The 72,089-nt window shown below is 36.8% G+C and overlaps 1 long non-coding RNA gene across 1 annotated transcript; it reads left to right on the top strand.

Annotated features, from left to right (window-relative positions):
- The first annotated feature begins 29,762 nt into the window (after positions 1 to 29,762).
- Positions 29,763 to 30,591, top strand: LOC131646009 (uncharacterized). The gene is made up of 4 exons (XR_009297256.1): positions 29,763 to 29,868; positions 29,975 to 30,096; positions 30,354 to 30,464; positions 30,547 to 30,591. It is a non-coding gene; the product is annotated as an uncharacterized LOC131646009 (long non-coding RNA).
- The last annotated feature ends 41,498 nt before the right edge of the window (positions 30,592 to 72,089 follow it).

Below are 72,089 nucleotides of genomic sequence, written 5' to 3'. Positions count from 1 at the left end.
CTTTGTGTAATGCCCCATATTTTTTTATTTTAATTTAATCGGAAATTAAATTATTATTTAGAATTATTTAGTATTTTCGTTGAACTAATTGGAGGAATTATGGAATATTGGTCTTTGGGCCAAGTGTGGTATTTAGTAGTGAGGTGGTGTTAAGTTGTTGAGCTCATTACGAAATTATGTAAGAGGGAGAGAAGAAGAACTCATGGACAAAACTCATTTTCGTATTCATGGTGCAGCCCTCACAAAATGAGTCATAACTTTCTGCTCGTAGCTCCAAATCAGGTAATTCTTAAAGATTCTGATTCTAAACGAAATTTCCTTCGATTTGATATATTAATTAGTGTCAGGGAAGTTCTTGATGAGGGAGATAAGAGAGTTTAAAGAAAGGAGATTCTGCTGAATTTGAACAAAAAGGGCTTACAGGTTTGATGGAGAAGAAGGGGAAAGTCTAGATTCTTGGCTAAGGTAAGGGGAGACTCTTCTGATTACTATCTTTTATCGATTCATGAGTAATAGAATTGAAATGTATATTTTGTGATTCAATTGGGATTTAGGTTAGGTTTGTAGTATTGAAGCTTTAGGTTCAATTCATGATTAATGATGCAATTGGTTACTGCAAATGATGGATGTTGTTAGATATGAATTGTAGTGTGTGTAATACGGTGAACTGACTTTAAAGAAATGTCGCGGTTAAGCAAGAGTCGCCACCGACTTTTATTTTATCCTAATTATAGAAAGGCTAAAAGAACAGAAAAAACCTTTAAAAGAAATTTTGAGTTCGGGGGGTAATTTATACAAAGGGAAGGTGTAAGGCACCCTTTGCATCCATGGTTTTCCATGGGCTCTTAATTGCTTAGCTCACTTTGAAATGTTTGAAAATGCTTAGAAATGAAATAAGACTTTAGCTTGTAAGTAAGCGTAGCCTTTTTGAAGGTTTTTTGAGAAAAGAGTAGAAAAGGATTTAAACCAAAGCTAGCAATTAGGAGCTAATTACCTTAACATTGTAAAAGAGTTCTTTTAGCCTTTCAGGGCTATCCATACCATAAAAGGGTAGGAAGTCTTTTCATTTGGAGGTTGAAGGGTCGTCGAAATTATCGTTCGCCACAAGACTATCCCTGCCATAGAGAGGGCAGGTAGTCTAAGGGAAGGATAAGAATAGTCATTATTAGGCAACCAAAGAGGACACCTCAGCAATCGAAAGGGACTATCACATCATATTTGTAGGCAACCTCGAGGGACGAGATCATATAATCAAAGGCAACATCGTAGGGACGTATGATCTTTAGTGATGAGAATGAACTGAGGGCAACATTTGCTGAGGCGTCCTCGTATCCGAGGGACTTGACTATTATGTACTGAAAAGGCAACAAGGCAACATGCAATATGCAACAAGAGGGGCTACCCTAAAAGATGTGTGGGTGCACAATCACGTGATTCAATTCAGATAATTATCTTGTAAATTAGTTATTCTAAATTCAATTCAAGGTTTTCACGCCCTAAATTACTAACCACGCAGTTATAATAACAGTTTAAGTGCCTTCAAGGCCAAACAATACAAACCAGGAGCAGTTACAAAATATATAGCCACGGGGAGGGGGAAAGAGCAATAACATAACCCAATAAAACAATAGGTCAAACACAAGTAATAATATCAGAGGAATTAAATAAGAACGAGTTTAGGGTTACCGAAGGTTTGAGCTTTAATCGGTTAGTTAACCCTGAAAATCAATGAAGGAAAAATAAAAGGGGTGAGTGTAGGACTAATTCATTGACGGTTGAGGCAAACCCTAATTTAAGTCATAAGGCAAAAATAACACTAAAATGATATTTAAATAAGAAAAGAATTAGAACTTAGCTTTTCGATTGGTATGGCGCGTGTCTGAAAGATCCTGGGGTAACCCTGAAAATTTGCACAAAAAAGGAATTTTTAGTGTAGGAGTGATCTAAGGACAAACCTCGTAAACCCTGATTTAGGGCACAAGTTAACCATGGTTACTAAAATAATAAAAACCAAATTAATTAATTATTGGTTTTCAACCTAATTAATTAAATCGGCAAAAATATGTTTTCGATTAAATTATCTTAATCTGATAAGTAATTTAATTAATTAATAAAAATATTAACCTAATTAAACAATTAAACAACTAAATTACATTAATCATTTAATTATTTAAATCAAATAAGAATTATTATTAACAATTAAATCAATTATTTAAAAAAACAAATTATTATGATTTTATAAAAAAAGGAAAAAAATTATTATGATTTATATAAGAAAAAGAAAAAATAAAAGAAGTTTTATTAAATAAATAAAACAAAACAAAAAAACAAGTAAATAGATAATAGTTATCAAATAAATAAAAATAAAAAAAATTGGAAATCTTAGCTTGCGATCAGGTGCTTCGCGTCTCTGGGGTTGTATGATGGACCGCCAGTCTGGTGAGCGTTAGATTAAGAGGGCGAGGGATCTGAAGGCTGTGGCAACGAGGATACACGCTATCACGTACGTCTTAAAGCACCAGATCCGTGGGTTTAAAAACAAAGTGCGCGCGCGCTTTCAGCCAATGGGGAGAGGCCACGGCTTCGTCTTCTTCACCAAAACACTTTTTATAGCGCCATTTTGCAGAGGGCTATAAAAGCCTTGAACCTTTAACACCTATTCTCAACGAATACATGCAAAACACACTAGAAATTTAGCTTGACGCCATGAATCAAATCGTCTCATTCATACGAGTACAGTGATACCTATTTCGTGGCTTAATTCATCCTGAATCAAAAAGCCCTAATTGAATCTAATAAACCCTAATAATGGTGAATATGCGTCCCTGCACTTAAACTTTAATTTAATCACCCAGAAAGTTTCGCAACAATGATATAAACATAAATATGCAATCAATTTCAATGGTAAATGCTTGTATGTATGTAAACGAAGCTCATCAAAGTTTGACCAAATCGTGAGTTATAGGTGATGATTCTGAACGTGTTGGCGATGAATGATGGCCTGGAAAGCTTTAGGGAATACTAGAGAACGTATCGCAATGCTTGAAGTGCCTTGAATCCTTGCTAATCTCAAAAACCGAATTAGTGTTTTTTGAGAAACTTTTGCTCCTCCACTAGGGTTTTTGACTCAGAATTTTCGATCCCTAGGAGTCTGGAATGATTATGTATATATAGTAGAAGGTTTTAGGTCAACAAATTCAAAGTAAATCTTGATGAATCTTTGATTGGCAATTTGAAGGAATATGGTTCATGGATGTTTCTATTTTTAATCAATTTCAATCTTTCTCAATCCAATCTCTTTAGCACGAATTTGATAATGAATATTGACTATTTGTATGATTGATTATGATTGGCATTGGAAGCAAATCAAATCTTCTCAATTTTTTTCAAAATATTTGACTTAAATCCATGATTTTAATGAATAAAAAAACTTAAATAAAATCAAATATTAATTATTTTTTCGTGGCTTTCAGCTTAGAGCTTCTAGATGACTTGTCTAGCAAGATTGGGTCATAAAAAGTTGGGCCTCTTTGCAAAGAAATCCATTTTGAGGCCTTTTCTTTCACATTTTTCCCTTTAAAATTGTCCAACTTTGACAAGGCATATCTCCCTCAATTTTTAAGATATGGAGGAGTTCTAGGACTTTCTGGAAACCTCAAGATGTCCTCTACAAGCCACTTTGGAAGAGTTTTTCCATTTGGATAATTTATCTTGATTATATGAGCTTTGACAAAAAACTGCTTTTGGTTGACTTTCAAAAAGGACCTATAATGTTTTGGTCCATATCTATCAAATGAGGAATTTTTAGACTTGTCATGTGAGAGACAAAGTTGTAGAGAATTCAATTTCCTTTAAATTGAGCTTTGGATGGAAAATTTCTGATGTTCCATGTGAAAGTTATGGCTGGTCAAAGTTCATTTGACTTCTAGAAAACCCTAATTTAGAAACTTTAGGTTTTGTTGATTTTTGAACTTTTCTTGATGAATCATGATCAATCCTTGATCAAATGATGAAGGATACTTCAAAATAAGGATGTTGACCAAAAATCAGGAATTTTGACTGTACTTTGACCACAGTTGACTTTTAGGTCAAACTAGTCGACTGTTGACTTTCTGAGCAATTGACTGGTCAATCCTTGGAATTGAAGCCTGAATTTTGTCATAGAGATAGTTTAAAACATCATAAGCCATATGAAATTCATTGGGGATCTTGATTTATTAAGTTTCTTCAGAAGAATCAAAACCCTAGTTTATTGAGCCATTGTTTAGGAGAATGTGTCTTCGAGTCTTAAGTCTTGGTATGAGCTTGGGAAGTAAAACGAGATGGGAAAATTTTGGGGTATGACAGATGCCCCTGTTCAATCTTCTTAAACCTGAAGATGTAGATCGGCCTGTGTGCCTGTTGGAATCTGAAGGTGGAAGAGGATTGAACACTAGAATACCAAGAAATTTGCCCTTGCTGATATAGAGACTTTTTCTGGAGGTGGGCTTAAAGATTCCATCTGGAACTTGACGAAAGTTTCCAGGGATGGGCTTAGAGATGCCACCAGGACATTGAGATTTGATTGAGATGGGCTTAAAGATGCCATCCAACTTGATAGACTTGAGAATCAGAATACGTCGTACGTTAGACTGTATCTGAAGGATATACTTAGGATGAGTCGTACGTTAGACTGAATCCACCGTATTAATAAGTGTCAAAGTAAGTCGAACATTTAGGCTATGCTTTTTAGGACGAGTCGTACGTTAGACTGGGTCCAATTTGCATTGTTGGATGTCTGGAAAGCCGTGTGTTATGCTGAAGGATGGGTCGTACATTAGACCGGATCCTTTGTGTTGATAGTTGTTAGAATACACCGTATGTCAGGTTGCATCCTAGGATGAGTCGTACGTTAGACTGAATCCTTTGTATTGAGAAGTACCAGAATGAGCCGTACGTTAGGCTACATCTGGGCTCGATGTATTGAGAAGTGTTTGTTGGAGGTCGATCATACCAGCACTGTTCGTAGTGACATAATTAGATTTAAGTCTCTTGATTATCTCTGAACTATCTCTGGAGAATACCCGGAACTAAGTATCAGAACTAAATCATTGTCTTGATTATCTCTGAACTATCTTTGGAGAATACCCGTAACTAAGTATCAGAATTAAATCTTGGTCTTAATTATCTCTGGAGAATACCCGGAACTAAGTATCAGAATTAAATCTTGGTCTTGATTATCTCTGAACTATCTCTGGAGAATACCCGGAACTAAGTATCAGAATTAAATCTTGGTCTTGATCATTTCTGAACTATCTCTGGAGAATACCCAGAACTAAGTATCAAAATTAAATCTTGGTCTTAATTATCTCTGAACTATCTCTGGAGAATACCCGGAGCTAAGTATCAGAATTAAATCTTGGTCTTGATTATCTCTGAACTATCTCTGGAGAATACCCGGAACTAAGTATCAGAATTAAATCTTGGTCTTGATCATTTCTGAATATCTCTGGAGAATACCCGGAACTAAGTATCAGAATTAAATCTCTGTCTTGATTATCTCTGAACTATCTCTGAGAATACTAAGTATCATAATTAAATCTCTGTCTTGATTATCTCTGAACTATCTCTGGAGAATACCCGGAACTAAGTATCAGAATTAAATCTTGGTCTTGATCATTTCTGAACTATCTTTGGAAGATATCCAAAATTAAGTGTCAGAACTAAATCTCTGTCTTGAATGAGCGTCAGAGTTAAATTGTTGACTTGATTATCTCTGCACTATATCTAGAAGATACTATTCATTTGGTTTGTAGGAATAGACTGAAAAAGCAGTATTAATTTTATGCTATGTCGTGATGCATGCATTGTAATGTTTATTTTTGAAATGAATGAGATTGTATGCATATGCCATGAGGCGTATATATGTTATGTGTGTGCCATGAGGCGTATGATGTATGAATGCAAAATGTTTGTTACTAATGATAGAAGATTGTAGCAGCGTCTGGCGGGGAAAATAAATCCTTGACTGTTTGGAGAATACAGAACCCGGGGATTCTTAGCTGGGGATTTTTGGCTTCTGCTTAGGGATGAGAGCCATTTGAATGATTGATCTTGATGTACCCTGACTAGGGATAAGAGAGATGAATAACCTTGTTTGGAGAAGAAAAAAGAGTCGGGGAATCGGCAGTGTCGAAGATGTAAAACTCCATTGAGGAACTAAATCTTTGTTGGGACGAGAACATTTGAAGGTATCTTCCTAATGATTACTCTGTGGGGATATGATCCTGTGAAACCGGCATTGTGGGAAGATATGGATGTCTTGAACGTTACCCCCAGTGATTATAGCACTTGCCATTCCTGGACTCGTTTTGATTGGAAAACACCAGTGAGTATTGATCGAAGTGTTGAACATTCCTTGCATAGCTTTGCCCCAACTATTAGGGAATTTGAAGAGATTCGCCTCGCGAGGACCTTATGAGATGTGTACTATGGGTGACATGCCCCTAGTACTTAGTATGATGCCCCTGACTGATTGGGAAGTAGCTTCAGACCCACTTGGGTGCATGCCCCTGATTGTTTGACGTTTCTGAGTGATTCTCTGAATCTTGACCTGATTTCCTCAGATTGACTGGTCAAAGCATGTCACGCCCCTTGTATTCATTGACTTCTAATCAACTGAGTCAGTTATAAGAGATGTTGCTACCGAGATAGTTTCGTCTGTCGGGATGACTTTTAGTCATTAGTTATACCCTGTGTAGATTCTTTCTGATGCTAACACTTGAAATTATGTAGCAGAATATGTTTAATAATGAATTCATGAGATGCAATGCATATGTCTGTCTTGAGTTTTTGAAAAACATTAAAATAGGAGATGTACAAGCGTGATGTTTATAAAAACGTGATGTTTGTAAAAAATAGGATATCAACTCAGCATTTATGGCAAATCTTAAGGAGTCAGGATACCCTTTTGGTGACAGTATGCTTTCGAACTAACCATTCTTCAGTTAGGACTTTCAAGGGTTGTAACGTGGCTTGGTTCACAGTTTAAGAAACAAATGATAACGGCTCAAAGTGTATTTGTACCCATCCCAATCTTTGTGATGTTCTTCGATCCTATGCTCAGTTAACTTTGCGTTTAAGTCTTAGCGTAGCTTGAAGTCGTAATATTGACATTTGTTGATGGTTGAAGCACCAGAAGTTGATTCGGACAGGCAGTCGTCCTTCTTTTTGTAATTCTTTTTTCTTTTGTCGAGGATTTGTAACAACCTCTTTTGGTTTTTTAACTTTATTATCCATAACTTTTGCCTGAGCTGTTTATTTTGAGATTACAGTCAGCGGGATGTTTTGATTTTTGATAAGTCTCCTTCATAGGTTTTGACTTAACATCTTTTTATTTTTGGTGGATATTGACTGCCTGAATTAATGGTTGCGGGGACCCATCATTATTTGTGTAAACAACGGCTAGTATAATTGAGTTAACTAAGTAACTACCCTGCCCCAGGTTATGATTAAAGGGTTTCAATTTGCACGTGAAAGAAAACTCCTACACCTTAGGCTCAAATGGGTTGACGAGGGATTAACATCCTTATATCTCCAATGTTTAGGAATTGAAACAATGCCTGTACATCGTCAGCATAGTCCGTTCAAAAGCATACTGTATGAGGTTGCGGTATCGTTTTCGTCATCCTCCCTCAAAAGACTTACAGCTTAGTAGGAGTTGAATATCACAAAACATAAGTATAAAGTAAAGACATGATTTAAATGAGAGAAAGCGAAGTAATTTCTTCAAGACAAACATATGCAATGCACTAATGATGATTATTGAAACAGGTAATGACTATCATAAGTCGAATGTTTAAACAAATAGAAAAGAAAATTTGCAAATAAAAGTAAATCTAATGATTCAAAAGACATCCTTCTAGCCATCCACAGCATCATCAGTCTTGTTGTGATTAGGCATGGGAGCAGTGATCACGTTAGGGGTTGCAGGAGGGTCGAACTCAATTTCGCCTGCGTCGATCATATCTTGGATATTATTCTTCAACGGCCAACAATTCTCTGTGTCATGTCCAGGACTATTAGAATGATATGCACACCTCACATTGGGTTTGTAGCTAGGAGCAGAGGTGTTAGGATTCTTAGGAGGATCCCTCAGGGTAACCAAATTTGCCTTTAGCAGATGTTGTAAGGCTTGGGCTAGCGACATATTGATCTTTGTGAATTGACGCCTGGGTGTGTCTTGTTTGTTTTGACGACCTTGTTGAGGAGCTGGTGTGGAGATCATAACTGCCCCAATAGATTGGTCATGGTTTCTCCTTTTCTGCCCATACACAGCATTGGAATCTGACTTCCCATTGAAATGCTTCTTTGTAGCACCTGAGGATGTAGCCACTTGAATCTTACCACTTCGGATGCCACTCTCGACGCGTTCCCCAGTCAGTATAAGCTCAGTGAATCCAGATGATGAACTCCCCAGCAAATGACTATAGAACGGGCTGGTCAGCGTGCTCATAAACATATCAACCAACTCTCTGTCAGCAAAAGGAGGTTGGACTCTTCCAGCTAGGTCTCTCCACTTCTGAGCATATTCTTTGAAGCTTTCATTAGGTCCCATGGACATGCTTTGTAGTTGCATGCGGGTTGGCGCGAGATCAGCATTGTATTGGTATTGCATATAGAAAGCAGTTGCCAAATCTTCCCATGTATGGATGTTGATACCCTCTAGTTGATAGTACCATTCGAGTTGAGTCCCAGATAAGCTCTCTTGGAAGAAATGGATCCATAACTTCTTACCAGCAGTATGAGGTTGAATCTTCCTCACATAGGATTTCAAATGCAACTTGGGACAGGAAACTCCATCATACTTGGCAAAGATAGGGGTCTTGAACTTGGGAGGGATAACAACTCCAAAGATGAGTCATAGCTCTTCAAAGTCCAGCCCAGGTACCTTCTGAATTTCCATGGCTTTCATACGTTCTTCCAGCAACTTGTATTTTTCATTAGGATGTTCATCCTCATGGTAGTAGTCCTTTTCTTCCTCAGAGGGCTTAGCATAATCGTGGTTACTTTTCGCATCAGTTTTGACACTAGAATCATCATCTTGTTCATCATCGTCACTGTCTTTAGAGACTTCGGCTTCCCTGAGTTGCAAGATCGGTCTAAGCTTTTTCCCCAAAGTCTTCTTGCCCCTCTTCTTCTTCTTGGTAAGGATGGTCTTCAGCTCTTCTTGCCCCTTGGACAAATTCAGAATCAAGGCTTGGAACTCAGCATTTTGAGCTTGGAGATCCTTAACTGATTGTTCGAGATTCATGATGCTGAAATAAACAGTGAGGAGGTGAGAAACCTGTGGCAGAAACCTGTGGCAGAAACCTGTGATGCGATGTTATGAATGCAGATGCAATGTTTTCAAGGATCTTTAGGAATCTAGTTAGCAACATTAGAAAATGATTTGGTCGCATCTTCATTCAAAGAAACCTGATTCTGGGATGTTCTTCTTTGGGAATCAAGCTGACCATATCGAGTGGGTCAATGCCTCTGATTCGGGATACCTCCAAATTTGAAAGTATATGGCTAGAGGAAAATAAATCCTCTTGCCCCTTGATAGGTACCGTGTCTCTGAATTGAAAGCCAAATGGCCAGAGGAAAATAAATCCCCTTGCCCCTTGATAGGAATTCAGTCCTTGATAAGAGCACCTGAAATTGCGCGCCCTAAATCCCTAATATCCTTGAAAGGGTTAGTCAATCATGTTATGTCATGATGTCATGATGTCATGATGTTATGTGAATGCAATGCATCAGGTATGTCGTAGGATAATAAGGACAAACAAATCCTATAATGAAGCCTGCAAGGAAAACAAAGGTTAGTAGCAAACACAAACAAGTCACACAAGTGTCCTTAGGTTTAAAGGCTTGCATGAAGTCCGTAGGTAAGTACCCTCCCCACTAAAGTTTAGTTGGTTCAACCTGTCCTATATAAAGATCGGGTTCTAGGGAGCTCATATCATTGACCTTTCTCGAAGGCACTTATTTCAGTTCAGCAATCAAATCACCGACCGAAAATGTCCTGAAAGTCCAATCCATATGAGTGTAGCTTCGAGTATCAGCCAACTTCAGTCGAAACCAAAGCCAGCCACCTCGCTACTTTCTAATAGGCCAAAGTCAAGTTCAACTAAGGTTCTAGGGGAACATTAGTGCTTAATGACACCACGCGGCAGCCAAGCATTTCCTCAAGTCGGATCCCAAGGAACACCAGGACAAACCAATGTGTCTCACTAACGATGGCCATCATATCAACCACATCAGTATACGCTGTGCAGTCTCCTTGATCTCATGCCATTTACCTAAGGTACTCAGATCCGGGTAAGGATCTTTCACACAGCAGAATACCCAAAACAGCCTTTACAGATAAAACAAACAAATCAAACAATTAAAAACATTTAAGTGAATCCTAAACTTTTAAGGTAACCCCTCTTTTATTCGTAGTATCCCAAGCAGAGTCGCCAGTTCTATAATACGGTGAACTGACTTTAAAGAAATGTCGCGGTTAAGCAAGAGTCGCCACCGACTTTTATTTTATCCAAATTATAGAAAGGCTAAAAGAATAGAAAAAACCTTTAAAAGAAATTTTGAGTTCGAGGGGTAATTTATACAAAGGGAAGGTGTAAGGCACCCTTTGCATCCATGGTTTTCCATGGGCTCTTAATTGCTTAGCTCACTTTGAAATTTTTGAAAATGTTTGAAGTGTCGTGTGTGAATAGTAAAAACTTTGAAGAAGAACTTTAGCTTGTAAATAAGCGTAGTCTTTTGAAAAGATTCTTTGAAAAGAAGTGGGAAAAGATTTTGAATTTTGAATTTGAATTGAGCAAGCAATTAAAAAGCAATTACCCTTAAGTTTAGAATTTTTGTTCTTTTAGACTTTAATGGGAAAGGGCTATCCATACCATAAAGAGGGCAGGTAGTCCTTTCATTGGATGTGAAAAGGGTCATCGAAATTATCGTTCGCCATAAGACTGTCCCTGCCACAAAGAGGGCATGTAGTCTAAGGGAAGGATATAATAGTCATTAATCTTTTTAGGCATCATGCGAGGATACCTTAGCAATGGGGAGAAATCATAATTTACCGAGGCAACGTCAAGGGACAAACTTGATGATGAATGAACTGAGGGCAACATTTGCTTTAGGTATCCTCGGAATCGAGGGACTTGACTATTTTCACAATTGAAGGCAACAGGCAACAGTAATAAGGCAACAATAATAAGGCAACAAGAGAGGTTACCCTAAAGTGTGTGTGTGGCACAATCATGTGGTTCAATTCAGTGGTATTTATCTTATAATTAGTTATCCTTATTCAATTCAAGGTTGCACTCCCTAGGGTTACTAACCACAGCAGAAAAGTAAAAGAGTTTAATAGTCCTACGCTATTACAATAAACACCTGCGGGGAAGGGGAAATAAAGACATAAAATAAGAGGGAAAAATAATTAATTCAAACTTATTTAAATATCCTGAGCCTTCAATCGAACCTTCGATCAACCCCTGAAAAATTTAAGAAGGAATAAGAGAAAGGTTAGTGCATTTAAAGGTCAACAACCATAATTGATCGGGATAAATCAGGGTTAATATAATGAAAAATAAATTTTAATATTTAAAATGACCATTAAAGGGTAAAAACGAAGGTTCGATTAAATATAACAATTAAATAATTATTGGATTAAATCCTAATTATTTAATTGATTAAACGTATTTATTAAAATAAAATTGAATTTTTTATTAATATATAAAAAAACAAATATTAATAGAATTATAAATAATCGAACTTTCGATAAAAAGTAAATAATTCTAAATTTATTATAAAACTAATTTATTAAAATAAAAATAAAGAAAACAATTATAATGGTAAAAAAGAAAATAAATAAAAGCAATTATAATAAAAAAAGTTAGAAAACTTAGCTTTGGTTCAGTGAAGGTCTTTGATGTGTCTGCAGTCTCCTGGGCGTTGGATCATGTGCTGGTGAAGATCTGATGGTGATGATTGAGGGCGTATGGTAGACTTGGGGGTTGAGAGACATGGAATCCTGCAGTTAGAAAATACATGAAAAATATATGCAAGGACCAGGGATCGAACCCTGGACCCTTGGGTTACCAAACATACGCGCTACCATCTATGCTGCTTCCATTACATGATAATAATATAGCCCCAGAATAATATATATGAAACATTAATTGGTAATTGCTTTGTTCAAACCGAGTCAAGCTAGGGCCAACATGTCGTTGACGGACGAATAAGAAGCAGAGAGAGAATTCCGAGCGTTCGACCAACCAATCACACTCCTGTGCGCGCTTTAATGGGTTTCCCAGATTTCAAATGGACCAATCGTGTGCTTCCTTTTTGCCACGCTGGATACAAGCTAGTCAGCGCCGCCGCCAAGGGCTGAAACCACCATCTTCTCTGATGGTGTGTTTTCTAGAACCTGCAAAACGTTTGAATCGATACAAGAAAAAGACCCTATTCCCCTAATTCAAACCTTGCGAATCCAATGGCACTGCTGGTTCGTCTTGAAATTGCCTGTAGCATGCGTTACGAAGAACACAAGCCGAACAGCCTTAACAATGGCAGCGGTTTATTCCGGCGTGAAAGATCGCATGTAAGGCATCAAATATGTTCTAAACATGTACAGGAAGTGATCTGGGTGAACAAAATCAAACCATAACGCATAAACTTAAAGAATCGAAATAGAGAACTTTACCAAACCGGAGCATCTCGGTTGTCACGTTATAGGGTGTTCTGAACTCGTGCAATGGTGTGGATAGACTCCCGGAGTCTTCAGAAGATTGTTTGAATGCTTGAAACTGATGGAAAACGGCTGGAGATTCAGATTCGAATTGGTCCTAACTTGTTGATTTTTGAAGATTTGGAACGTGTGATTAGGGGCTGTTTTAGGTCAGGGTTTTCTCGTCCCCCTAATGCTGATCATGCTTTGATATATATGAGGACCAATTTAGGGTTAGCATGGGCTTGGACCTTATGTGCTTCAAGAGAAAGAAATTTGATTAAAAGTCACATGATTTTCTTTCTATTCTTGCCCAATCTTTTCCAATCAATCACCAACGAATTTTCCCTGATTTATATGAATATTAGGCTTGATATTTGATTGATAAATCAGCTAAGATCATATTTTTTATAATTATCATTATTTCTTTTATTAAACTTTAAATTATAATGAATATAATTTAAAATAAAATAAATAATAATGATAATAAGGAAAATATGGAGTTATGGGCTTCTAATCCTACCATGGGCATGTTTAAAAACTCAAACCTAAGCCCATTAATTCAAAACAACAAAATTGGTCAATTAGGTTTTCATGCATTTCTTAAAAATTGCTCAACTTCAACCATGCGTATCTCTCTCAATTTTAACCCTATAAAGGTGTTCTTGACAATTTTAGAAAGATCAAGATGTCCTCTAAAACCTCCTTTTGGTTTCATCTCAATTGAGTTTACCATGTTCAAGTTATGAGCTTTGACCCAAAAGGTGTTTTTGTTGACTTTCAAAAATGACCTATAACCTTTTGATCCATAGCTCTCAAATGAAGCATTTTTAGACTTGGCATGTGAGAGACAAAGCTGTAGAGAATTCAATTTCCTTCAAAATGAGCTTTGGATGGGAAAATTATGATGTTCCATGTGAAAGTTATGACTGGTCAAAGTTCAGTTGACTTTTAAGTCAAAAACCCTAATTTAGAAACTTTGTTGATTTTTGAACTTTCCTTGATGAATCATGATCAATCCTTGATCAAATGATGAATGATACTTCAAAATAAGGATGTTGACAAAAACTCAGGAGTTTTGACTGCACTTTGACCACAGTTGACTTTTAGGTCAAATCAGTCGACTGTTGACCATTTGAGCTTTTGACTGAGCAATCTTGTGAATTGAAGCTTGAATTTTGTCATGAGGATACTATGAGTCATATGAGAGGCCATGGGGTCCATTTGAGGAATCAGAAGTTGATTTCTCCTTGAGAAAAACAAAACCCTAGTTGGAGGGTAGTTGATTAGGAGAGTGTGCATGCAATTAAGTCTTGAGCCTTTGATATTCAAATGAGCTTGAATATGAAAATATGATGGGCAAATTTTGGGGTATGACATCTACCTTATGGGAGAGTTATAAGTACACTAGAGTGATCCTATGAGGAGAGATTCTGAAGTCGGTTAAGGAAGCATGAAACTTGTTGAATAGAAATGCCTACTACCGCGATTGTTTGAAACGAAGTTGAGTAGAACATGTTATTGATGAATAAGTTGATGAGATGTTCGGTAATAAAGATCATTTGAGTGCCGATGGAATTTAGTGAGGAGTGAATTAGTAGTAAAGGTGAAATAAACTTTAGAACGGTTGAATTCGTATTTGTGATGCCAAAGCAACGCCATGTATAAAAGAAGAATTGTAGAGGATTTCTGACACCTAGTGATGTGAGGAAGGATTCCAAGAGTTGAAGAAGAGGTTGACTAGTGCTCCTATCTCAATTTTTCCGAATCCGGCAGAACCGTTTGTGGTATATTGTGATGCGTCACTGATGGGTTTGGGTGGTGTATTGATGCAAAATCAGCAAGTAGTAGCTTGTGCATCGAGACAACTCAAAGTGCATGAAAGGAATTATCCGACTCATGATTTAGAGTTGGCAGCTGTGGTTTTTGTTTTGAAGTTGTGGCGACATTATTTGTATGGTTTGAGATTCGAAGTGTTTAGTGATCATAAGAGTTTGAAGTTCCTCTTTGATCAGAAAGGACTTAATATGAGGCAATGGAGATGGTTAGAATTTTTAAAGATTATGGTTTTGGTTTGAATTACCATCCTAGTAAGGAAAATGTTGTGCTAATGCGTTGAGTAAGAAGTCTATAAATATGTCGGTGCTAATGGTCAAAGAGTTGGATTCAATTGAACAATTTAGAGATTTGAGTTTGGTATGTGAAGGCACTCATAATAGTGTTAGATTGGGTATGCTAAAGCTGACTAGTGGTATTCTTGACAAGATTAGAGAAGGTCAGAAAGCTGATGTTGAGTTGATCGATAAGTTGACTTTGAATTACCAAGGTATGTTTTTAAGATTTGAAAGAATATTCTAGAAGAAGGAAACCGTAGTGAATTGTTGGACTATGACGATGTTAATAAGTTTGAGTGCAAACTTAGAAAGGACACTATTATGTAGTAACGACATTTTATGCTTAAATATGGTTGTCGGCTATCTATTGAAAAATTGAGGACTTGATCACCCTTAATCTCTTGTTGATAGTAGACGGAATCATATAGATAGGATGAGATTGTTTGTTACCTTAATGGTATAAAATGTGATGAATACTAAGCCGTGAGAATAATCACTCACCATGTTGTGTGAACTTATGAAGAAGTGAATATGAAATAGTGCAGCATATTGAACGGTGACTTAAGACGGGTAATCAGAGTCGCACAGCGAAACTGTGATGTGGAGTGGTGTTATGAGTACTACTCGTGGGCTGTGAGGAATTGATATGTCGGGAGCCTACGTAGAGAACATGTATTGATCTATATGTTGGATTTAGGATCAAGTGGATGTAAGGATGTTGTCATACCCCAAAATTTGCCCTCATATATTTGCAAATGTCATTTTATTTCAAATAAGTGACATAGCCCAGTCGGTAAGGATTTGAGGTTAAAAGGTACAAGAGCGAGATGTCCCGGGCTCGAATCTCACTTCTAACATTTCACCTTTTTTATTTGTTTTCTAATTTTAATTCTAACTTTATTTCCATTTATTCAAAAATCATAAAAATTTCATTTTTTATTATTTTAATTTAAATTTTCGCACTAATTAAATAAGCATTTTTTTAAATAGTCAATTTTCATTTTTTTTGCATTTTTTAGTCAAAAAAATCACCAAAAATCATAAAATATTCAAAAAAATCCAAAAAAAGAAGTTTTTAATTCTAATTTTTGTTTTTTCTTTTAATTTTTTTAAAATATTAATTTTTAATTGTAATTCATTATTTTATGCATTTTATAGCTAAAAAAATCAAAAATAAAATAGTACTTGTTTCTTAGCTTTTGGTCCAAGTCAATTGGCATTAAAATTTATTTGATTTGATTCTCCCTAATTCATTATTTTATGCATTTTATAGCTAAAAAAATCAAAAATAAAATAGTACTTGTTACTTAGCTTTTGGTCCAAGTCAATTGGCATTAAAATTTATTTGATTTGATTCTCCCTAATTTTAGATAAAATCAAAACAAATAATCAAAACAATTGTTGCAGGAATATGGGTTTACCATTGTTAAGGCATAAAGCTTTTACCTCTTCAAAAACCTCATTGGCATCCCATGGACCTCCAGCCACACCATATCAGATCAAATCCTAGTTTTTCTTTAATTCATTTTTCTAATTATTGGTTTATTGTTTTATTATTTAAATTTTCACTAAAACCTTAATTTTTTTTCTCAAACCATAAAATTCATGTTATTTTCATAAATCACTCTAAAAATCTTTTTTTATAAAATTAATTTTTTTATTTTAGTAATTAATTTAAATTAATTAGAATAATTAGTTAATATTTTTAATTAGGTTTATGATTTAAATTAGGTTTAGTTTTAAATTAATTTTAGGATCAATAGTTAAACAATGTAATTTAGGATTAATTAATTAATTATGTAAATTAGGTTAAATAATTAGGCTAATTAGGTTTATTTAGTCAATTAACTGTTTCGTTATTTTAATATAGTGCAATTAGGCTTAGTAATTAACCTCAACTTCAAAAACCATAAATAACCCAAGAGGTAGGCGTTGCCCATTAACCTTTAAGATTTAGGTTTGCTTCTTTTGTAATTAAACATTGAATTTCTTCAAACACGCATTCTCTTCTCACCTCATATTCTAGGATTGTCGTATGTTTGTGCTAATTCCCAGCCTTGGGGTAAAACTTGTTTATTTATTTAATTTTTGCTTTTATTTAAGTTTCTGCCTTTATTTAATTCTTTGCCTTTAAATTTAATTATTTATTTTTAAGTTTCGCTTTTACTATTTATTTTAAATTCTAGAAAATGTGTATAGGCTTGCAAGGTTTTCTTTGTAATAGTTTAGTTTTATTTTTTTGCCCACAGGTGTTTATTGTAATAGCGTAGGAACTTATACTCTCTGCCTTTGATTTCTGTATAATATTAATTGTTGTGGTTAGTAATCCTAGGGAGTGCAAGCCTTGAATTAACTTAGAATAACTAATTACAAGATAAAATATCCGAACTGAATCACTTGATTGTGCCACACACACACCTTTGGAGTAACCTCTCTTGTTGCGTTGTTGCCTGTTGTCTTGTTGTCTGTTGCCTTTTAATTATGATTCTGAAATAGTCAAGTCCCTCGATTCCGAGGATACCTAAGCAAAACAAATGTTACTCTCAGTTCATCATCATAAGATCATAGTCCCTTCGAAGTTGCCTTAACAGTAAATGGTCTTGTCCCTCAAAGTTGCCTCGGTAAATGATGATTGTCCCAATTAATAAGGTATCCTCGTCTGGTGCCTAAAAAAGATCAATGACTATTATATCCTTCCCTAAAGACTACCTGCCCTCTTTATGGTAGGGACATGTGGCGAACGATAATTTCGATGACCCTTTTTAAATCCAATAAAAGGACTTCCTACTCTCCTATGGTATGGATAGCCCTGAAAAGCTAAAAGAACAAATTTTAAAACTTAGGGTAGTTGCTACTAATTGCTTGCTCTAAATTCAAAATCTTTTCCCACTCTTTTTTCAAAATCAAATTCAAAAAGGCTACGCTTACTTACAAGCTAAAGTCCTTCTTCAAAATCTTTTCTAAACACACATTACACTTCTTTTCAAACAAACGAAGTGAGCTAAGCAATTAAGAGCCCATGGATAACCATGGATACAAAGGGTGCTTACACCTTCCCTTTGTATAACCTACCCCCCAAACTCAAAATCTTTTTAAAAGGTCTTTTCCTGTTATTTTAGCCTTTCTATAAATTGGATAAAATAAAAGTCGGTGGCGACTCTTGCTATCCGCAACATTTCAAAAAGTCAGTTCTCCCACCGTGTTACAGAACTGGCAACTCTGCTGGGGATTTTTTTTAAAAGAGGGGTTACCTTAAAGTTTAGGATCACTTAATGTTTGTTTTGCTTGCTTTATTTTTTCAGGGTTATTTTGGGAATTGAATGGAAGATGAATCCTATACCCGGATTCGAGTGCACCTTGAGATAGGAAGTGGCATAGTCATGGCGAACTCCTTCATGTATGTGGAGGATAGGTCAATATGAGAGTTCACGCTTAAGTTAGGCCTCTATGGGTGTTTTCATGCTTCTCTTGTATGAGGGAGGTTCGTGTGGATATATACGGGTGAGTCGGAGCTTAAGGACCTTTAGTTACCTTTAACCCATCTTGGCCTTTAGGAACGTAGTGGGGGGGACTACTCTTGATGTATGTTGAGGGCATAGTCGCTACCCAATACTACAACTCAGATAGGTTCTTTCTCAAAGTATCATTGCATGGTATGTATGTATCATGTTCGAGGGTGCTTTAGAAGGACTGACAATTCTAGGTAACCTGGTAGAACCTATTGCTGATTTCATCCTTATCCTTAGAAGTACCTATTAGGGAGGGGTAGTTACCTAGTCAGACTCCATGCAAGCCTTTAAATCTAAGGACACTTGTGTGACTTGTTTGTGTGTGCTACTAACCCTATGATCTCTTTGCAGGTTTTGTCGTAGGACTTGTTTGTCCTTACTATCTTACGCTTTGCTTGATGCATTGCATAACATCATGACATCATAACATCATAACATTGCATGTTAACTAACCCTTTCAAGGATCTTAGGAATTTAGGACGCACAATTTCAGGGGCTCTTATTAAGGACTGAATTCCTATCAAGGGGCAAGAGGATTTATTTTCCTCTGGCCACATACCTTCCAATTCAGAGACTCAGTACCTATCAAGGGGCAAGAGGATTTATTTTCCTCTAGCTATATTCTTTCAAACTCAGAAACAAGTATCTCGAATCAGAAGCGATGACCCACTCGATATGGTGAGCTTGATTCTCAAAGAAGGACGTTCCAAGACGAAAGTCAAAATTCTTCAAACGAAGCTGTGAGTGATTCAATATCTAAATGTTGCTAACTAAATTTCCTATAGATCCTTGAAAATATTGCATTTGCATTCCTAACATCGCATAGCAGGTTTCTTACAATAGGTCTCTCATCCTTCCTCGCTGTTTATTTCAGCATCATGGATCTCGAACAATCAGTCAAAGACCTTCAGGCTTAGAACACCCAGTTCCAAGCTTTGATTTTGAATTTGTCCAAGGGGCAAGAAGAGCTGAAAACCCTGCTGACTAAGAAGGAGAAGAAGTCTAGAAGATCTGTGGGTATCCTCAATATGGGAAGAAGAATCCGAGGCCCACTTAAGAAAGCTGAAGAAGTTAAGGTTTCTAAAGAGGACGATGATGAACAAGATGATGATGCTAGTATAAAAAATGATGCGAAAAGCAATCACGATTCTGTCAAGCCCTCTGAGGAAGAAGGAGACTACTACTTTGAGGATGAACATCCAGACGACAAATACAAATTGCTAGAAGAACGCATGAAAGCCATGGAGATCCAGAAGGTACCTGGGCTGGATTTTGAGGAACTAGGACTCATCTTTGGAGTTGTTATCCCTCCGAAGTTCAAGACTCCAACCTTTTCTAAGTACGACGGAATCTCTTGTCCTAAACTGCATTTGAAATCATATGTGAGGAAGATCCAACCTCATACTGCCGATAAGAAGCTATGGATCCACTTTTTGCAAGAGAGCTTATCTGGAACTCAACTTGAGTGGTACTATCAACTCGAGGGTACCAACATCCATACATGGGAAGATTTGGCAATTGCTTTCTATAAGCAATACCAATACAATGCTGACCTCGCGCCAACCCGCATGCAACTGCAAAGTATGTCTATGGGTTCTAAAGAAAGCTTCAAAGAGTACGCCCAGAAATGGAGAGATCTGGCAAGAAGAGTTCAACCTCCTTTGGCTGACAGAGAGTTGGTTGATATGTTTATGAGCACGCTAACTGGCCCTTTCTATAGTCATTTGCTGGGAAGTTCATCATCTGGATTCACTGAGCTTATACTGACTAGGGAACGTGTCGAGAATGGCATCCGAAGTGGTAAGATTCAAGTGGCTACATCCTCAAGCGTTATGAAGAAGCATTTCAATGGGAAGGCAGAGGCCAATGCTGTGTATGGTCAGAAAAGGAGTAACCATGACCAATCTGTTGGGGTAGCTCGGATCTCCACACCGGCACCTCAACAAGGTCGTCAAAACAAGTAAGACACGCCTAGGCGCCAGTTCACAGATCAATATGTCACTGGCTCAGGCATTACAACACCTGTTGAAGTCAGGGTTGATCACTTTAAGGGATCCCCCTAAGAATCCTAGTACTTCTGCACGTGGCTATAATCCCAAAGTGAGGTGTGCATATCACTCCGATAGTCCTGGTCACGATACGGATAGCTGCTGGACATTAAGGAACAAGATCCAAGATATGATCGATGCTGGGGAAATTGAATTTGATCCTCCTGAAACTCCTAACGTGACTGCTAATGATGTGGATGGCTAGAAGGAGGGACTTTCAGATCATTAGTTTTATTTTCATTTGCAAATTTCTATTCTGTATGTTTAAACATTCGACTTATGATAGACATTATCTGTTTTAATAATCATCATTAGTGCATTGTATATGTTTGTCTTGAATAAATTATTTTGATATCACTCATTTTAAATTATGTCTTTAATTTAAGTTTTGTGATGTTCAACTCCTGCTAAGCTGTAAGCCTTTTGAGGGAGGATGACGAAAATGATACTGCAACTTCATACAGTATGCTTTTAACGGACTATGCTGACGATGTACAGGCATTGTTTCAATTCCTAAACAGTGGAGATATAAGGATGTTAATCCCTCGTCAACCCCTTTGAGCCTAAGTAGAAGTTTTCTTTCTCATACAGATTAAAACCCTTAATCATAACCTGGGGCAGGGTAGTTACTCAGTTAACTCAGACATGCCAACATGCTTTTACACAAATATTGATGGTTTCCCGTAACCGTTAAGTTAGACAGTCAACATCTATCAAAAGGAAAAAGAACTGTTAAGTTCAAACCTATGAAGGAGACTTATTGAAAATAAAAATATCCCGCTGACTGTAATCTCACAATAAATAGTTCAGGCAAAAGTTAGGGACAACAAAGTCAAAAAAAGAGGTCACTACAAATCCTCGACAAAAGAAAACATTACAAAAAAGACTATCTGTCCAAATAAACTTCCGCTACTTTAACCATCATCAAATGTCGATGTTACGACTTCAAGCTCTTCTAGGACTTAAATGAATGGTTAACTGAGCATAGGATCGAAGAACATCACAAAGATCGGGATGGGTACAAACAAACTTTGAGCCATTATCCTTCGTTTCTTAAACCATGAACCAAGCCACGTTACAGCCCTTGAAAGTCCTAACTGAAGCATGGTTAGTTCGAAAGCATACTGTCACCAAAAGGGTATCCTGACTCCTTATGGTTTTCCATAAACGCTGAGTTGATATCACGTTTTTTACAAACATCACGCTTTTACATCTCCTGTTTTAATGTTTTTCAACAAACTCAAGACAGACATATGCATTGCATCTCATGAATTCATTATTAAACATATTCTACTACATAATTTCAAGTGTTAGCATCAGGAAGAATTTGCACAGGGTACGACTAATGACTAAAGGTCATCCCGACAGACAATTACTTCAGAAGCGACATCTCCTATAAGGGGCATGACTTGTTTGTCCAATCAATCTGGGGCAATCAGGTCAAGATTCCAAGAATCTCTCAAGAATGCCAAACAATCAGGGGCATACACCCAAGTAGGTCTGAAGCTACTTCCCTACCAGTCAGGGGCATCATACTAAGCTTATGGCTACTAGGGGGCATGTCACCCATAGTACACATCTCATAAGGTCCTCGCGAGGCGAATCTCTTCAAAATTCCCTAATAGCTGGGGCAAAGCTATGTAAAGTCTGTATGACACTTCGATCAATACTCATTGGTGTGTCCCAATCAATACAAATCCAGGAATCACAATTACTATACCACTGGGGACAATGTTCAAGGCATCCATGGTTTCCTACAGTGCCAAGCTCACAAGGACCGTATCCCCACAAAGTAATCCTCAAGAAGATATCTCCAATGTTCCATTCCCGACAGATACTTAGTTCCCCAACGGAGTTTACATCTTCAACACTGCCGGTTCTCCGATACTTCTATTTTCTCTAAACAAGGTTATTCAACTCTCCTATCCCCAGTCAAGGTACATCAGGATCAATCATTCAAATGGCTCTCATCCCCAAGCAGAAATCATAAATCCCCAGTTGAGCTTCTTCAAAACAAGATCAGGCATCAGAATCACAACGATATGGAGACTTATTTTCTCAATCAAGAAGGAATCATTGATACATTCCAAACGGCATCAGTCGTGTTCATACATCATATATCATAAACATATTCATACATTGCATACATTACCTCATAAATAAATTCATACATAACATGCAAGTTTCTCATTTATTTTGAGAGACTCGTCACATAATACATGCATCATGACATTGCATAAAGACTAACTTTACCTTTTTTCAGGATACAGGTACAAGAAGATTAACAATATCTCCAATTCCCAAAGGTCTAGTTCAGTTACTACGAACGATGCTGACACGATCAACATTCAAAGATCTAATTCTATCATCACGAACGGTGTGGACACGATCAAAGAAAGAGACAGAGTTAATCATGACACTCAATTCAGGAAAGAACACGACAATGGAGTCACGACAATGGAGTCACGACAATTGAGTCACGACAACTGGGTCACGATAATGGAATCACGACAACTGAGTCACGATAATGGAATCACGACAACTGAGTCACGATAATGGAATCACGCCAATGGAGACACGACAATGGAGTCACGACAATGGAGTCACGATAATGGAGTCACGACAATAGAGTCACATATCTAATCCCGGTATTCAGTTTATAAACGATCATGACAATGGAGTCACGACGATGGAGTCACGACAATTGAGTCACGAAAATGGAGTCATGACAATAGATTCACGACAATCAATTCACTTATATGATCCAGAAGCTCAGCGCAATCAAGCCAGCAACTTAATTTTGTCACCATAGATACAGTCTAACATACGACTCATTCTGACACACGTCAATACATCAATTGATGGCATCTGCAAGCCCATCTTCGATAACTTTCTGTCAACGTCCAGATGGCATCTTTAGGCCCATCTTCTGGAAAAGTCCCTACATCAGCAAGGGCAAATTTCTTGGTATTCTACTGTTCAATCCTCTTCCACCTTCAGATTCCGACAGGCACACAAGCCAATCTACATCCTCAGGTTTAAGAAGATTGAACAGGGGCAGCTGTCATACCCCAAAATTTGCCCGCATATATTTGCAAATGTCATTTTATTTCAAATAAGTGACATAGCTCAGTCGGTAAGGATTTGAGGTTAAAAGGTACAAGAGGGAGATGTCCCGGGCTCGAATCTCACTTCTAACATTTCTCTTTTTTTATTTGTTTTCTAATTTTAATTATAACTTTATTTCCATTTATTCAAAAATCATAAAAATTTCATTTTTTATTATTTTAATTTAAATTTTCGCACTAATTAAATAAGCATTTTTTTAAATAGTCAATTTTCACTTTTTTGTATTTTTTAGTCAAAAAATCACCAAAAATCATAAAATATTCAAAAAATCCAAAAAAAGAAGTTTTTAAATCTAATTTTTGTTTTTTCTTTTAATTTTTTTAAAATATTAATTTTTAATTGTAATTCATTATTTTATGCATTTTATAGCTAAAAAAAATCAAAAATAAAATAGTACTTGTTGCTTAGCTTTTGGTCCAAGTCAATTGGCATTAAAATTTATTTGATTTGATTCTCCCTAATTTTAGATAAAATCAAAACAAATAATTTTGTTATGTAAATAGTATTAATGTTAATTTATCTTTTCCTTTTTTATTTTAACCTAACTTTACACTATAAATTGAGTCACTTTGTACACTTTTAAAGAAAAAATAACAATTACCAATTTCTCAATTCACTCTCTCACAAATAAACCCTTATTTTTTTAACACCTTCAACCTCATTCTTCATTCCTAATTCCTACATACAAAACAATTCACCGAGTTTCTTCAATATCTTTTGTTCTTCTTTTGCTTGGCTCTTGGCCAATGATTTCCTATGAGGCCTCCTCTTCTTCTTTTTTTTAAAGAAAAAACCTTTTCTAAATCTTTTTATCAAAATTAAAAATAAACCTTTTGTTTTCAAAACCTTTTGGCCGATGATTAACATATGAGACCCCTAATGTATGTTTTTATACTAACTTTAGTTTTTGGCCTTTGACCATTGGCCAATGATGATACTTGAGGCCACATTTTATCAAAATTCTTATGTTTTTGACATCCTCTTTATTTTTCGAAACACTTTCTTTCAACTCCCTTTTTTTAAAACCTTTTTCAAATACTTTATCTAGAATTACAATATTTTTGGCCAATGATGATACCTGAGGCCTGTTTTTTTAAAATCATTATTTTGGCTATTGTTGCTACATTGTAGTTTAAATTTATGTTTTTACGATCATAATATTTTTTTTTAAAAACCCTTGGAAATGTTTGCCCTTTTAGCCATGATCTAACTTTCTGAACCTTTCTTTATTCCTTGGGAAAATTGTAAATTATACGAGGCCAAAACCTTTTTATAATATATATTTTTTATTTTAACTATTATCATTACTAACCTTTTTTTTAATAATTATTATTATTAGTAATATTTTTGTTAATTGGTTCTATTATTATTATTATTATATTATTGTTATTATTACTATTATACTATTATTATTCTTATTATATTATTGTTATTATTACTATTATACTATTATTATTCTTATTCTTATCCTATTTTTGCAGGTACTTCCTTTCGCTAAAGAGGAGCGGTGCAGGAATATGGGTTTACCATTGTTAAGGCATAAAGCTTTTCCCTCTTCGAAAACCTCATTGGCATCCTATGGACCTCCAGCCACACCATATCAGATCAAATCTTGGTTTTCGTTTAATTCATTTTTCTAATTATTGGTTTATTGTTTTATTATTTAAATTTTCACTAAAACCTTAATTTTTTTTTCTCAAACCATAAAATTCATGTATTTTCATAAATCACTCTAAAAGTCTTTTTTTATAAAATTAATTTTTTATTTTAGTAGTTAATTTAAATTAATTAGAATAATTAGTTAATATTTTTAATTAGATTTATGATTTAAATTAGGTTTAGTTTTAAATTAATTTTAGGATCAATAGTTAAATAATGTAATTTAGGATTAATTAATTAAGTAATTAGGTAAATTAGGTTAAATAATTAGGCTAATTAGGTTTATTTAGTCAATTAACTTTTTCGTTATTTTAATTTAGTGCAATTAGGCTTAGTAATTAACCTCAACTTCAAAAACCATAGATAACCTAAGAGGTAGGCGTTGCCCATTAACCTTTAAGATTTAAGTTTGCCTCTTTTGTAATTAAACATTGAATTTCTTCAAACGCGCATTCTCTTCTCACCTCTGTCATACCCCAAAATTTACCCCAATATAATTCACATGAGTTGATTTATTAAGGGTGTTAAAAATTAGGAGCCATATGGTTTAATATATCTATTATTGAAGTCGTTCTCTTATAAAATGCTCTTATAAATTGGTTAAGAGGAAAAGGAGTTTTGGATAGGAATATTTGGGGAATCCACTTTGTTTTGGGCCCATTTGTCTCTTGTCATTTAATCATTTTTATTATTTTTTTTACTAACTTTGAGATTATTAGTATGTTATTATTGATTTAATTAAGTTAATTATTATTAGTGTTTAAGATAATATTAGTATTATTTTAGATATTATTATTAATTAATAGTATTAAACTTAATAATCATTTGCAATTATCACAAGTGATTAAGAGGTTAATTAAACAATTAAATAGTCTTTTCTAAGACATATTCCTTTCTAAGTAGTCTTCTTTAAGACATTCCTTACCCTTTTCAGGTAATATTCTCTAAAATATCCCTCATCCTTTCCAGGAACCTTTCTAGGTAATCTTCTTTAATACACCCGTCAATCTTTTCAGACATGTTCAAACTTCTCTTATGCCTCCAAGAATTGTGTCAAACTTTGTTTAAAGTACAGTCTTCTTTAGGACGGTCTCCTATCCTTTCTAGGGTAATCTTCTTCAAAATGTCTTTTCCTGAGTTTTGTTTAAAACACCACATTCTTCAAAATAGTCTTTATCCTCTATGGGATTCTTTGACCCTCTTTATAAAGGTGCTTCCCCGAGTTTTGTTTAAAGCACAGTCTTGTTCAAGACGATCTCATATCCTTTCCAAGAACCTCTTCAGGTAATCTCCTAGAAGACATCATCTCATTCTGAGTATTCAACGAAATTTTTGTCCATCGGACACGACCAAGACGCATGACTAATTTTGAAAAGCATCTGCTTCACATTCGAATCAATACTTAGCATCAGGGAGATTGGGTTAATCAAAGGCGATCATTGCTAATAAAGATCCCTGAACCGGGGGAACCTGTCGCGGGGAAAAATCGTATCCTTTTTTCGGGATGAGACACCTGATGCCTTCTTTGGGCTCGAGTGCTCAAAAAAATGATTTTTCTTTTGTTCCGACCAAACTTTTTATTGTTTCCAAAGTAGGAAAAGGAAAAAAGCTGCAATAACCTTAAAAAGTGGGGGAGAGATCTTTGGGTAAGAGGGTTGGTTATACGAAGGGAAGGTATTAGCACCCAACGTATCTATAGTACTCTATAGGTTTCTTTTCTATGTTTTTCATTCCATGTTATTGAGAGGTTCTTGTGAAATAGGTGGGACCTAAGGTGTTTGTTTGATTATGCTCGCAAAGATCATCGCGATCCTCTGCATACATATCCCTTAGAGGGAATCAGAGCATCTGTAGCTCGGGGTCTACGGGTGCTAAGGTTTGAGTGGTTTGAGGGAGAAGTTTTGCTCGCCAAGGATACGACCTTGTGCCTACGTATTCTCAAAGGGATGTTGAGAAAGTTAGAGCAATCGTAGTTCCCACTTATGCTAGTGGAAGCAAAGGATAAGAGACAAATGTCATCTCAATGTTCGATGTATCTAATCTATATCATCACATACATCTGTTTGTTTTTGTTTGAAAATCTTTTCATTATAAGCCCTGGGCCATGCCACTTATGGTGCTAAGAATGATAAAGATGTTTTTTAGCCAGCCTTGTGGCAAAAACTTTCAATGAAGTCAACCTTGTGACAAAAAGTTTTGATTAATCAGCCAGCCTTGTGGCAAAAGTTTCAATGAAGTCAGCCTTGTGACAAAAACTTTGATTAATCAGCCAGTATAGTGGCAAAAAGGTTTGATTGATTAGCCAACCTTGTGGCAAAAAAGTTAAGTTGATTGATTGATTGATTGATTGTTTGTGATGATATAGAAGAGATACTCCTATCATAGAGATGATAAATGTCTAATCTCCTAGGGTATTTGATTTGGATATTGGGGATGCTTATAAGAAGCCTGTGGGTCCTTGTACGAAGCCCAAGAGGAGGCTATCCGAGGGTCCTTGCATTGTAAGCCCAAGAGGAGGCTATGGGAGGGACAATCCAGGGTCCTTGCATTGTAAGCCCAAGAGGAGGCTATGGGAGGGACACTCGTTTGTACAAAGCCCAAGGGGAGGCATGGTATAGTTGGTTTGAGCTCTTAGAGCGATTTCACCGGGAAACCATACTCTATGTCCTAACCTAAACTAGGGAGATTCTTTGCACGAAGCCCAATAGGAGGCTATGGGGAACCTAGTGTTGTACTAAGTTGAACAAGCATACATAACACAATCACAAATATGAACAAGTACAAACAAATATGAACAAGTACATGAACAATTATGAACAGTTATACATATATATGACAAAGTGTGTGTATATAATGGAGTTTATGAAGGAAATATACCTGTAAGCATGATCCATTTGTATACACGGGGCTCGGGACTTATACTCGGGGAGAGGCCCACTTGAGTTTATTCAAAAGCTATGTAAACAAGTATTTACAAAAGGGCTCGGGACTTATACCTACATGGAGGCCCATGGTATATTTTTGGGAAGATTTAAAGAAACCTTCATTTTTTGATTTGTTGTTCGAAGTTAAAAAAAACAAATTGAACGAGATATATACAAAAAGGTGAATGTACAATGAAATACCTAATTTCATGTACAGGAATGGGACTTATACCTATGTGGAGGCCCATGTTTTATTTTATAAAACATGTTTGATTGTTTTGTTAAAAGATACGTCGTTTGAAAGACTGTTTGAAAGTTTTGTTTTGAAAAAGTTTTCTGTTTAAAGAAAAACTGTACAAAGAAAAAAGGAAAGGGACTTATACTCTCTAATATTCGAGAGGCCCATGGTTTTGAAAATGAGTTGCATGATTTGAAAGTGAATTGATTACTGTTGTGAAAACAGTTGATTGAGTTTTAGGCTTACCTCGAAGAATGACAAAATTGGATTTCTGAGTTTGAGGTGTTACCGTGATCCTCAAGTGATGTGCTTGGAATAAATTAGGATCTCAACAGATATTAAGCATCCACACCAGCAGAATAGAACGTCGGATAAGCTCACAGCTTACAGCATTCTTTGATCATCCAATAATTGTTTATGGACTTCTACAGCAAACGGAAGACCAAACAAAACAGACAAAGCCAGAGAACAACAGAGAAATAATCTCGAAGTCTCGGATGAAGTTAGAAAATTCAAGCAATGTGCAACAGAAATCAAATAGAAATTTAAATGATTAACTACACAAATTAATATGAAAATATTAAATTCAAAGTAAAAAAGAAGATATTTTTGTGATTTTTTATGAAAAGAGAAAATAATTAGAAACATAAACTAAAATATGCATCTAAAATATTTTTTGGAGTTTTTTAATAAAGGTTAGAAAATAAAATCCTATATTAAAATAAAATACTAAATCTTTTTTATGAAAACAATTTTATCAAAGAAAACTAAAAGAAAATAGTTTAAAAAAAACTTAATGTTTGGGCCAGAGGTGAGAAATCTAGATAGGAGGGTGCAGCCCAGATTAATAAGGCTGAATTGAAATAAAAAAAAAACTGAGTTGGACCGGGTCGGGTCAGATGGAACCCGGATCCGCCTCTCTTAACAGCAGCGGGTTGGAAAACCCTAAACAAGACAAAGAGGGCAATCAGCGCCTCTCTCCAATTTCTCTTACTCGTTTACACGAGTTTTCTTCTTCCTGGTAGAAAAAATACACCACTAACAAACAACAAACTCTTCTTCTCCCTCGGCTCTCTCTGGATCAAACAACTACAACAAGCTTTCAATCAGATTCGCGGCCTCTCTCTCTCGAGCTCACAGTCTCTCTCTCGAGCTCATGGTCTCTCTCGCGGTTTGCTCTCTTTGCTCACGTTTGAACGATAACAACAACGAAGCTCACGGTTCACTTGTTTAGTAAACAACACCGCTGATCTTTCTTGGTTTTAACAAAAATGAGAAACTTCCAGCGGCCATGGAAGGAGAATCAGAAGAAAAACCCAGGTATGTTTCTCTTAATTTCGTTTTCACTTTTATTTAACAGTATAGTAACAACAACTTCTCACTCGGTTCATCTCTGCAGTTTAGATAGTAACACCGACCTCCTCTGTTCTAGCTTATCATCACCACCACTGATTTTCAGAACCTCGCAGAGATTCAACCGAGTTTGACAAGCGAAGGTATGATTCTTAAACAATTTCTATGAATCCAGTTTTGAAATTCATATCACCAACAATACTGAATTTCATTTTCTTTCTTTTGACATAGCAATAATTATTTATGCAGTCTATGGTAGGAAATTGATCTACTGCATCAAGAGGATTAAATTGCTATCTAAAAGGAAGCGAGGAAAAAGAACCTGATCGGAGCAAGTCCGATGAACCAATTTCAGTGTCGGCTTTTGACAGGTACGAATTCGACTTTGGCTCTGCTTCCCTCTGCTTTTGCTTCTGAATTACTGATGTTGTGCAACTATGAACCGCTAATTGTTGTTGCTGAATTTTGATCTTTGAAGAACAATTTGAATTGTTGTTGTAACTGTGGTGGTTGCTGAATTTTTGAACTGTTGATGATGTTGTTACTGCTGTTGTGAATTGTTGCTATTGCTGAATTTTGCTTTTACTTACAGCAACAATAACTCAATCTCTATGTTTTCAATTTTCAGCTATGCACAATAATAACATATTTGCAAGAATGATTTAAACAATAATATTTGAGCATGAGGATGAATACAACTTACCTACGGCGAGGAGGTGTTCGCCGGTTTATTGTTGAGGTACACCTTGAATTCTTTATTGTTACTAACAACCTTGGATTGTTACTAACAATTTTCCTAACAACTTTGCTTGTTGTTGTAGGATCCTTTGATGAAGATGAAGCCACCTCTATTTGGATTGTGGGAGACTTGAAGATGAACTTCAAGTGGTTGGAAGCTCTCCACTAAGGTATGAACTACTTCTTCACCCCTTTTCAAACTATGGAACTTTGTAGCTAGGAATTCTCACTTCTCAAGTGGTTTTCTTTGGTTTGAAGAATTGCTTCTTCTTACCAAGAAACTTGAAAAAACTATGAGAAAAGAGGGAGAAGTGAGAAAGCTAGTAGTATAGTAGCTTTGGTGTGATTTACTTCAATGAGAGAACTTCCTATTTATAGGAAAAGTTAAGGATGTGTTTGGCATTTGGTAAACTTGATTGGCAAGATATAATCATTGCAAGAATATTCTTTATGAGATATTTCTTATGACATGAGCTATGAAAGTGGACATGAAATATCTCTTTGATTCCTTTTTGTTTTGAATTATTCTTTTGCTAAATACAGCCCTTTTTGTCTTGAATTATTCTTTTGCTAAATTCACCCCTCTTATGTTTCTTTTTCATGTTGCATGAGGACTTTGAAGAGAGCATGAAGAAGCTTGAACTTGAAGGATGGAGATTTGAAGATTGAAGAATTCAAGAAAGTCTTTGAAGTTTTGTTTTTCTTTTCCTTGTAATTCCAACTTTGTATGAATGGAACTTTGAAATGATGTAATTCTTGAATTTTAAATAAAGTCCCTTTTGTAATTCATTTGAAAATTGGAACTTTTTCATGTAAAGAACTCCTCTTGAATTTCCTTTAGAATCTTGAATGAGTTTGCTACTCAAAAAATGAAGTTTGAATTTTCTTGAATGAATTTTGAATTTAAAATTCAATTCCCTTTGATATAGAAAATGATGGGAAATCCTTGGAGTAATGTGAAGAATGTTCTTGCACCAATGAACTTTTAATTCTTGAATTTATGGTTTAAAATCATACTTGAAATAATCTTTCAACAAATGGACTAAAAGATATTTCTTGCAATTTTGGTGAAATTTCCATGAATTGTTTCAAACTTGTACCAATTTTCAAATAATCCATATGAATCAATTCTTCACCATGAGCCAAAAAAAACATGAAATAAATTCCAAACAAGTCTCTTAAATCACACCAATGGCAATGGCGCATAAAAGTGGAAAACCGCCATGAACACGAAATTATCTTGTAAAGAATGAGTGAATGAATGAAGAATCCTAATTTGGTCGATTCAAAGCTTTTGAGCTTGTTGAAACGAATTTTTGAGGACCAAATGTCGATTGTTGATGAAGATAGTTCCTTTGAGATGAAGGGAGAACAAAACCCTAATTGATTGTTGCTTGTACTGATGAGTGATTTCTTGATTAAATCCTGCTGAGTCACAAAGAGCAAACACAAACTATGCAATTTGTTAGAGATGCAAATGATGCATATGCAAATGATATGAGGTGGTATCTTAGGTCAAAAATTGGGGTATGACAGATGCCCCTATTTAAGTTTCTTCAACCTGAGATATGAAGATTGAAAATCTTCGTTTTGATAGGGTGGAAGAGACTTAAATATCAGAAGACGCAAATTTTGGACCTAAGATACCAAAATTGCGAATGATGCAAGGATATCTTTACCGAGGGAATATCAAGAACTGACTCCGCTGGGGAAAAGAGATCGGGAAGGATTCCTCAATCTGTTTTAGGAAGAGAATCCGTTTTTTCTTTTTTCGGGAAAGCAAGTGTATGCTTCACCGGGGAATGATAGCTTTGTAAGAAAAGCTTACCTATCGACATTACCGACTATCAGCGCAGGGATAGACTTGTTAATAATGCGAAGGTGAAAGGTATGAAACTGTATTACCGACTATCAGCATGGTGATAGACTTGACATGGTAAAAAGAGTTTCAAAGGTTCGGTTAATATTACCGACTATCAGCATTGTGATAGACATGTTTAATAATATAACCAAAACAAAAGGTTACCAACTACCAGCCTCGTGATAGCGGTTCTGAAGACAAGATCAATTATCAGCCGAGTGATAAAATGATTCTGGAGACTTTGCTAGGGAAATTACTGGTTATTCAGCCTTGTGAACAGTAATAAGGCCCTGATTGTCAAATGGTCTTCATGATTGAATTCCTTAAGAGGAAAAAGCTTTTGAAAGAGACATAAGCTGCTCAGATGATGAGGCTATTGCTTATTGTCTGTTTTTCACGACTCTATTTGGGGAATCGGAATTTGAATCTCTTGGTAAAGACAGGGTTCTATCCAAGAATGAATTGGAAAGAAACAGTCAAACAAGACTTTGTACCCAATGAGGCATGAACTCGAATGGGTATTTTCTCCTTTGTTTTGAGAGGAGAAAACTAAAGCAACCTTCTTCCACGAGGAATGATCTCAGTGGGGAACTGGAGAAAGAAGATGTTCTTTCTGCTTATGGGTGACAACCTACTGGAGAGATGACACGCCCATACCTGTTTCTCTTTTTTTTTTCTTCTTTTTTTTTTTTTTTTGAGGATAGATATTTCCTAAACAAGTGATTTTAGGCAGACATTTGAAAAATGCAATGATGCATAAATGATGCAAATATGTATGAATGATGAATGTCATGAATGTCGTATGCATGCTAACAATACTGACAGACAAAGAAGTATACTGGAGAGGGACCGACGTCGCAATACAACCAGATACTTGGCAAATGTTCTTCAACACGGTGTAGATAACACAGGTGATGAATGGTGTTGCGTGCTTTAATCTTCTATGGGGATGATAAGCATCTTTTCTTATTGAGATGGAAGAACCTCTTCACTGGAGATGGAAAATCTTCGTCACTGGGGATAAAAGACCTTCTTCACTGGGGATAGAAGAGCTTCTTCACTGGGGATAGAAGAGCATTTCCTATCATAATCTTTGATTCATCCTATGGAGATAGCTGTTGATGTTCCTTCTGTTGTTCACAACTCAAAGAAAAGTTTCGCTTTTATTTTGAAAAAGGAAAGTAAATTCATTTAAAACTTTTTTTCTTTTCTTTCAAAAACGAATAACATAATTAAAGCGTCATTTTGCAAGCTAGAAAAGATCAAGAATTGCAAACAAATGGGCACAAGGCTCAAATTTATTTAATAGGATGGTAATCAGCTAAAGGCGTGATTCCACGGAGTATTTACAAAAGTTGAAAATGGTAATTATGCGGAAAAGGCTACATTGAAAGCAATAACCACTATTCCCCCTAACAACTTTGAGTTCCAACTGTGCCTGTCGCTTCAGATTGGCGATGATTTGATTGAAGATCCTTTGATGAAAATACTCTTCAGGTGACGAAGTATGGACTGATGCAGTTACTTTGTCATTATTCCTTAATTTTTGCCTAGATTGCCCTTTCAGGTTTTCAATCTACCAGGATGAATTTTTCTGTTTATTGTCTCTAATTTTTGCCTGGACCGCCCTTTCGGGTTTTCAGTCCACCGAGACGCTCATTTTTGCCTAAGTCGCCCTTTGCGGGTTTTCGACTTACCGAGCTGTTCTTTTGTTCTTTTTTAGGCAAAGTATTTCTTGACTGCATCAGCATTCACAGGATGTGGGAGTTCATCACCATCCATGGTTGCAAGAGTCATGGCGCCGCCAGAAAATGTTCTTTTGACAACATACGAGCCTTCGTAATTAGGAGACCATTTGCCCCTAGAATCTGGTTGAAAAGACAAGATCTTTTTAAGCACGAGGTCGCCTTCTTGAAATTCATGAGGTCGAACCTTTTTGTTGAAGGCTTGTTTCATCCTTGCTTGGTATAACTGTCCATGGCATAGAGCAGTCATACGTTTTTCTTCGATTAAGTTCAACTGATCGTATCTTCTTTGGCACCATTCAGCCTCTGATAACTTAGTCTCCATGAGGACCCTCATTGATGGGATTTCAACTTCTACGGGGAGCACAGCTTCCATGCCGTATACTAGAGAAAAGGGAGTTGCCCCTGTTGAAGTACGCATTGAAGTACGGTACCCATTTTGTCTTGAATTATTCTTTTGCTAAATTCACCCCTCTTATGTTTCTTTTTCATGTTGCATGAGGACTTTGAAGAGAGCATGAAGAAGCTTGAACTTGAAGGATGGAGATTTGAAGATTGAAGAATTCAAGAAAGTCTTTGAAGTTTTGTTTTTCTTTTCCTTGTAATTCCAACTTTGTATGAATGGAACTTTGAAATGATGTAATTCTTGAATTTTAAATAAAGTCCCTTTTGTAATTCATTTGAAAATTGGAACTTTTTCATGTAAAGAACTCCTCTTGAATTTCCTTTAGAATCTTGAATGAGTTTGCTACTCAAAAAATGAAGTTTGAATTTTCTTGAATGAATTTTGAATTTAAAATTCAATTCCCTTTGATATAGAAAATGATGGGAAATCCTTGGAGTAATGTGAAGAATGTTCTTGCACCAATGAACTTTTAATTCTTGAATTTATGGTTTAAAACCATACTTGAAATAATCTTTCAACAAATGGACTAAAAGATATTTCTTGCAATTTTGGTGAAATTTCCATGAATTGTTTCAAACTTGTACCAATTTTCAAATAATCCATATGAATCAATTCTTCACCATGAGCCAAAAAAAACCATGAATTAAATTCCAAACAAGTCTCTTAAATCACACCAATGGCAATGGCGCATAAAAGTGGAAAACCGCCATGAACACGAAATTATCTTGTAAAGAATGAGTGAATGAATGAAGAATCCTAATTTGGTCGATTCAAAGCTTTTGAGCTTGTTGAAATGAATTTTTGAGGACCAAATGTTGATTGTTGATGAAGATAGTTCCTTTGAGATGAAGGGAGAACAAAACCCTAATTGATTGTTGCTTGTACTGATGAGTGATTTCTTGATTAAATCCTGCTGAGTCACAAAGAGCAAACACAAACTATGCAATTTGTTAGAGATGCAAATGATGCATATGCAAATGATATGAGGTGGTATCTTAGGTCAAAAATTGGGGTATGACAGAACCACATCTAGGGGGTTCTCCTAAACAGGGGCAAAATATCGAGGATTATAGAGGCATACAATCAAGGATCCTATTGACTGGGGCATATCTTTCAAGAATTCAAATACTAGGGCAGTGCATGTCAGGTTCGTGGCATGACATGGTAATATTCGAGTTCCCTCTAAGGATATTTCCTTCAAGATAAATGGTGCGTCTCTCAAAATTTCTGATATTGGGGAAATCACGCTAGTATCACACAAGGAGCATTGCTGCGTAATTGGCCTTCCTACGCCTGTATTATTTACGACATGCAATGTGGGATCGGCGTACATACATAATTCTCATTTATTTTGAGAATCTCATTACATGCCACATGCATCATAACATTGCATGAAATCAACATTTGCCTTTTCAGGTCACTCCAGAGTCAAAAGAATATCATCATCCAAATACGGTGCAAATACGATCGATTCAACGATTTAATCTTAACAATTTTGATGCGTCATTCCGAGCCTTTCTTCAAAGGCAATTTAGAAATGGTCAAAGAATTTCTTACCTTTCAAGGTAGTCTTTTTCAAGACGCTTATCAACCTTTCTAGGTAGTCTTCGCTAAGACCTTTCTTATCCTCTCTAGGAGTCTTTCTATGTCAGTCTTGTTTAAGAAATATCTAGATTAACCTTGTAGTCTTGTTTAAAACACATCGGATCCTTTCCAGGAACCCTTCTAAATTAGTCTTATTTAAGACATTTCGTATCCTTTCTAGGAACCTCTCTAGGTTAGTCTTGTTTAAGATATTTCATATCTTTTTAGGAGCCTTTCTAGGTAATCTTGTTTAAGACATTTCATGTCATTTTTTAGGAGCCTATCTAGGTAATCTTGTTTAAGACATATCATATCCTTTATAGGAGGCTTTCCACGTAGTCTTGGTTAAGACATATCTCAACGTCTTTAGGTAATATTCTTCAATCTTTTCTAAGACATATCTTGCTTTTTCAAGGAACTCCTCAGTCAGTCTTCTCTAAGACAGTTCTTCCCAAGCTTCGTTTGAAGCCTAACCTCCTTCACACCTGTAAATGATTTACCCTGCTCAAGAACCTCTTCAGGTAGTCTTATGTAAGACATTACTTCATCTCTCCTCAAATACAATCCGAACTAGGATTCGCAAACATCTCAAAATGGCTAAACAAATTCAGTGGGTGATAAGGAGATAAGATATGGGAGTTATCCTACATACATACTCACTTGCATACACGCAACATTTACATGTGTAAACATTCATACATCTACATTATATGCACAATGCATACGCATTTACAAGGCGATTTTCTATATAGATGAACTTGTCCGAATCAGGGCGAGTGACTCTTATTGGTGCAGGTGAGTTTGCTATAACCCTAGCAAATTATCCTAATGGTGCAGGTGAGTTTGCTATAACCCTAGCAAAGGATCCTATTGGTGCAGGTGAGTTTGCTATAACCCTAGCAAATGATCCTAATGGTGCAGGTGAGTTTGCTATAACCCTAGCAAATTATCCTAATGGTGCAGGTGAATTTGCTATAACCCTAGCAAATAATCCTAATGGTGCAGGTGGGCTTGCTATACCCATAGCAAACGATTCCTATCTTGGTGCAGGTAATGTTGCTAGAATTATAGCAAACGATTTCCATTTTGGTGCAGGTAAGCTTGTTAGAATCATAACAAGTGATCACAACTAACTGCAAGTCCTCGCTATGTAAGACTTAGGCTTTAGCAGGACATTTCTTTTCTCTCACACTCGAGCACAAGGTAAATTTAGGGGTCTTCCATTATTTAATAATTCTTCGATTCGGAAAAAGCGTGAGACCTGCGTATTCTCACGCCATTCAATCCAAGATAATTAAATAGGGGCAGCTGTCATACCCCAAAATTTACCCCAATATAATTCACATCAGTTGATTTATTAAGGGTGTTAAAAATTAGGAGCCATAGGGTTTAATATATCTATTATTGAACTCGTTCTCTTATAAAATGCTCTTATAAATTGGTTAAGAGGAAAAGGAGTTGTGGATAGGAATATTTGGGGAATCCACTTTGTTTTGGGCCCATTTGTCTCTTGTCATTTAATCATTTTTATTATTTTTTTTACTAACTTTGAGATTATTAGTATGTTATTATTGATTTAATTAAGTTAATTATTATTAGTGTTTAAGATGATATTAGTATTATTTTAGATATTATTATTAATTAATAGTATTAAACTTAATAATCATTTGCAATTATCACAAGTGATTAAGAGGTTAATTAAACAATTAAATAGATTAATTGAGTTTATTAAGGTTTTTGTTGGATTGCTGTTGTTGGACCGAAAAAAAACAAAATAAAGGATTATGGGCCGGTTCTCTTTTCTACGTGGACCAGGGTAGTGAACCGGGTCAAACCGACCCGGTCACTATTCATCATCTTCCCCCACGCGAACCATCAGTGGCCACCGCCCCCTCACCATCCAAACCCTAGCTTCAACTGGGAGATGCCCAGGCCCAGGGATCAGATCAAAACTAAATCTAATCTTCAACAATAATCAAAATCAAATCTTCATAAAAACCAAATTGAATCAAAGATAAACAGAATCGAATTAAATCTTAATATAATCAATAATATTTTTCTTAAAAACTGAATCAATTTACATTACAGATCGAATCGTTGAATCAAACTAACAATCTAATCTAAATCTTCCTAAAATAATCTAAACCTAATGTTATAAAATAAAGAGAAGAAGATTGAGGGAGGGGATCAGAGAAGGGTTTTCTGGAAAATTTGAGGCACCGCCGCGAACACCATAGCCCCAAGCGTGAATCTTCACGATCGGACCTGCAACCAAAGGAAGAAGAAGGAGATTAGGGAGAAGGGCTAACGTGTTCAGGATTCAAGATAAACAAGTAAGCCTAAAACCGAAACTTAGCTTAGGTGTTGAGTCATTTGCATGTTTGGATTGATGTGTATCTCTTGAGTTTTTTCTGGAAAATTCATGTGTTTGGGGTTAGGGCTCATGCATATGTTGTTGTTCTGGGTTTAGCGACGAAGATCATATGAAGATCTTCATCGTTCTGGGTATTCTGGGGAGGAGAGAGGATGAAGGTTTAAATTCACCGGTTCAAGATCAACCGGGAACTGGAGATTACGGTGGTCTAAAGGGTGTCTTAGGGTGGTTTCAATGGCGGCATTCTGGGTTTAAGTCAGAGAGAAGAGTGAGCGTTTAGAGCGTGAGAGAGGAAACAGAACGAAGAGAGAGAGAGGGATCTGAAAAATGAAGAGAAAAAATAGATTTTGTGGCTAATTCTTTCCCTCAACCGTTGGATGATCAACACGTGGCTTCTTGATAGCCACCTGTTGGCACCAGGACTTTGATCCGGTGCGTTCCTTACCATGTACCCTAGCCTCAGGAAAAACATGCAGATCGTTGGATCTAGGCCAGCGGCCATGATCTAGTAACCTACACCATATCCCCATACTCCCTCGTAACACTGGATCCGACGGGTCCTTTATCTTATTGGGCTCAGCCCAACGCTAACCACACACCCCAGTTTACTACCTCAATGCAACATACACCCCCCCCATACAAAAATAAAAAATAATAAAAAATTTAATTAATTGATTTTGTAAAATTTTAATTGTTTGTTTTTTATTTAATCTAATTTTCTCCTCGAACCGACTATACCTATTAGTCGTATTAGGCGAGAAATAGTTTTTGATCAATTTAATCTATTAATAATTCAACTAATTCTGGTTAATTTTCTCCTCGAACCGACAATACCTATTAGTCGCAAGTAGACGAGAAATAATTTTTATTTAATTAATTTGTTTATTAATAATTCAAATAACTCTCGAGTAATTCTCTCCCCGACCCGACTAAAGCTATTAGTCGCAATAGACGAGAGATAAAAAAAATATAATTTAAGATATATTTAATTTGTTGCCCGCGACGATCAAATCTATCGATCTGAGTAACCAGCAATGCCCCATTAATCCGTTAGCTATACTGATCAAATTTATTGATCATCGCATCTAACGGTGACATATTAAATTAGGGTCTTACGCCCAAACCTAAAACACACTAAACCACGACACTACGAATTTTCATCCTTTTCAATCAGGCAATTCAAAATGCCTTTCAAATCACAACTTCCAAAACTACGACAGGCCATTCAAAAAGCCTTCAAACACTTTCATAATCAATTCAAAGGCGTACAACCCTGTGCCCGAACTACGTTGACTCTGATTCTCCCTAAGGAGATACATAGGCACTTGGATAACCAAGGCGAGTCCCCTTCCCTAAAATCTAACTTTTTCCCCTATTCATTTCCTTAGCTATTAAACCTTAATAATTTCTGCCATAAAACTGTTACCTTAGATTCAAAGCCATAGGAAAGGGTTGAGGGTGCCTAACACCTTCCCTCGACCTGATTATAATAACTTACCCCAAATCTCTTAACTGCGTAGGGTTTCCTATTCGCCCTTCAGAATAGGTGGCGACTCTAAAAACATTAATTTTTAGGGCAGGTTGCCACAGCTGGCGACTCTGCTGGGGATAAATCATCAATGGTGAATTATTATGCTCCTAAGGCTTGAGAGGGTTTAGGTTTTGGTAAACGGTTTAGGGTTTTGGCGAAATTTTTAGGGTTTGGCTAATTCGCCATTTTTAGGGTTTGGTTTAGGGTTATGGTTTTTTAAAAAAAAATATTTAATTTCTGTTTCATTTATTTATTTAATTTTTATTATTATTTGCCTAAATGTTAATTGTTTATGTTAATATATTTGCATTAAATGTTTAAATGTTATATTAATATATTTGCACTGCTGGGATTATAAAACTGCTGTTAAGCCTAAGCGTGGGAATTATAATTAAGACCAGAGGGGAACTACATCGCCTACGAGTCTTGTTATAATTCCACTCAGAGTGGGTTAAATATTCGGAAAGGTCTGATACGAGGCTCGACCTTGTTGAGGGCTGGACTGGGTATTTAGTTGATCTCTCTGGGAACCTACCCCAAAAACTCGAACCTCATGGCTAAAATGAGTTGTTCTAAAATCCAAAGAGACAAAAAGGCTCGGCGGCTACGAACGACCCCATGCGACCTTCTAGAACATACCAATGGGAAGGGTAGGCACCCTAAGCCGTTACGTCGAACCTATGAACCTAGGGCTTATGTGCTTATGTGTTTAATTATACGTTTTCATTATTTTTTATATATATCGTATAACTGTGGCATTCATCATGCATCATGTGCATTCTTGTATCATGTCTTATCCACGAAAATAATGAGAAACAAAAAAAAAAGGAGTTATTATATTTAATCAATGGATGTGGATAAGACATAAACACGAATAAAGCATATCATTCACATGGCATGCATATCATTTTCATGGCATTGAAAGAAGATTTCTCTTTTACCTTCAGAGCAAGAGACCATTGGGAAGGATAATCTAACATCCCGACCGTCTTATCAGACAAGATTTCAGCAAAAGAAATCAATGGATCAGCTAGAACAGAATCAAGCCGCCCTTCGTGAGGAGGTGGATCAGCTAAAGGTTAGTATGGAAGAGGTTAAAGGAGGTATGGCTCAGATGCTAGGATTCATGAAGGCCCTCCTAGATAAACAAGACAAGGCAAAAGAGGTTCAGTCTGGGGATACCCTGGTTCAGGATGAGATCCCCAACGACGAAAACCCGCTGCTAGGATTTGTTTCAGGCTTTGGCCCGGCTAAGGACAGACCTCAGGTCCGATCTGTCAGGAGAGCTATCCAATTCCAAGAGAAAGGAGAGACCTCTCAAGAAGGGTTTGTCCCCACTCCACAAACAAAAGGGACAACCCGCACAGTTCGCATTCTTGCTAACAATGTCCTTAAGGATGATGATTACCTGGATCTACAATACGGAGTACTAGAGGTGGACAACACAGACCAAGCACCTCAGACACAACAGTCTATTCCTAACTCTGGGGAAGACTCCAAGGACAATGAACAAATCAAGGCACTAGAGGAGAGACTAAAGGTAGTAGAAGGATATGATGCTTTCGATGTGGATGCCTTTGAAATGAGCTTGGTTTCAGACTTGACCATCCCGCACAAATTCAAGATTCCCGAATTCGAGAAATACAAAGGACTCACATGTCCGAGGAACCACTTGCGCATGTATGTGCGAAAAATGGCTGCATATGCCCACGATCAAAAGCTGATGATACATTTCTTCCAAGATAGCTTAAGCGGAGCATCTGTTGACTGGTACATGCAATTGGAGAAATCCTATATCCGAAGCTGGAATGATCTTGCTAACACATTCTTGAAGCAATACAAGTACAACTTGGACATGGCACCCAACCGGATGCAATTACAAATTATGTCACAGAAGAAGGATGAATCATTCAAGGAGTATGCCCAAAGGTGGAGGGAAATGGCTTCGCGAGTCCAACCTCTCTTGATGGAAAAAGAACTGGTGGACATATTTATGAGCACTTTGCAAGGACCATACTATGATAAGATGGTCGGAAGCATATCTTTAGGGTTCTCGGACTTGGTAGTCATTGGTGAAAGGATTGAAAATGGGATAAAAAATGGGAAGATACAAGGGGCACCCTCAGTTTCCTATCACACAAAGAAGTCATATGATGGGAAAAGGGAATCCAACACTGTGGGGGCAATCCTGGTTAATCAGACACCAATGCTACAACAGAAGGATCAGCAAAAGCAACAGGGTGGCCAATGCCCTTGGAGGTCCAAGCCAAAACGATCATTCACCCCGTTGCACATGCCACTATCTCAAGCTTTGCAACATCTGCTCAGTCACAACTTGGTAACTCTGCTGCCTCCATACTCAGCTCCAGCTAACCCCGCTCCTGGGTACAAGCATCATGCTAGGTGCGCTTATCACTCAGATAGCCCTGGTCATGATACAGAGGATTGTGGGCCGTTGAAGCACAAGATCCAAGATTTAATTGAAGAAGGGCTCATTGAGTTCGAAGAGCCTCGCAAGTCTAATGCTATAAGTGGCTAGAAGGAGGGTTTCTTAGATCATTAGTTTTGTTTTCATTTGCAATTTCTTTTCTGTTTGTTTAAACATTGGTTTTGCCGTATTCGCTATGTACTTTACAATAATCATTAATGCATTGCTTACGTTTGTCTTGATTTATTCCTAGTGTTTTCACTATATTTAAAACTATGTTTTTACGTGGCTTCCTTATTTGTGATATTCAACTTTCGTTCAAAGATGTGTACCTTTAGAGGGAGAATGACGAAAATGATACCACAATCTCATACAGTACGCTTTCGAACAGACCGTGTTGACGATGTACAAGCATTGTTTCAATTCCAATACAATGGAGATATAAGGATGTTAATCCCTCGTCAACCCCTTTGAGCCTAAGAAGTAGGAGTTTTCCTTCACATACAAAATAAAAACCCTCAAAATATAACCTGGGGTAGGGTAGCTGTTCAGTTAACTTAATTATCCCAAATTATTCCTTTGAACATAATCACTGATGGTTCTCCGTCATAATTAAGCCTGGCAGTCAATGTCCGCAAAGAAAAAGAAAAAACAATGCAAGGCCTGCCAAGTCAAAACCTATTAAGGAGACTTAGGCAAAATTGGGGCATCCTGTTGACTGTAATTTTAAATAAACAGTTCAGGCAAAATTAGGGATAATAAAGTCAAAAAAAAAAGAGGTCACTATATACTCTTGACAAAAGGAAAATATTACAAAAGGAGGATGACTGTCTTTACAGATAAACCTTTGGTTTTTGAACCATTATGAATGTCAGTAATACAATACCCAAAGTCTTTTGGAGCATAAATGCATAGTTAACTGAGCATAGGACTGGAGAACATCACGAAGATTGGGATGGGTACAAATAAACTTTGAGCCATTATCCTTTGTTTCTTAAAACCGTGAACCAGGCCACGTTACAACCCTTAAAAGTCCTAACTGAAGCATGGTTAGTTTGAAAGCATACCGTTACCAAAAGGTATCCCGACTCCTTAAGGTCCACTATAACTCTTGAGTTGATATCACTTTCTTACAAAAAAAACACTTTGTTTTACTAAAAAATGTTTTTAAGCTTTCAAGACAGATATATGCATTCGCATCTTATGAATTTCATCGTAAAGCACACTGGTCTATATAGATTCAAATGTTTTAACATCAGGGAGAAGTTGCGTGGGGCATGGCTAATGGCTAAAAATCCTACCGACAGGCGAAATAGCTTTAAAAGCATATCAAAGAAGAAATATCTCTTACGCCTGACTCGGGTGGCTAGTGTGTACACAAGGCATAACCCGTTTTCATTCTATTTATCTAGGGCAATCCAATCAAGATCCATGGAATCTCTCAAAGATGCTGAATAGCCCATAGGGAAAGTCCATTACCGGGGGGCACGCTGCAAAAGGTCACTCAGTGTCAAATGTTGTTAATACCACCCTCACACCCTTTTCAGGAACCTTTTCTAGGTTGTTTTCTTTAAGACGCCTCTTAATCCTTTCAGACAGTCTTCTTTAAGACATGCTCAAATATCTATTATCCTTTCTAGGAGCCCTTTTCAGATAGTCTTCTTTAAGACACATCCTCACGTTCTTTCTACAAGCCTTTCCAGGTATCTCTCGTCATCTTTAGAAATCTTTTCAGATAGTCTTTTCTAAGACATATTCCTTTCTAAGTAGTCTTCTTTAAGACATTCCTTACCCTTTTCAGGTAATATTCTCTAAAATATCCCTCATCCTTTCCAAGAACCTTTCTAAGTAATCTTCTTTAATACACCCGTCAATCTTTTCAGACATGTTCAAACTTCTCTTATGCCTCCAAGAATTGTGTCAAACTTTGTAAAGTACAGTCTTCTTTAGGACGGTCTCCTATCCTTTCTAGGGTAATCTTCTTCAAAATGTCTTTTCCTGAGTTTTGTTTAAAACACCACATTCTTCAAAATAGTCTTTATCCTCTATGGGATTCTTTGACCCTCTTTATAAAGGTGCTTCCCCGAGCTTTGTTTAAAGTAAAGTCTTGTTCAAGACGATCTCATATCCTTTCCAGGAACCTCTTCAGGTAATCTCCTAGAAGACATCATCTCATTCTGAGTATTCAACGAAATTTTTGTCCATCGGACACGACCAAGACGCATGACTAATTCTGAAAAGCATCTGCTTCACATTCGAATCAATACTTAGCATCAGGGAGATTGGGTTAATCAAAGGCGATCATTGCTAATAAAGATCCCTGAACCGGGGGAACCACATCTAGGGGGTTCTCCTAAACAGGGGCAAAATATCGAGGATTATAGGGGCATACAATCAAGGATCCTATTGACTGGGGCATATCTTTCAAGAATTCAAATACTAGGGCAGTGCATGTCAGGTTCGTGGCATGACATAGTAATATTCGAGTTCCCTCTAAGGATATTTCCTTCAAGATAAATGGTGCGTCTCTCAAAATTTCTGATATTGGGGAAATCACGCTAGTATCACACAAGGAGCATTGATGCGTAATTGGCCTTCCTACGCCTGTATTATTTACGACATACAATGTGGGATCGGCGTACATACATAATTCTCATTTATTTTGAGAATCTCATTACATGCCACATGCATCATAACATTGCATGAAATCAACATTTGCCTTTTCAGGTCACTCCAGAGTCAAAAGGATATCATCATCCAAATACGGTGCAAATACGATCGTTTCAACGATTTAATCTTAACAATTTTGATGCGTCATTCCGAGCCTTTCTTCAAAGGCAATTTAGAAATGGTCAAAGAATTTCTTACCTTTCAAGGTAGTCTTTTTCAAGACGCTTATCAACCTTTCTAGGTAGTCTTCACTAAGACCTTTCTTATCCTCTCTAGGAGTCTTTCTATGTCAGTCTTGTTTAAGACATATCTAGATTAACCTTGTAGTCTTGTTTAAAACACATCGGATCCTTTCCAGGAACCCTTCTAAATTAGTCTTGTTTAAGACATTTCGTATCCTTTCTAGGAACCTCTCTAGGTTAGTCTTGTTTAAGATATTTCATATCTTTTTAGGAGCCTTTCTAGGTAATCTTGTTTAAGACATTTCATGTCCCTTTTTAGGAGCCTTTCTAGGTAATCTTGTGTAAGACATATCATATCCTTTATAGGAGGCTTTCCAGGTAGTCTTGGTTAAGACATATCTCAACGTCTTTAGGTAATATTCTTCAATCTTTTCTAAGACATATCTTGCTTTTTCAAGGAACTCCTCAGTCAGTCTTCTCTAAGACAGTTCTTCCCAAGCTTCGTTTGAAGCCTAACCTCCTTCACACCTGTCAATGATTTACCCTGCTCAAGAACCTCTTCAGGTAGTCTTATGTAAGACATTACTTCATCTCTCCTCAAATACAATCCGAACTAGGATTCGCAAACATCTATAAATGGCTAAACAAATTCAGTGGGTGATAAGGAGAAGATATGGGAGTTATCCTACATACATACTCAATTGCATACACGCAACATTTACATGTGTAAACATTCATACATCTACATTATATGCACAATGCATACGCATTTACAAGGCGATTTTCTATACAGATGAACTTGTCCGAATCAGGGCGAATGACTCTTATTGGTGCATGTGAGTTTGCTATAACCCTAGCAAATTATCCTAATGGTGCAGGTGAGTTTGCTATAACCCTAGAAAATGATCCTATTGGGGCAGGTGAGTTTGCTATAACCCTAGCAAAGGATCCTATTGGTGCAGGTGAGTTTGCTATAACCCTAGCAAATGATCCTAATGGTGCAGGTGAGTTTGCTATAACCCTAGCAAATTATCCTAATGGTGCAGGTGAATTTGCTATAACCCTAGCAAATAATCCTAATGGTGCAGGTGGGCTTGCTATACCCATAGCAAACGATTCCTATCTTGGTGCGGGTAATGTTGCTAGAATTATAGAAAACGATTTCCATTTTGGTGCAGGTAAGCTTGTTAGAATCATAACAAGTGATCACAACTAACTGCAAGTCCTCGCTATGTAAGACTCAGGCTTTAGCAGGACATTTCTTTTCTCTCACACTCGAGCACAAGGTAAATTTAGGGGTCTTCCATTATTTAATAATTCTTCGATTCGGAAAAAGCGTGAGACCTGCGTATTCTCACGCCATTCAATCCAAGATAATTAAATAGGGGCAGCTATCATACCCCAAAATTTACCCCAATATAATTCACATCAGTTGATTTATTAAGGGTGTTAAAAATTAGGAGCCATAGGGTTTAATATATCTATTATTGAACTCGTTCTCTTATAAAATGCTCTTATAAATTGGTTAAGAGTAAAGGGAGTTGTGGATAGGAATATTTGGGGAATCCACTTTGTTTTGGGCCCATTTGTCTCTTGTCATTTAATCATTTTTATTATTTTTTTTACTAACTTTGAGATTATTAGTATGTTATTATTGATTTAATTAAGTTAATTATTATTAGTGTTTAAGATGATATTAGTATTATCATAGATATTATTATTAATTAATAGTATTAAACTTAATAATCATTTGCAATTATCACAAGTGATTAAGAGGTTAATTAAACAATTAAATAGATTAATTGAGTTTATTAAGGTTTTTGTTGGATTGCTGTTGTTGGACCGAAAAAAAACAAAATAAAGGATTATGGCCCGGTTCTCTTTTCTACGTGGACCAGGGTAGTGAACCGGGTCAAACCGACCCGGTCACTATTCATCATCTTCCCCCACGCGAACCATCAGTGGCCGCCGCCCCCTCACCATCCAAACCCTAGCTTCAACTGGGAGATGCCCAGGCCCATGGATCAGATCAAAACTAAATCTAATCTTCAACAATAATCAAAATCAAATCTTCATAAAAACCAAATTGAATCAAAGATAAACAGAATCGAATCAAATCTTAATATAATCAATAATATTTTTATTAAAAACTGAATCAATTTACATTACAGATCGAATCGTTGAATCAAACTAACAATCTAATCTAAATCTTCCTAAAATAATCTAAACCTAATGTTATAAAATAAAGAGAAGAAGATTGAGGGAGGGGATCAGAGAAGGGTTTTCTGGAAAATTTGAGGCACCACCGCGAACACCATAGCCCAAAGCGTGAATCTTCACGATCGGACCTGCAACCAAAGGAAGAAGAAGGAGATTAGGGAGAAGGCTAACGTGTTCAGGATTCAAGATAAACAAGTAAGCCTAAAACTGAAACTTAGCTTAGGTGTTGAATCATTTGCATGTTTGGATTGATGTGTATCTCTTGAGTTTTTTCTGGAAAATTCATGTGTTTGGGATTAGGGCTCATGCATATGTTGTTGTTCTGGGTTTAGCGATGAAGATCATATGAAGATCTTCATCGTTCTGGGTATTCTGGGGAGGAGAGAGGATGAAGGTTTAAATTCACCGGTTCAAGATCAACCAGGAACTGGAGATTACGGTGGTCTGAAGGGTGGCTTAGGGGGGTTTCAATGGCGGCGTTCTGGGTTTAAGTCAGAGAGAAGAGTGAGCGTTTAGAGCGTGAGAGACGAAACAGAACGAGAGAGAGAGAGAGGGATCTGAAAAATGAAGAGAAAAAATAGGTTTTGTGGCTAATTCTTTCCCTCAACCGTTGGATGATCAGCACGTGGCTTCTTGATAGCCACCTGTTGGCACCAGGACTTTGATCCGGTGCGTTCCTTACCATGTACCCTAGCCTCAGGAAAAACATGCAGATCGTTGGATCTAGGCCAGCGGCCATGATCTAGTAACCTACACCATATCCCCATACTCCCTCGTAACACTGGATCCGACGGGTCCTTTATCTTATTGGGCTCAGCCCAACGCTAACCACACACCCCAGTTTACTACCTCAATGCAACTTACACCCCCCCATACAAAAATAAAAAATAATAAAAAATTTAATTAATTGATTTTGTAAAATTTTAATTGTTTGTTTTTTATTTAATCTAATTTTCTCCTCGAACCGACTATACCTATTAGTCGTATTAGGCGAGAAATAGTTTTTGATCAATTTAATCTATTAATAATTCAACTAATTCTGGTTAATTGTCTCCTCGAACCGACTATACCTATTAGTCGCAAGTAGACGAGAAATAATTTTTATTTAATTAATTTGTTTATTAATAATTCAAATAACTCTCGAGTAACTCTCTCCCCGACCCGACTAAAGCTATTAGTCGCATTAGACGAGAGATAAAAAAAATATAATTTAAGATATATTTGATTTGTTGCCCGCGACGATCGAATCTATCGATCTGAGTAACCAGCAATGCCCCATTAATCCGTTAGCTATACTGATCAAATCTATTGATCATCGCATCTAACGATGACATATTAAATCAGGGTTGTACGCCCAAACCTAAAACACACGAAACCACGACACTATGGATTTTCATCCTTTTCAATCAGGCAATTCAAAATGCCTTTCAAATCACAACTTCCAAAACTACGACAGGCCATTCAAAAAGCCTTCAAACACTTTCATAATCAATTCAAAGGCGTACAACCCTGTGCCCGAACTACGTTGACTCTGATTCTCCCTAAGGAGATACGTAGGCACTTGGATAACCAAGGCGAGTCCCCTTCCCTAAAATCTCACTTTTTCCCCTATTCATTTCCTTAGCTATTAAACCTTAATAATTTCTACCATAAAACTGTTACCTTAGATTCAAAGCCATAGGAAAGGGTTGAGGGTGCCTAACACCTTCCCTCGACCTGATTATAATAACTTACCCCGAATCTCTTAACTGCGTAGGGTTTCCTATTCGCCCTTCAGAATAGGTGGCGACTCTAAAAACCTTAATTTTTAGGGCAGGTTGCCACAACCTCATTTTCTATGATTGTCGTATGTTTGTGCTAATTTCCAGCCTTGGGGTAAAACTTGTTTATTTATTTAATTTTTGCCTTTATTTAAATTTCTGCCTTTATCTAATTCTTTTTCTTTAAATTTAATTATTTATTTTTAAGTTTCGCTTTTACTATTTATTTTAAATTCTAGAAAATGTGTATAGGCTTGCAAGGTTTTTTTTTGTAATAGTTTAGTTTTATTTTTCTGCCTTTATTTTCCGCCTTTATTTTTCTGCCCACAGGTGTTTATTGTAATAGCGTAGGAACTTATATTCGCTGCCTTTAATTTATGTATAATATTAATTGCTGTGGTTAGTAATCCTAGGGAGTGCAAGCCTTGAATTAACTTAGAATAACTACTTACAAGATAAAATATCCGAACTGAATCACTTGATTGTGCCACACACACACCTTTGGAGTAACCTCTCTTATTGCCTTGTTGCCTGTTGTCTTATTGTCTGTTGCCTTTTAATTATGATTCTGAAATAGTCAAGTCCCTCGATTCCGAGGATACCTAAGCAAAACAAATGTTACTCTCAGTTCATCATCATAAGATCATAGTCCCTTCGAAGTTGCCTTAACAGTAAATGGTCTTGTCCCTCGAAGTTGCCTCGGTAAATGATGATTGTCCCAATTGCTAAGGTATCCTCGCCTGGTGCCTAAAAAAGATCAATGACTATTATATCCTTCCCTAAAGACTACCCGCCCTCTTTATGGTAGGGACAGTCTTGTGGCGAACGATAATTTCGATGACCCTTTTTAAATCCAATAAAAGGACTTCCTACCCTCCTATGGTATGGATAGCCCTGAAAAGCTAAAAGAACAAATTTTAAAACTTAGGGTAGTTGCTACTAATTGCTTGCTCTTAATTCAAAATCTTTTCCCACTCTTTTTTCAAAATCAAATTCAAAAAGGCTAGGCTTATTTACAAGCTAAAGTCCTTCTTCAAAATATTTTCTAAACACACATTACACTTCTTTTCAAACAATTCAAACAAACGAAGTGAGCTAAGCAATTAAGAGCCCATGGATAACCATGGATACAAAGGGTGCTTAAACCTTCCCTTTGTATAACCTACCCCCCGAACTCAAAATCTTTTTAAATGGTCTTTTCCTGTTCTTTTAGCCTTTCTATAAATTGGATAAAATAAAATTCGGTCTCGACTCTTGCTATCCACAACATTTCAAAAAGTCAGTTCTCCCACCGTGTTACAGATGTTGTACTGGAGAATTAGCACCCTTTTGAATAATTGTCGAGATGATGAATATGTTATTGTGGTTGTACGTAGTTAACGAGTATGTATTCGGGGAAGTTAAGACGATGAGTTAATACTATATGATGCTATAATAATTTTGTGCTGTTGTGAGGTGTTATTGTAGATTTCCAGATATAATGAGGAATTATACTCTATGAAGGACAAAGTTGATTTAATTCTTAGAGAAGAGTGGGACTCAGTTTGAGCTATTTTGTAAGCAATGGTATATTGAGGCTGATGAGTAGGATTATAATTACTTGTGTGTAATCGTTCTGATGGTTAGAATGTTTAAATAGAGGAAGTAAATCAGGAATTTGTTTTTTAGTGCGAGTAAGTATTGCTAAGTGGTAGACTAGTACCATGTATGATAAAGAATGATTCTTGAACGAATGAGTAAAGAGAGCCAGAATCGGGTAAAACTAAGAAATCTAATTGGTGATGATGATTGTAATGAGTAATCAGAATAGTGCAGCAAAAGCAGAATGTAACGTGTTGGATAATTGCTGGTGTGACTTGAGAGGAGTCAGATAGTTAAAATTCAATGGTATAGAAATATTATTATTGAGTTTTTTGAAGGAAGCAGTTGGTGAAAAGTGTAAGTATTATTTTATCACTCAAATGGAAAAGTGTGTCTAAGGTTGGTACGTTCGGTAGATGGAATGGATTACTGTAGTGTTGATCAGGTGTGATCATACCATGGATTGTGTAATTATATTATTCAGTTATTAGGCGTATTGTATGGGCCGCACCTCGAAGTTTCATTGTCGTTAACCTTTTGGAGATATAGTGAGTGGTACACCTTTGGGGTGGTTGAATGCGATGTAAGAGCTGAGATTGAATGCATGAGACATGCTTTCTTTTGGTTATGTCAGATGAATTTTGAGGATCGACTAGGGAAATGTTACTTGGGAACTGGAGGGTCAGATGAAGGACTCATATCCGGAACTTTTCAATTGAAGTATGTTTTCGAGGACGAAAACTCTTTTAGTGGGGGAGAGTTGTAACATCCTATATTTTCTAATTTTAATTTAATCGAAAATTAAATTATTATTTAGAATTATTTAGTATTTTCGTTGAACAAATTGGAGGAATTATGGAATATTGGTGTTTGGGCCAAGTGTGGTATTTAGTAATGAGGGTGTGTTAAGTTGTTGAGCCTAATACTAAATTATGTCATGTTTTCATAAAATAAGGACATAAGAGGAAATTGAGAAATAGAGGAGGAAAACCTAAGAGGGAGAGAAGAAGAACTCATGGACAAAACTCATTTTTGTATTCATGGTGCAACCCTTACAAAATGAGTCATAACTTTCTGCTCGTAGCTCCAAATCAGGTAATTCTCGAAGATTGGTATTCTACACAAAATTTCCTTCGAATTGATATATTAAATCGTGCCAGGGAAGTTCTTGATGAGGGAGATAAGCGAGTTTGAAGATTGGATATTCTGCTGAATTTGAAGAAAAAAGGGCTTATGGGTTTGATGGAGAAGAAGGGGGACAGTCCAGATTCTTGGCTAAGGTTAGGGGAGACTCTTCCGATTAATCTCTTTTATCGATTCATGAGTAATAGAATTGAATTGTATATTATATGATTCAATTGGGATATAGGTTAGGTTTGTAGTATTGAAACTTTAGGTTCAATTCATGATTAATGATGCAATTGGTTACTGCGAATGATGGATGTTGTTAGATATGAATTGTAGTGTGTTATGGTGGTGTTTGGTAATTGAAATTGGCTCTGTTTTGGTGTGGATTCATATTGGAATGAATGGGTAATGAGTAGAGGAATTGAAATGCTGTCAAAATGTGATTTTCGGTTCTAGTAACGTTGTACTCGGGTAGCAGCCCTGCTGTAACCGGTTAAAGTGTTGCAAAATAGGCAGATTAGGCATACTGGGGTACTGTAACCGGGTAGAAGCCTTGCTGAAACTGGTTACAACTGAATGTAACAGACAACAAATGTAGTGACGGTGATGTGTAACCAGGTAACAGCCCTGCTGTAACCCGTTACACCTAACAACTTTCAAAATTTAATTTCTTAAATAATTCATAACTTTTGAACCGTAACTCTGTTTGGGTCCCCGTTCGAGGCGTTAGAAAGCTAACGAAATGCTTTTGGTGATGAGAATGAATTGATTAGCACTAGATGATTTAATTATTATGCGGTTGTGGAAATGAAATGTAATTGTATATGTGTATGTCATGGATTAATGTTATTTAAAATAACATGTATGTGTATTGTGTACTATGTGTTAGTTGTGATTCATAGAATTGATGAATGCTAATTTTATGTATTGTTGTGATTTTACATGATGAATTTATGTTGTTAAAGTGGTGGATAATTCAATATGTTGAATTATGGTGATATGCTTATATGTTAAGATTATATGGATAATTCTTAGTTGCATATGTTTTGGTAATTGGGTATATACATGATGCTTAAAGTTATCAAATGTATATGTTGTCTTATGGTGGTGAGTTGTATGTTACATGTTTAAGTGTTAAGTGTAACAATAATAGGAATTGTGGCAATGTAATTGCTTTATGGATGTTGTATTTGGGGGTTGATTGTGCATAATGTAATCCTGAATGGTGCTGAAATATAAATGCATAATCTTGGTGTTGCTTTGGCGAGTTGAAATATGATGATGATTCTTCATATTAATTGGTGTTGATGATTATCATGCGATAGGTGATGCATGCATACATAATCATAATCGTGGCTTTATCTTGGTGGTGTTGGACCAGCGGTAGCTAATTCCCATTGTGTAGAATTAGTGAGTGGATGTAGTTGTATCCTTGACAATGGTGGATCGGTGAGATGGGTTAATCCCATGGATTTGTACCACATGCATGTTGTTGCATTGCATTAGGTTGCATGTATGATTATAACATGAATGGAAGTCGTCCAATGTTATAATATGGTGTGATTGATTTAATTGTTGTGTTTGATGTATTATTTATGGAATGCCGGAATATATTCGATTGGGTGAATAATATGCATGATATCTTTTTATTGGTGGATTTATAACATTGATTAATTATGAATGAGACTCACCCTTACTATTAATATTTTTCAGATTGAGGAGTAACGGCTTGTGCTTGGTGAGGATAACTCGTAGAGTTACTTCGTTTAGTTTAGTCGTGTCGGTGTCATGCTCTGGTCTTGTAACACTGGGGGACGTTTATTTTAGAATCATTTGATGGATTATTTCTTGTGTTAGAACTATGTTTGGTGGTTTTAAATCGGTGAATATTATGTGGATTCCCGATTGTTTATGTTATTCATTTGTTGAAGTATTTTCCGCTGTGTTAACATATTTACTGAATAATATGCTTTGATGTTTCCCCTAATGCATGACATGGTTAATGTTTTAAATATTTCGGAGTTTTAATACCCTTTTTATGTTTTACTCTAAACTTTAATTGATTATTCCACGGGGTTTAGAAGGGTGTTACACTTTGCACTTGAAGGTTGCAGCTTTGCACTTGAAGTTTGTTACTTTGCACTTGAAGTTTGCTGCGTGGTCCTTAAATCAGCAACTTCAGGCCCTATTTTTTTGGAAATTGCTGCCTGGTCCTTGAATCAGCAACTTTAATTGTTGGACCAGTAGTTTCAAACTAAGATAGGTTGAATAGTTCCCTAGATGCAGGCATAAATGGAGGTCGGATTCCTACTTTACTAGGTCCTTCACGATTATTATTTACCATCTCACATTTTATATCATACTTCTTAGCCAATTTAGCAGTGGATCTAAATATAGTTAACCGAAAATTGGTTGTAACTTGTTCAACCTTTTGTGCTGCATTCGTCTTCTTTTTCTAAGTTTGATATCTTCTTCATTTTCTGTTAACATTGAAAAAAACATAACATTAGGAATAATTTTATCAAATGAAAAAAAGTTGCATTTTAACCGATAGAATGCAACAAATTTAAATAGCTAAATACAGAAGTAATTAACAATCTATACATCAGCTTATAAAAAAAACAATCTATACATCAGTCCATGAAATCAAATAGGGTATCATTATAATCAAAATCCTCTCCATCACTTTCAGCTTCTTTCATTTCATGAGGTGTTTCAGTTATTGTTGCAGGTATGTCTTCCCTAACCCAATTTAGTTCATCATCACCATCACTATTTTCTCTATGAGAAGGTGTTTCATCTTGTAAGTTTTTAGAGAGCATAATGCCGGTTTGGATCAAAAGGGTCTTAGACATAGTAACATTGATGAACTTGAGAAGGTAGCACAAAGAGATCATTATGATAAATTTTCTTATTGAAATGCACACAAGTAAGTCCGTATTTGTCTTTTTCAACCTCAGACCAATCACATTTAAACAAAACAAAGTTGAAGTTTCCATAGTAGTATAACTCAATTAAATCAACAATGGCTCCATAATATGTGATTGGTTCTGTCCTAGGATTTCCATCCTTGGAGCTAACAAAACTTGAAGTTAGTGAAACCAAAGTTACACCAGAAATTTGAGTTTTGCGATTTGTATCTCGTTTCATAGTATGTAACCTATATCCATTAATGATGTAACCTGGGTACCTATTTGCAACAAAATTAAGACCTCTAGAAAAATTTTCAAGTTGTAATGGGCACGAGTTTTAAACCCTTCACCAAATTCTTTACTTTGACTTTTTCCCTTGGTTCACTTCCTTTTGTTAGTGTTTCAATTAACACTCTGATCATGCTCACTACAAAAGTCAACAATTTATATGTTAACATAACTCTAATATTAGGATTAGTAGATAAATACATAGGAGGACAAATAGTTATTGTAGTACTTGATGTAAATTTGAACTTCATTGCAATTGAATAAGATATATCGATGGGCATCATCCTTTGATTTCACATCAAGATGGAAGGTTTCACCTGCCCCCTAAAGGACGACCCGCAGTTGTAAAATAATCATCTGGATCTGTTTCAAGTGAATCGGTAACATCATTATTCCGACTCTTCCTATTCAACCTTGTATCTACATTGCTATACAAATACCTTGAGCAAAATGTTATAGCTTCTTCAGCCAGATACCCCTCGAAAATAGAACCTTCAGGATAAGCTCTATTGCGGACATAGTTATTAAGTTTAGATAAGTATCTTTCGGTAAGATACATCCATCGAAATTGAACAGGACCATCCAATCTAACTTCATTTACCAAGTGAATAGGCAAGTGACCCATTATGTCAAAGAAACTAGGAGGAAATATCATTTCCAACTAACAAAGTATCTCTGCAATCTCCTCTTCTAAGTAATCTAAATCTTCCACTTGTATAACTTTCTGACATAGAAAGCGGAAAAAGGAACCAAGACGAATTAGTGGGGCTGCGACCTCCTTGGGCATTGTGCTTCTTACTGCAATTTGCAACAAAGAGTGTAACATGAAATGCACATCATGATTCTTGTAACCAGATATTTTTTTGTCAGCAACTTGTACGCATTTTGAAATATTTGATGCAGTCCCATCTGGTAACTTGACAGCCTTTATAACTCCACAAAAAATTGACTTCTCATGCGGAGTCATTGAGAAACATGTTTTTCCAAACTCTGAACGTCCTCCACCAATATCCCTTGGATGAAGTCTTTCTCTAATTCCAAAATCTTGCAAATCATAGTGGGCTTTAATATGATATTTTTGCTTTCCCGGGATGTCCAAAAGAGTTCCAATAATACTATCACATATGTTTTTTTTCAATGTGTATTACATATAGATTATGGCACAATGTATTTTGAGCCCAGTAAGGAAACTCAAACAAAATTGACCTCTTCTTCCATGGGCCATCAACTTTCTTCTTTTTAGTCTTCTTGAATTCATTATTGAAATCTTTTAAGATTTCAAGAATTTCTGCCCCGTTTAACATGGATGGTGCAGTCCTATGTTCTTCTTCTCCATTAAATGATTTGACATCATCTCTCCAAGAATGAGTTCATGGTATAAAGATACAGTGGTCCATATAACATGTCTTATGAATGTGTTTGAGGTATAACGAATTGGTGTTAGATTTACAACATGGACATGCCAATTTTCCTTTGGTGCTCCAACCCGACAACATAACCTAAGTAGGGTAGTCACTGATTGTCCACAAAAGAGTTGCACGCATTTGAAATTTTTGATTCATTAAAGAATCATATGTCTCTATGTCAGATTCCCATAATTCCTTTAGCTCCTCTATCAGTGGCTGGAGGTAAAAATCGATATCGTTTCTTGGGGATTTTGGTGTAGGAATCAACAATGACACAATTGTATATTCAGGTTTCATGTGTAACACCCCATATTTTCTAATTTTAATTTAATCGGAAATTAAATTATTATTTAGAATTATTTGATATTTTGTTGAAGTATTGGAGAATTATGGATTAAGGGCCATTGGGCAGGATGGTGAGATTAGTAGTATGGGGGTGCTAAGTGAGTAAGCCCATTACTAACTATTTTATGTTTTCATAAAATAAAGGAAATAAGGAAAAAGAGTCAGAACGTGAAAAAGGAGAAGTTGAAGAGAAGAGTTGAGGAACGTAAAGAGGAACCAAAGAGGAAGAGGACCAAAATCAAGAATTTGGCTAAGGTAATGGGGGACTCTTCCAATTACCATCTCTTATCGTGATTATGAATGATAGGGCATGATTAGGGATATTGTTTGGGTTAATTTGATCATATGTCAGAGTTAGGTTTTGGGATAATTTTAATAGAAGTTGAATAATTGATGAATACCTCTGTGAATTCTATATAGAATTGTATGTTAATTGATGTTTGTGTTGTGGGTATTGTATCAATTGTTGTGTTGTTACATTCTTCCATGAACACTGAATCTGAGTTATGGGTTTCCAATAATTGGATAGAAAGTTAGGTTTTAATGTGTAAAACTGACATAGGATAATAGATTGATGAAATTGGATGAATGCCATATGTTAATGTGTGAAAAGATGGTGTTTTAGACTTAAAATCATAGCCTGTTATGAGTGAAAACGAGTGGAAAACGGACTGGTGCGAAATTGCAGATTTTTGGAGAATACTGGTGTTTTGCGTATGGAATGGAGTCATACACGTATGGGATGAGGTCATACGCGTTTGAGGGTGTTGATACTCGTGTAGCAACCTGCCCTAAAAATAAAGGTTTTAGAGTCGCCACCTATTCTACTAGGGAGAATAGGAAACCCTACGCAGTTAAGAGATTCAGGGTAAGATATTATATTCAGGTCAAGGGAAGGTGTTAGGCACCCTTAACCCTTTCCTAAGGTTTCGAATTTAAAGTAAAGGTTTATGGCTAAAATAATTAAGGTTAATAGCTAAAGAAATGAAAAGGGCGAAAAGTGAGACTTGTACCTGATTAGAATTTTGGGGAAGGGGACTGCCGGAGAGACCTTTGAAGGAGAGTGTCGCTCGTCGTGGTGATTGTCGGCAGATCCGATGGCGGCAGAGTTGTTCGGTGGGCGGCGGTGATCGGAGTTGAGCGATTGGTAATGATAATTTAATTTTCGAACCAACTTGTTCCTCTTTTCTTTTTTCGACTGTTGTTGCGTATCTGTTTCGTTTCGTTCGTCAGTTTCGTTTTCTGTACGTTCACTACGCATGCCAAATGTTTGTGAAAACTTTTCAGCTTCTGATTTGGTTTGTGTTCGTCGAATATCATCCGAAAAGGATTCAATGGCTAGGTTGTGCACGCATCAGAACAAAAATAGTATCATTGCTTCATGGCTTAGAACTGATGCAAGTGAGTTTGCGTTTCAATGTTTGATTTCTGTAGTGATGTTGTGCTAGGCGGAGCTTTCGTTTTCTGAAACTTCTGCGTGCTAATGTTGTTGTTGCAGATTACTTCGGCGATGTTGCTTTTGTTGGTTGTTGGTTGAGCCAATGCTGATCTGTGTGGTTATGATTTCAGCGGAGGATCTACAACTTTCAAACTTGTGAATTTTGGTTCGTTGTGGTGTTGTTTGTATGGTTTTAAAGGTGGTGAGAATTGAAATTCGTTGATGATATTTCTATGGTAGTGGGTGTTAGATTGTGTGTAGTTTAGAAATCATAGTGTATTTGTGAATGGTGGATTGATGTGGTTTCTTTTCTGTTTGATGGCTGTGGTAATATGAAGAACATGAACGTTGTTTGTGATGAACAACGTTTTGGTGTTGTGTTCCCATGAACGGAAATTTATTCGGTAATGAACAAGGTTATTTGGTTAATGGTGTTATTGTGATTTGGTCAAAGTTTGATGGTTGAAAGTGTTGAATTGTGAGGGTGGTTTGAAACAGTCGCCAGAATTTGACTCGGTACACGAAGGACAAGTCTGAAAATAGGGTTGGTCAATGTGTGAGAAAATTAGTCAAACAAAATAAGGATTCAAAAAGTTTTTTTTTGGATCCCCTCCTATTGGCTGACAACGTCCTCTCTTTTTTTAATGCACAAATTAGGGTGTTTTTCTAACGGGCCTAGTGCCCAATTAACCTAATAACCCAAAATAAACTAAACCTAATAATCCTAATATTAATAAAAATAATCCTAATAATAATATTAAAATCCTAATCCTAATAATTAATAATAACACTTATAAATAATGATAAAACTAAAATTAATAATTAGTTAACAATAATAAAAATATTAAAATTAATAAATTAAAACCAACATCTAATTACCATTATAATACTTAACAATCCAATAAAAGTAGACTATACACCAATAATTAATCAGTTATTTTAAAATAACTTCCCAAATGATCAAACCTTATGGTGGACCGGATTGGGCCAAATGTTTGGGCTCAAATACTCCCTAATCCTAACCCCCATTTTAATTCAGGATATTTCATAAGAGCGTGGGTTTGACAATAGGAATGTCAAACCCCATGACTCTTAATTTTGACCCCTTGGTGAATTAAAAGACATGAATTGATCGGGCAAATTTTGGGGTATGACACCTGCCCCTGTTCAATCTTCTTAAACCTGAAGAGTTAGAAAGGCACGTCTTCCTATCGTGGTCTAAAGGTTGAAGATGATTGAACACTGAAATGCCCTGAAATTTGCATTTGTTGGAAAGAAGTTCTGTGGGAGATGGGCTTAGAGATGGGCTTAGAGATGCCACCCAAGGTAAATACCCCTCTTTTTTCTGAATGTGAAGCAGATGCTTTTTGGAAGGAACCACGTGTTTTGATTGTAGCATGTCCTAAAAAGGCAACTTGAATTTTATGCAATGTCATGATGCATGTGATGTATGATGCATGTGATGTATGATGCAGTGAGCTTCTCAAAATAAATGAGAGCAGTGTATGTATATGCATTATGTATGAATGAGGTATGTAATTGAATGATGCATGACTATTAGCTATGTTAGTCGAAGTACGTTAGTAACTTTGGAAAAGAAAAATAAAACCTGTGTGTGTTATCGGTGAAGTTTTGAAGAAGATCACTGCCGAGGGACTAACGTGATGTATAAACCCGATTGAAGAATCCTTTGAAAAACCCTGTTGTAAAACCCTTTGTAAAACCCTTTGTAGTTTTGAAGGAAATCACTACCAAGGGACTAACGTGATGAATAGACGTAGCTGTCAATAGCGACGACTCGCAGTTTGTTGTTTAGAAGATAATCAGCTTCCTATAGTGCTAGCAAGCTTTTGCAGTTTGTAGGTAACCCATTTACTATAGTTCTAGTAAGCCTTCGCAGTTGGTATAACCCACTCACTATCGTAGTTTTAATAAGTCTTCGTAGCTGGTATGACCCACTTACTATAGCTCTAGTAAGTCTTCACAGTTGGTCTAACCCACTTACCATCATAGTTTGTGTAACCCCAAAAGGATCACTTGTTATAGTTCTAACAAGCTCACCTGCACCAATAGGAATCACCTGCCCTGGTTCAGACAAGTTTACCTGCACCAATAGGAGTCACTTTCCTTGGTTCGAACAAGTTTACCTGCACCAATAGGAATCACTTGCCTTGGTTCGGACAAGTTTACCTGCATCAATAGGAATTATTTGCCCTGGTTCGGACAAGTTTACCTGCATCAATAGGAATTATTTGCTATGGTTCTAGCAAACTTACCTGCACCAATAGGGATTATTTGCTATGGTTCTAGCAAACTTACCTGCACCAATAGGGATCACTTGCCATGGTTCTGACAAGCTTACCTGCACCAATAGGAATCATTTGCTATAGTTCTAGCAAACTTACCTGCACCAATAGGGATCACTTGCCCTGGTTCTGACAAGCTTACCTGCACCAATAGGAATCATTTGCTATAGTTCTAGCAAACTTACCTGCACCCAAGGAATTACCTGCCATGGTTCTGCCAAGCATACCTGCATAAATTTCTTTGGCATATCTGCAGAACTTAGAAATATGAGAGCCAGAGACCTGGCGTTGTATATGATGTATGTACCAAGTTAGCGTGCGAAGCGTAGTGTATAAAGCGTAGTGTGTGAAGCGTAGCGTGTAAATGCCTATGATCCTGACGTTTGTACCATGTAGATGCCTTATGATGTTGACTCGAATGCTTATGTTGATGCATATGTATATATGCTAATGCTGATGCAATCCCGAGATTTTGTCTCCTTAGGCCCATTGAACCTGTTTAATCCATGCATGCGTAGTTTGTTTATGAGTGAAATGAACAGCAAGGTCGCTATCATCGGTAAGGTTACCAAGATACATCAATCAGGTGATTGGGGTGAATATCATTGGTAAGGTTACCGGGATACATCAATCAAGCGATTGGAAATAAACAAACAGTAAGGTTACTGTCGTCGGTAAGGTTACCGGGAAGCAGGTGGATAGTATGGTTTAGTACCAGAGTGATGACTTGGATGTTGTAATGTATTAACCAATGTATGTAATGCATGACTTATGTATATTCGCATGATGCTCTAATGCTAGGTTGTTGGTAACCAAAAGTGTATATAGCTTGCTAAAGTTGTAAGGTTGTTGGATGCTAGCGCGACTTCCCAATACCTGCCTTTGAACTTGAAGATCGTAGTTAGGAGAAAGATTTGTTTGACGTTGTAAAGTATGAGGATGCCTTTTCCTTATGCTGTGCGCCTTGCCCCGGTTTGACCCTTTGAATTACTCCATGCCTTTGAATTTTCGAAGTACTCCATGTCTTTCACCTTTTGCAATTTGCACCTTTAACCTTTCGAGGTTCTCCACACCTTTAACCTTTCGAGGTTCTCCACACCTTTAACCTTTTGAGGTTCTCCACACCTTTAACCTTTTGAGGTTCTCCATACTTTTAACCTTTTGAGGTTCTCCACACCTTTAACCTTTAGAGGTTCTCCACGCCTTTAGCCTTTCGAGGTAACCTTTTGAGTTGTTCGTCTTTATCCTTTTGAGGTCCTCCACACCTTTAACCTTTTGAATTGTTCTTCACACCTTTAACCTTTCGAATTATTCACCCTATGGACTTGATATCCACTGCCCTCAATATCTTATTGGAAAAAGATGCCCCTGATCTCCAAGCCATGAAGGAAGTGCCCCGAGAAATAACCTTGTCGTGCAAATGTGATACATATGCTTAAACGTTTATATTGAAGGGTATGCTCTTGATCTCTAGGATATGGAGGGTTATCCATAGTGTTCTATCCTTTTAAATTTCTTCCATGTTTGACATGCCCCTGATTATTAATGCTTTGAGACGTGACCCAAGTCAATTGAACCTTAGGATGAATGCCCCTAGTTAATAGGATCCTTGATTGTGTGCCCCTGTAATCCTTGAAATTTTGCCCCTGTATAGGAGAACCCTCTGGATGGGGTTTCCCCATTCAAGAGTCTTTATTAGAAACGATCACCTTTATTTAAACCAATTTCGAGATCTCCTTGATGCTAAGTGTGTATTCGTAGATGACGTTGTACCCTTTGAGAAGTAACTCCCATGCGATGCGTATGCAAGTTTTGAAATCGAAGTCCGTTATGAATTAGGACTGGATGATTAGAAATGAATGTTTGAAGAAGCGTAGTGGTTAGAAATAGTTTTAACAAACCTAGGAGTCAGTATAACAAAATCCTGCTTAATATGCTTTCGTAGTTAACCTTGCCTCAATTAGGACTTTTGAATGTTGTAACTTGGCCTGGTTCATGGTTCAAGAAACAACGGATATAAGGCTCGAAATTTATTTAACCCACCCCTTTCTCCTTGATGTTCTCCAATCCTAAAAATTCGCCTAATCCAAAGAATGTGCTTTGTTTGCAAGAGAATCGCTTCAGTTTTGATGTTGAGTAGAAGCCTTAATAGAGATCCAAGCACCGATGAAAAATGTTGTAGAGATCCAAGCACTGATGAGAAGCTTCGATGATTTAGCAGTCACAAGATTATCCTTTGTATTTAGCCTTTGTTTTTTTTACTATCCCTTATTTTTGCATGAGCCAATTCCTTTGAATTTGATCCATCGGGACGCCCTAATTTTTGCCTAAGTCATTTTGTTTTCTTTCATGGATTTTTCCATTTTGACTTAGCGGGCGCTTTCCTCCTTTTTTTTGAATGCTCCTTTTGAAATATTGATCCTTGGATATTGCATGTTGTGACTGTCATGTTGATTTTGATTTGTAAGCTTCGACTTTTATAGGTCCTCGATCTTGAATGATGTATTGAGGAAGAAGATGTTGTGAATGTTATCTCCAATGCTTCCTCATTTTTGATGAATGCGAGGAAGAAGATGTGCTTAAACCTTTGCTTGATCCTTATGCTTGAACCTTTGCTTGGATTGACTGATTCTCTTGACAACCAAAATACACCACTGAATTAATCGAAATCTACCCTGCCCCTGGTTGAAATCAAGGTTTATTTGAAAAGTAGAAACAAACTCCAACTCCTGGCTCGAGGGGGTGACGAGGGATTAACATCCTTATATCTCCATTGTTCAGGAATTGAAACAATGCCTGTACATCGTCGGCTCGGTCTTACCTTGAAAGCATACATTTAGCGAGATTTAGTTATTTGTATTCGTCATTCTCCTTTATGTTTGTTAATAATCCTAAATTTGAAATTGAGAATAGAATAGAAGTGCGCGAGTGGAAAGTCGTAGTAGTGAGCGAAGGAATTGACTCCAAAACCTGCATGGTTACCCCATTAGAATTGCTAATCCGAAGGTACAACTTTTATTCTGAGTAACACTTAGCGATTGTAGGGGTTGGAATTCTGAGCATGACAAAACCTATTGATCCTAGGGACAATATCCTTTGTAAATCCATTGACCTCGTTTTACTCCTTAGTTCCTAGACTTGTAGAAGTAAAGGGTAATCTCGAATTCTCCTTGGGCACTTCAAACCTGTCGGGAATAAATTGTTAGCGGTGGGTTTTCGTCGTTTCGGAACTTCATGAGTTTCCTTTGACTGAACCTCTTTTGCTTTTTCTAAGGATAGTATCACAATATTCGCAACCTTCAGAATTCGTAGATTGATAAAGAAAACCTATGACCCTTTAGCCCCTTGGTGGGGAGTTAACATATGTCGCCTTCCCTCCATCGTAGTTATGCATCTTTGTTCAGGATATTGCCCCAATTGGACTAATCCTTGCCCCCAGGTTATCATAGAGCGTCCTTGTAAGTTTGATATGTTCTAAGATGAACTCCTTAATGACTAGATACCTCTTGAGTGTATCTATGAGGGAACTTCTTTGTTGAACTAATCCTTGCTCGATGATAACCTTTATTGTATTTACAATCCTGTTACGAAGAAGCATGGACATGTAGCTGGCATGGCGAAAGACATGTTAGAACAAGATTTGTTCTGATCAATTATCTTAGTTTTGATGATAACAATAATATGAATTTTGCTTAAGATAATATGGTACTCTAATCCAATGCAATTTCCTTTTCAGGGAATATATAAAGAGTACGCATAATTCAGCGCTCAGAAGCTTTGTCTCAAGGGTTCAGCATGCAACATCAGAACATGGTCTGGCAAGACATCAGAAGATGGTCGAAGCAGAATCAGAACATGGGTCTATGGAAGCATCAGAAGAACAAGAGAACAGAAGCACTGAAGTTCTGATGGTATCACGCTCAGAAGCACTTCAAGGTCAGAAGATCAGAAGATGCTTTGCACCAAGCTGTTTGACTCTGATGATATTCAAACGTTGTATTCACAAACATCAGATCAGAAGGAAGTACAAGTGGCAAGCTACGCTGACTGACAAAAGGAACGTTAAAAGCTATTCTAGGCTACGTCAGTAGACACAGCGTGAACAAGGCTCGAGGTAGTTGACAAAAGCGTATAACATTAAATGCGATGCTGTACGGAACACGCAAAGCATTAAATGCACTCAACGGTCATCTTCTCCAACGCCTATAAATATGAAGTTCTGATGAGAAGCAAGGTTAACGATCCTGAACAAAACAACTCAAATTAACTTGCTGAAACGCTGTTCAAATTCAAAGCTCAGAATCTTCATCTTCATCAAAGCTCACTACATTGCTGTTGTAATATATTAGTGAGATTAAGCTTAAACGTTAAGAGAAATATCACAGTTTGTGATTATCGCTTTTAAGAAGCAATTGTAATACTCTTAGAATTGATTACATTAAGTTGTAAGGAACTAGAGTGATCGTGTGGATCAGAATACTCTAGGAAGTCTTAGAGGTTATCTAAGCAGGTTGTAACTAGAGTGATCGTGTGGATCAGTATACTCTAGAAAAGTCTTAGAGGGTATCTAAGCAGTTGTTCCTGGAGTGATCAGTGTGTGATCAGAAGACTCTGGAAGACTTAGTTGCTGACTAAGTGGAAAACCATTGTAATCCGTGCGATTAGTGGATTAAATCCTCAGTTGAGGTAAATCATCTCTGCGGGGGTGGACTGGAGTAGTTTAGTTAACAACGAACCAGGATAAAAATAACTGTGCATTTATTTTTATCTGTCAAGTTTTTTAAAGCTACACTTATTCAAACCCCCCCTTTCTAAGTGTTTTTCTATCCTTCAATTGGCATCAGAGCGCCGGTTCTAAGGTGCAAGCACTTAACCGTGTTTAGAAAAGATTCAGGAAGAGAAAAACGCTTCAGTAAAAGATGGTTGATGAAAGTGAAAAGTCTACACCTGTATCTACATCTGGCTCTGCTGAGCAATACAACGGTAACAATGGTTATACTAGACCGCCGGTATTTGATGGTGAAAACTTTGAATACTGGAAAGATAAACTGGAAAGTTACTTTCTTGGTCTAGATGGTGATCTATGGGATCTTCTGATGGATGGTTACAAACATCCAGTAAATGCCAGAGGCGTAAAGCTGACAAGGCAAGAAATGAATGATGATCAGAAAAAGCTTTTCAGGAATCATCATAAATGCAGAACTGTTTTGCTGAATGCTATCTCTCATGCTGAGTATGAGAAGATATCTAACAGGGAAACGGCCTATGACATATATGAGTCCTTGAAAATGACTCATGAAGGAAATGCTCAAGTCAAGGAGACTAAAGCTCTAGCTTTAATCCAGAAGTATGAAGCCTTCAAGATGGAGGATGATGAAGACATTGAAAAGATGTTTTCAAGATTTCAAACTCTTACTGCTGGATTGAGAGTTCTTGACAAGGGATACACCAAGGCTGATCATGTAAAGAAGATCATCAGAAGCTTACCCAGAAGATGGGGTCCTATGGTGACTGCATTCAAGATTGCAAAGAATCTGAATGAAGTTTCTCTGGAAGAGCTTATCAGTGCCTTGAGAAGTCATGAAATAGAGCTGGACGCAAATGAGCCTCAAAAGAAAGGTAAGTCTATTGCATTAAAATCAAATATCAAGAAATGCACTAACGCTTTTCAGGCTAGAGAAGAAGATCCTGAAGAATCAGAATCTGAAGAAGAAGATGAACTGTCTTTGATCTCCAGAAGGCTAAATCAACTCTGGAAGACCAAGCAAAGGAAGTTCAGAGGCTTCAGAAGTTCAAAGAAATTTGAACGTGGAGAATCTTCTGATGACAGAAGATTTGACAAGAAGAAGGTCATGTGCTATGAATGCAATGAGCCTGGACACTTCAAGAATGAATGTCCAAATCTTCAGAAGGAAAATCCCAAGAAGAAGTTTCATAAGAAGAAAGGTCTTATGGCAACCTGGGATGAGTCAGAAGATGATTCAGACTCTGAAGATGAGCAGGCTAACTGTGCGCTGATGGCGACAGAAGATGACGGATCAGAATCTACATCAGAATCAGATTCTGAAGAGGTATTTTCTGAACTTACTAGAGAAGAGTTAGTTTCCGGTCTAACTGAACTTCTGGAACTCAAGTCTCAGATTAGTCTCAAATACAAAAAGCTGAAAAAGCTATTTGAATTTGAAACAAAGAAGCTTGAGTTGGAAAATTCTGAATTAAAAGAAAAACTTTTAAAATTATCCAATAATGTTGGATCTCCTTCTGATTCAGAAAAATCCACTCCTAGTCTAAACCATATTCTGAAAGAATATGATTTAAGTTTCAGGAAGTTCTTATCTAGAAGTATTGGCAGAAGTCAGCTAGCTTCTATGATATATGCTGTGTCTGGAAACAAAAGAGTTGCCATTGGTTTTGAGGGTGAAACCCCATACAAACTTGAACCTGTTGATGAAATGAAACTCACATACAAGCCATTGTATGATCAGTTCAAGTATGGCCACTCCCATGATATTAGGCACACTTCACATGCTCAAAGTTTTCATATAACACACACCAAAAAGCATGTGACACAACCTAGGAAATATCATGAAACTCACATTAAAAACTATCATGCTGTTACTCCTTCTGCTTACAATGTTAAACCTAAGTTCAAACAGAACTTGAGGAGAACTAACAAGAAAGGACCCAAGAAAATGTGGGTACCAAAGAAAAAGACTATTTCTTTTGCAGATTCTCTTGACGACAAAGAAGATAAAAGTCAACATGACATGTCTCCTGGACTCAAGTTGGTCTCAACACTTGAAGGGAAGAAAGACTGTCTTCCAAGTTCTGGTACTTAAATCTGTTGAAGAAACTTTGTTCGTAGGAGATCAAAAAAGATAGTTTATCAGTCTTGAAATCATTTGTCTTGTCTATTTCTCAAGCAATGGTGTTTCGTTCTTGGTTATTCTGAATGCTCCAAATGCTACAGAACATACAAAATTGAAACATTGATAGTGGACGAATCAATAAACATCTGGTTTGATGATAAACTTGTTTCTGATGAAACAAAGCGGCTTAAGAATTTTTGCAGATACAATTTTGTCGTATCAGAAGCTGCAGAACAAAGAAGTGAATCTCCAGAAGCTGTGTATATCAGAAGTAATGGATCAGAAGATCATTCAGATTTATATCAGCACACTTCAGAAGGAGTGTTTCCTGAAGAGAAACTTGATCAGATCAGAAGCAGTGATCAGAATCTGAAGGCGTAAAGTCTAATCTGAAATTTACAGCTGTCATCTATTATCTGATGGTGAACACGTGTCTGTACGGTTTGTACAAAGCGTGCAGTTGAAAAGACGCCGACCTAGGTAACTGTTTTAAATCATTTCATTTACCACGTTCTCTCTCCTCACGTCACTCATCATTTAATAAAATTGATTTCCTTTGATTCTGGAACTGTTCAGTTTATATTTCTTATTATTTTCTTTTTCAAATCCGTCTCTATATATTCTTTTCAAATCACATCTTACATCTTTTTCGCTCCCTTGTTTCTCTCTCTCTCCTTGCATTCTCTCGTTTGAAAACTTCTTAGCCGTTTTCTAAAAACCCTAATCGAAAACCCAGTTCGCTTTTCTTGTTCGTTTTTGTTCATTCTGCATCCATGGCTGCCTTCTCATCCCAAAATGCTGAGTCATCTGTTCCTCATCATCTCCAAGAAGAAACTTTGCAACTCACTCCTGTTGTTGCATGCTCCATTCCTAAAGATGAATTGGAAGTTCTGTGTGAACTCATGGTTGACTTTGACAACATTGAAGAAAACCAATTTCACCTTAAAGAAGACATCATCTTTCAAGGATGGACCTCGTTGTTTGCTGAGTTCGTTGGTCCAGTTTATCCGGACCTTGTCAAGGAGTTCTGGGCACATGCTGTGGTTGCTCCAAAATCTATACTTTCTTTCGTCCATGGAAAGTTTGTTGTTATTACTGAAAACATCCTAAGAATGATGTTTGATCTGAAAAACCCTGAAGGGGTTTATGAGTTTGATCAAAGGGCAGATGTGGGAGATGTTCTATCCACTCTCTATCAAAATGTCAAGAAAACAAAATACGTCAAGGATTTGAAAGATGTCTACAGAATCTGGGCAAAGATCCTTCTTGGGTGTTTCTACCATAGGAAATCAACACATGCCTCGGATTTCATCAGTAATGATCAAAGGTATATTCTTTATTGCATTGCCACTCAGAAGAAGGTTGATGCGATTTACATTATCTTCAACCATATGTGGAAAGCAGTAAAGGATTCCAGAAACGCTTTCAGAAAAGAAAATGGTGGAACACTCATTCCTTTTGGTAGAATTATTACAAACCTTCTGGTGCATTCCAAGATTGTTGAGAGTCTGGAGTCTGAAGGTATTATCAAAGACCTTACTGTCACCTCTGGAGCCTGTCTGAATGCTTTTTCTTTAAAGAAAATGAAAATAATTGACACTATCCTCAAAGTTCCTCAACCTCTAGCTGGAACAAGAATCAGAAGAAAACCAGTACTAGCTGACTTTGAAACCTTCTTCAATAGTGAGGTACCTGAAGTCAGAACTAAGTATCTGAAGTCACAAAAAGAGGATAAGAGTCTTAAAGATCAAGACAAAGGTGCTCCTATCAAAGTGAATCGTAAGAGGGAAGAAAGGACCAAAAGAAAGTTTGATCATCCTGCTGCTACTACCAAGAAAGAAGTGGTCCCAGAAGAAGTCATTGCAAAGGTTGCTAAGGCTGTCTCTGCTGATTTTGAGAAGAAAAAGAAGGAAGCTGAGAAAAAGAAGAAGAAGTCAAATAACAATGCTGAGATTGTTGAAGTTGTTGAGAAGAAGAAAATCAGAAAAAGAAAGATGATTCTTCCAGAATCTGATGAAGAAAATATCTCTCAAGAGGCTGAGAATCAACCAGAAGTTCTGGCATATGTCAGAAGAAAAGAAATCGCTAGCGGCAAAACAAAGATTATTGAAGAGCCGAAGAGTAAGAAGCAGAAGAAGACTGAGGATGTGGCCACAGCTCTTCTGAGAGGTTCCAAAGGTATATGCATTTCTGAACCTGATTCTGTTCCTGCTGTTTGTTCAGAAGCTGCACCAATAGAGGTTGTCCCTACACCTGAACCAGAAAAAGCCACATCTGAATCACCTGTCTTTGTCCATGTTCTTACACCTCCATCTTCTCCTATAACCATTCCTTCCTCTCCACCTACCATAAATCCTGTTCTGGATATACCACCCCTTCAAACTCTCTTTCCATCTCAACCTTCTCTCAATGCCACTCTTGAACATACTCCCTCCACCTCTCAAAACAATCCTTGTGATTCTCCTTTTCCAACCTCTGCATCACATGAGCAGCTGCTCCGTGACTGCAACTACACTCCCAAGCCTCGTCCTGAAGCTGAAGTGGTAGTGTTAGATTCTGATACTGAAGCAGAATCTTCTTATAGGTTGGATAGAGAACCTCATCCGTACTTCACTTCCAACCCTGCCTTTTCAAAAACCCAAATAAAATTCCGCCCTGTATATCCTATTGGTGTAGTTTTTGAAAACATAAAAAGGAATCTCAGAAGTACCTTTGATACTCTCAGAATTGCTGAAAGTTCTGGATTAAATGATGTTGCTATGCGGAACTTCTGGAGGATTTTTCGAAGAAAATCAGATGCTCTGTTTTTAGAACTTCAGGAAGCCTGTGTAGCTGCTGCCCCACGGCCTCGTGGAATTCTGAGGAATTATGAAGACTTCTGGTTTGCTAGTCTCAAAGGAAGACATATGTTGGAAGAGAAGCCCTTCTTGGATGAGATGGAACAATTAAGATTGGCTGCTGCATTAGAAGCCAATCCTTGCAGGGAGATTGTGGTCTGGATACCTCAATATCCTGTTCTGCTAGGAGACTTCAAGACTCTCTTTGACTTTCTGAGGGAAAACCCTTCTAAGAAAGACCCAAGCTTGGTCATTCCAGAAGTTGTTGACCCACCAGAAGTTGAAGGTCCTTCTGCTCCCAGGAATCTAGCTGCCATTCTTCAGGCACTTGAGAATGGAGACTCGGAAATTCCTGCTGCAGAATATGGAGATGCTTCTATGCAAGAAGCAGATGCTGAAGATCATGTTGCTGAATCAGATCCTGTTGAGGAAATCCCTGCAAATGATCTATCCATGGAAGCTACAGATCAAGTTGCTATTCCTGTGGTTGAAAGCGGTGAAGCTTCTTCTGATGAATCTTCTCGTCTTGCAAGGACTCTGGAAGATATTCAGAAAAGACAGGATGAGCAAAGCTCACTCAACGCTGAGTATAGCGCTTTCATGGTGAGGCAAGAAGGACACAACAATATGGTTCAAGAGATGCTGACCAAGATCTTGTCAAGACTAGGGCCATCTTAGATTGAGTCTGTGTTGTTTCTTTCTTTTCGTTGCATCTGTCTTTGTGCATCTGATCTTTCTTATCTTCATGTACTTCTGTACCTGCTGTTTGAACTTCAATGAAATCATCCTCTTCCTCCGTGTGTTTCGTTTTGTTTGTCTCTGAATCTTTTTTGCTTTTTGATGATATGACAAAAAGGGGGAGAAGATAAATGATAAATGATTTGATTTAATCTATCAGTTGCTGGGTAAAGCTCCCACACATTTACTAACAAGAACTGCAAGTTCTATATGGTTTAAGTGTTTTGCAGGTATAAAGAAGTGAAGAGAATCTTCAAAGCAAACACAAGAAGCAAAACCATGGAAACTGAAGCAAGCTTAGTGCTGTCAAGCTTCAGAAATCAGAAGCAAGAAAGAAGAATGAATCAGAAGCACTGATAATAGAATTTGATCCATATTGGTCTATTTGATCTGACAAAATTCTATTTGCTCTGATACATTATTTTAGCCTATATGGCTCTGATACATATCATGTGTTCAAATATACATTTTATGTTCTGACTCGTTCATGCTAACTTCTGTCGTTTAGTTTTTGTTCTGTAACATTTCAGGATGTAGAGATGCTCAGATGATGCTCTGGTACATTCAACAATGTTCTGATACAAATCTAGCATGAAGTGATGTTGGTAGAAATTCAAAGCTCTGAAGCTATCCGAGGGAAGCAGAAATCAGAAGCTGCGAAGGTTCTAAAGATCCAGAAAACTCAAGTTCTGAAGCTGTCCTAAATGGAAGCAGAAATCAGAAGCTGTGAATGTTCAGAAGATCAAAGAAATTCAAGTTCTGAAGCTGTCCTAGATGGAAGCAGAAGTCAGAAGCTGTGAATGTTCAGAAGATCAAAGAAATTCAAGTTCTGAAGCTGTCCTAGATGGAAGCAGAAATCAGAAGCTGTGAGTGTTCTAAGGATCTAAAGAAATTCTAGTTCTGAAGCTGTCCAATGGAAGCAGAAGTCAGAAGCTATGAATTCTCTGAAGACAGAAGCTTATATGATCGTCTCTACCGAAATAATCAGGGAAGTCTTTTATTAAAGTTCTTCGAGTA

The sequence above is a fragment of the Vicia villosa genome, linkage group LG2 (genome assembly GCF_029867415.1).
Source record: "Vicia villosa cultivar HV-30 ecotype Madison, WI linkage group LG2, Vvil1.0, whole genome shotgun sequence".
Lineage (NCBI taxonomy): Eukaryota > Viridiplantae > Streptophyta > Magnoliopsida > Fabales > Fabaceae > Vicia > Vicia villosa.
The sequence above is the reverse complement of the archived record's forward strand: the minus strand, read 5'-3'. Positions and strand labels throughout refer to the sequence as shown.